This window comes from Pristiophorus japonicus, chromosome 9 (genome assembly GCF_044704955.1).
Source record: "Pristiophorus japonicus isolate sPriJap1 chromosome 9, sPriJap1.hap1, whole genome shotgun sequence".
NCBI classification, from domain to species: domain Eukaryota; kingdom Metazoa; phylum Chordata; class Chondrichthyes; family Pristiophoridae; genus Pristiophorus; species Pristiophorus japonicus.
In genome coordinates this window covers 62,323,016-62,395,104 of record NC_091985.1, presented here as the reverse complement: position 1 = coordinate 62,395,104, position 72,089 = coordinate 62,323,016, and the positions used below count along the sequence as shown (strand labels likewise).

General features: G+C 42.6%; 1 protein-coding gene and 1 long non-coding RNA gene across 3 annotated transcripts; one reads left to right on the top strand and one right to left on the bottom strand.

Annotated features, from left to right (window-relative positions):
• The first annotated feature begins 16,758 nt into the window (after positions 1-16,758).
• pkdcca (protein kinase domain containing, cytoplasmic a) lies at positions 16,759-70,295 on the top strand. The gene is made up of 7 exons (XM_070889386.1): positions 16,759-17,573; positions 30,843-30,965; positions 32,810-33,081; positions 37,021-37,100; positions 41,484-41,591; positions 67,021-67,194; positions 68,852-70,295. The coding sequence occupies exons 1-7, from the start codon at positions 16,872-16,874 to the stop codon at positions 68,935-68,937; spliced, it is 1,545 nt and encodes a 514-aa protein (XP_070745487.1). The 5' UTR covers positions 16,759-16,871; the 3' UTR covers positions 68,938-70,295.
• On the bottom strand, positions 44,667-52,198 carry LOC139273069 (uncharacterized). Of its 2 annotated transcripts, XR_011595006.1 has the most exons (4): positions 51,694-52,198; positions 49,044-49,077; positions 45,271-45,360; positions 44,667-45,149 (listed from the first exon to the last, which is right to left on the bottom strand). It is a non-coding gene; the product is annotated as an uncharacterized lncRNA (long non-coding RNA). The 2 variants fall into 2 exon arrangements; XR_011595005.1 differs by having other exon boundaries at positions 44,667-45,360.
• Positions 70,296-72,089: the final 1,794 nt, after the last annotated feature.

The window sequence follows — 72,089 nt, the reverse complement described above, 5'->3', positions numbered from 1 at the left end:
TCCAGCTCGTTACCTGCATGAACCATTCCCTAACAAGCACTGAACCCGTTTTCATTGTGCATCATCTGTGCAGGAAAAATTAAAATAAAATTAATTCAATTAGTGCTGCCAAAGAAAGATCTTTTAAAAGGCCTGTTTCAGTGAATAACAACCACATAGCCTTCAATTCAACTGTGCAGGTTCTGATCTCTGATGATCTTCCATCAAGAGACAGAATAAGCATTTATTGAATCATCTGCAAAGTCTGGCACGTTATTATTGACAGCTGGAAAAGTTTAATTGTTATTGAAACTACATGTGTTGCAGTAGAAACATTGATTTATTATGACATCTATATAAAGCATTACTGAAGTGTGCAAACCATTTAAACAGAGTGTATGTCATCAACTTACTCACAAAGCAACAATCAAGTGAGCTCATATGTTTGCAGTTCCCCCACTGGCTTAGTGGGTAAATGTACCACACAATATATCAAGTTATACAACCAAGAAGGCCTCAGGCGTGATTCCTGGTTTGTGCTGAGTTTCCTGACCTTAGCTGGTGCAACGATTGGTCTCAGTGCTCCTGGGAAAAATTAGCCAGAGTTCCCACTCTTGCTCATTATCCTAGTACCCCGGCAGCAAAGTACACTAGTGTGAACATTGGGTGAGGACAGGATCAGGTTTGCTTATTATACACACTGTGATTGAGTAGCTTAATTTCATTCATTGTCTATGCTCACATATAAAGAATGATCCATGCGGTCTGCTAATACTTGTGGGACTATGCCCTAACATAAGCCACCATCTTCACTGCTGAATCTTTTTTTCATAATTCTTATATCTTCGCTCCCATTTCTGTTGTTTTTTCAAATGTGTGTTGGCCGTATAATTTTCTAGGATCCAATATTTCCATATTTTAACAAATCAAACTGAAAAGAATTTCAAAATTGCCTGATGTAACTGCTCAGATGGTTTAGAGGCGATATGAGGGGAAATTTCTTAACCCAGAGGGTGGTGGGGGTCTGGAACTCACAGCCTGAAAGGATGCCAGAGGCAGGAATCCTCACCACATTTAAAAAATATTTGGATGTGCACTTAAAGTGCCCTAACCTACAGGGCTACGGACCAAGAGCTGGAAAGTGGGATTAGGCTGGATAGCTCTTGGTCGACCGGCACGGACACGATGGGCCGAAATTGCCCCCTTCCGTGCTGTAAATTTCTATGATTCTATGGGAAAATCTTTGTAAATCTGAATAGATCTAACTGCCCCAATTTCAGATCACTCCATATCAGGAATTGTTTTTTGATGATAATAATAACAACAGAAATGTCCCACGGGGGAATGTTGGACAGTGAGCAGAAAGTAGGAGAAGTGTTAGAAAAACTCAGCAGCGCCAGCTTTTTGCCTGTGTTCAAAGTGAAAGTGAGCTTGATGTGGCAAAAGTATTGGGAACACGTGAAGGTGACTGTTGTGCATTGGCAATTACAGAGATTTCAATGTTTAGTCTGAGTGAACTATTGGTTCTGTCTGGTGGTCTGGGTCATTTTCTGCCTCTGGCTGCTGCTCTTTTTATTCTTCTGCCTGCAGCACAGTTCGGCCCCTTTATTCTATAGGGCACAGCAAGCTACGGAAAAATCATTGACACTTTGGCACCAAACTGTAGCACTCTCCCTGACCTGTCCACGCATCTGAATCTGCCCTTGCCTCTGCTCATCCGCTGCTGAAGCCCTCATCCATGCCTTTGTTACCTCTAGACTTGACTATTCCAATGCAATCCTGATTGACCTCCCATATTCTACCCTACGTAAACTAGAGGTCACCCAAAACTCGGCTGCCTGTGTCCTAACTCGCACCAAGTCCTGCTCATCCATCACCCCTGTGCTCGCTGACTTACATTGGCTTCCGGTTAAGCAACTCCTCGATTTCAAAATTCTCATCCTTGTTTTCAAATCCCTCCATGGCCTCGCCCTCCCTATCTCTGTAATTTCCTTCAGCCTCACAGCTCCCTGGGATGTCTGCGCTCCTCTAATTCTGCCGTCTTGAGCATCCCTGATTATAATCGCTCAACCATTGGTGGCTATGCCTTCTGTTGCCGAGGCCCTCATCTCTGGAATTCCTTGCCTAAATCTCTCTGCCTCTTTACCTCTCTTTCCTCCTTCAAGGCACTCCTTAAAATCTAGTTATTTGACCAAGCTTTTGGTCACCTGCCCTAATTTCTCCTTATGCAGCTCGGTGTCAAATTTTTCACCTTATAATACTCCTGTGAAACACCGCGGGATGTTTCACTACGTTAAATGCGCTATATAAATACAAGTTATTGTTGTTGAATCACTGCTTTAGGATGCTGATGGTATGCTTGCTTATTACCCTGGTGGAAGCATGTGCTGAATTATTGCTCTGCTTAGATCTTGCCTTTAGCTTTTACACAGTTGTCATGAGGCACACCTGCAATGCATATTCTCACTCCCCCAGCAGCCAACTTGCAGTCTTCATGGCCCTTCAACTAACACTGGCACTATTGACTACTGTAGTATGAAATAATTACATGAGCTGCCTTGATAACAAGCATTTACATACCTAATTAAGTTCCTCTGGTCACAGATCAGCTGCACATTCGTGGAGAGGTAGCCCTTTTGTTCATGAAGGGAGTGGCATTGTGGGTGGGATCATGTGTGGCCACCCGAGTACGGTGATAAAGCCGTGATTAATCGTGCCACACAGTAGCAGTGAAATGCTCTTTCCTGCTGCTGGCTGATTTCCAAAGGGAAACTAATAAATTCATTGGCCTTGGAAAGGAATATATTAGTGACCTGCATGATGCAAGTGCGCACTGAAGAGCGCCTTGCTTCTTGGAATGCTTCTGCCATGTGAAAGGTCATTGCAGCCGCTGACAGAGCTGAACGGAAATGAGTCCTAATTAAATACCTAATCTACCTGTCTAGCACGTCTTCTGTCATTCTGTTCCTCTGGAACCTGCAAAAAGAGAGAAGTGTGCCCATAGTCATATCCATAGCTCTTCTCCAGGAGGTAGACAAAGACTAATAGGCACAGACTACAGAATACAGATATGATACAAATTCATAAGAAATAGGAACAGGAGTAGGCCATTTGGCCCCTCGAGCCTGCTCCGCCAGTCAATAAGATCATGGCTGATCTGATCATGGACTCAGCTCCACTTCCCCGCCCACTCCCCATTACCCCTTATCCCCTTATTGTTTAAGAAACTGTCTATTTCTGTCTTAAATTTATTCAATGTCCCAGCATCCACAGCTCTCTGAGGCAGCGAATTCCACAGATTTACAACCCTCTGGGAGAAGAAATTTCTCCTCATCTCTGTTTTGAATGGGCGACCCCTTATTCTAAGATCGTTAGTTCTAGTCTCCCCTATCAGTGGAAATATCCTCTCTGCATCCACCTTGTCAAGCCCCCTCATAATCTTATACGTTTCGATAAGATCACCTCTCATTCTTCTGAATTCCAATGAGTAGAGGCCCAACCAACTCAACCCCCTCATCCCCGGAATCAACCTAGTGAACCTTCTCTGAACTGCCTCCAAAGCAAGTATATCTTTTCGTAAATATGGAAACCAAAACTACACGCAGTATTCCAGATGTGGCCTCAACAATACCTTATATAGCTGTAGCAAGACTTCACTGCTTTTATACACCATCCTCTTTGCAATAAAGGCCAAGATTCCATTGGCCTTCCTGATCATTTGCTGTACCTGCACACTATCCTTTTGTGTTTCATGCAAAAATACCCCCAGGTCCCACTGTACTGCAGCACTTTGCAATCTTTCTCCATTTAAATAATAACTTGCTCTTTGATTTTTTTTCTGCCAAAGTGCATGACCTCACACTTTCTGACATTATACTCCATCTGCCAAATTTTTGCCCAGTCACTTAGCCTGTCTATGTCCTTTTGCAGATTATTTATGTCCTCCTCACACATTGCTTTTCCTCCCATCTTTGTGTCATCAGCAAACTTGGCTACATTACACTTAGTCCCTTCTTCCAAGTCGTTAATATAAATTGTAAATAGTTGGGGTCCCAGCAATGATCCCTGCGGCACCCCACTAGTTACTGGTTGCCAACCATTTATCCCGATTCTTTGTTTTCTGTTAGTTAGCCAATCCTCTACCCATGCTAATATATTACCCCCAACCCCGTGAACTTTTATCTTGTGCAGTAACCTTTTATGTGGTACCTTGTCAAGATGCTTCCAGCAAAGAAGTATCATTATCTTCCTTTCTTTGACGACAGCAGATTAACAGTAAATTGCAAAGAGTTATAAGAAAAACAAATAGTGTATCTTTGAGAGAAAGAACCCACGAAGGGAGCAGGCCTCCCATGCAATGCCCATTTAATATGGACTCTCTGCCAATGGAGCACAGTTCAGGAACTTCAATCGCATAATGGAGGCTTCGCCTAATTTGCATGTTAATTGGACCTTAATGAGTTTAGTGCACAACTGGCCAGCAAATGCCTCAGGCATATCCAGGTCAGATTATCATGTGCACTGTGCATTTGATGCTTAGAAGGCCTCAGTGTCTGACAATGTAGGGACCCAATGCATGGTGATCAACACCACTTTGAGAACCAGAGATTGTAATATTGGCCTCTAAATTTGTTTAAGCAATAGCTGAATGCTGCGATGGAGAACTGTAGGTTCTCTCTGGATGGATGAGTAAGGATAAATTGAACAGCCTTCCTCATCCATATCTAGCTTGTAACCTCATGAGATAGTATCTCATCATAGCTATTTATAGAAAGTCTCATTAACTATCATGTCTAAACATAAGGGGGTATATTTTCCTCTGTGTGCAATGTTAAAGAACAACTCTTTTCCCAATTCTCAATATAAATCACTACCACCACCCTCCCTATCATAAACCATTGCTAGTTTAGTAAAATATATTTTCTTTAACTTTACACACAGTGGGAGATCACTGCTGAGCAGCATGATGTGAGTAAACAATGACCCCCACTGGAGAGATCCATTTTGTGGTAAATAAGTTTTACTCTTAAGGACGGTTTCTCCAATGCCTAAATACAGCTGGCTGAGTCCATCAGTGTGAGGTGTTTAATTACCTATTTAAATGTATTCACTCAACAAGTGGTACAGAGAAGCTTACACAACAAAAAAGGTTTCAGTAAACTTGGTTTGCATTCCCTTATTCTCTTGGCCACCTTATTGTTAGGTCTCCACAGGCAGGATTCCCATGCAAAGTGAAAGATTAAATAAATCACAGGCTTCTCTTCAGTATCATTAAACATTCTTCTGTGTTTGCACAATTAACTGATAAAGCTTCTAAAGCTCTGATGAAAAGACACAAAGTCTTGCACTGAGATTTTAATCTCCATAAAGAAGTGACTGAATACTTATTTGCTTGTGTACAGTTGGATAAGCCTCTGCTAGACTGCTCCTGTGGTGGACGGGAATTGGGAGGAGGGGAGAAAAGGAAAAAGCAAGAGGCAACAAAGACAACAGCAGAAAATGGTAAAAGCTGTCAGGATTCTCGGGTTTTATTTCTCACTCCCTCATTTTGGCCTCTCAAGATGGTAAATAAATCTTGAACAAAATCACTACAGATAATGTTGCTGCACTTGTCAGTCCTGCCATTGAACCTTATATGTTTTACTCATCAGTGAAAGCAGTCAAGACTGTAAGCACCAACTGGCAGGTGTACTGAAGGATATCAAAATTTAATTTGCAATATTCATAACTACTTTAAAGAAATGGCAGAGAGACCCTGAAATTCCTGGACCTGTGCTGGTGGAACGAGGACCCAAGTTGGACTGGAAGGCTGACATTTGGGGGGGGGAAACAGTTCTGCCAGGTGTCCACCCCTTTTTTATATATTCTGAAATTAGAGTGGAAAAAAGAAAAAGAAAGGCTTACATTTATATAGTTCCCTTTCATGACCTAAGACATCCAAAACCACTTTACAGCCATTGAAATACTTCTGAAGTGTAATCACTGTTGTAATGTAGGAAACACGGCAGCCAATATGCGCACAGCAAGGTCCTGCAAAGAGCAATATGATAATGATCAGATAACCTGTTTTCAGTGATGTTGGTTCTGGGATAAATATTGGCCAGAACACCCCTGCTCTTCTTCGAAATAGTGCCATTGGATCTTTTATGTCCACCTGAGAGAGCAGACAGGATTTTGGTTTAATGATCTCATCCGAAAGACGACACCTCCGACAGTGCACCACTCCCTCAGCACTGCACTGGAGTATCAGCCTGGATTTTGTACTCAAGTCGCTGGAGGGATTTGATGGGGGTGGGTGCTAATTTCCTTTTCCCCCTTCTGTGGTGGAATCACTCAGAAAGGCAGGACTGGCAGGTTAACATTCCTCCACCAGAATTCTCAACAGTTCCACTTTCCTGCAGCCAAATTAAATTATGCCTGCATGAAGCAGGAGTATATTACTGCACAAATGTGGTGGTGGGCCGCGAAGCTCAGTTTCCCAATTGCAAATCAAGGCACTATTCAAATTATCTTGATCTACACCCCGCCCCCCCGTCGCCCCCCCGATGACCCAGAAGCACCAGAAATTATGCAGACATTCACTCATTTAATGCTAATAATTCCAGTCTCAGGATTTGGGACCAGGTTAACAGCCAGATGCCCTGTGGCTCAGCCCATGACACTTGTTGCAGTGGAGTAGGACTTGAGTCATTTTGACCCCAGAATGTTTGTAAATTATGACTGATTTAAAAGATACTGTTATATTCTATTTTCTTCATATTTTAAAATTAAAATCAACGAGTCCTTATTCCAGCCTCACAGACCCAGCAATTTTAGACCCTCAGTCACTTCTTGAAAACAGTTATTAATATTGCAAATTAAAGTCGCATATGTTACAACAGCAACAATGTGATATATCGCAATCCTTATAAAACATGCCTGGACTGGAAACTGCTGTTTTATTTTTCACCTGCTTATTTTTCAGCTAGTACTACTTCATGACACAGTAGCGAATGTTTGCACAACATTACAAATAGCTTTCTTGTTGTTGCCACTCATTTGCTGAAAATTGTGTTTTCACTGTTCTACACTATCTCTATCTTTATCTCTAACTATCTCTACCTTTATATTCACTCTGCCCCAATATCTTTTATTATCTCCATGCACATTCCTGGTGTATGCTTCATATTGTTACTATTTCTCTCAACTAATACCTCTCTCCCAGCCCATAACTTGTATTATCATCGCACTCTCTCTTTTTCTCAGAATTTAAATGGGGAAGGGCTGTTGGAAGCGGGCGGTGGCTCCGAGGTGATCTGGAAAGCCGGGAGAATAGGTTTTTCGCAGGCCCTGCCAATTTTAACAGCAGGGCCAGATTTGCATGCGAGGCCTCTGTTTCCCACCTGCAGCCAGCCAGATTGAGAAGCTGGGGGCAGGGGCAGGAGCAGGAGCAGGAAGTGTCAGACTTACCATGATCATGGGCCGGGAGAAGCCTGTGGGGGGACTCAGCTGATGATCGTGAGCCGTCAGGAGCAATGCGGGGGTTTGCCGAAGAATGGCAGCAATGGGCCATGGGGGGGGGGGGGGGGGAGGGGAAGTCTCATGGAGGCATCGGAGGCTTGGGGGGATGGGTGGGGAATCCGGGAACATGATTTTAGGCCAAGGCGGGGTTCTCCGATTGCGGGGGTGGGTTAGGCAGGGACCCTGCATCCAGGAGGTAGGTGAACTCCTGGATGCAGCAGTCCTCGCCTTGCTGTAACTGCTAGGTTTTACGAAGTGTGCAAAACCCGACCAGCTACAATTAAACACAAAATGTAAGTTGAAGAAGGGGGTTCCAGCTACATTGTAATATTTAAATTGACGTCACGCCTACTGGCAGCGGGTTAGCTTCCCGCCCGGTCCCGCCTCCCATTCCACCCTCCCATCCCAGCTCCTATCCCGTCTCCATTAAAATCAGAAATGGGTGGGTTGCAGGCTGGTTCAGGTCGGAATTCCGATTTTTAACACCACCCTACCCCCACTCCTAACCCTCCCTTTTTTTTTAGGTTAAAATCCCCCCCCCCCCCCCCCCATTGTCTCTAATCTCTCAGCCTCTGAAAATAATTTCCTCTAAGTTTTTCTACTTAACTATAAATAATAATATAAAGTTGAAGGATAAGACATAAAAATAAGGAAAGAATGTATGATATTAAAAGTGAGGACTGAATTATGTCTGTGCACTCCGGTTGAATTATCTCCTCTGACCTTACATTCTATTGTTATTTTTATGTAATATCCTTTGTATATGTATATATAAATATACTGCCATATTCTTTTAAAATAATGTGCTTTCATTTTATCAACAAGCCAATTATTTGTAACTTTATTCAAATGCTGTTTAAATACCCATATACATAACATCCACTGCATTTGTGTTTTATCAGTGAACTATTATTTCCTTAAGAACTGTATTAAGTTTGTCAGACATGACTTGCCTTTTACAAATCTGTACTGGCTATCCTTAATAAATCGATATCTTTTTAAGTGAATACTGATTTTACTCCATATTATGCTCTCTAGAAGATTACCCACTACCAATGCTAGATTAACTGATCCATTGTTACCTAGCTAACCTTTTCTCCTTTCATGAACAGTGATGTAACATTTTCAACCCTCCAGTCCTCAAGCACAATTTTCACTTCCAATAATGTTTAACAGATTGTGGTCAAACTCTCTGCTATTTCCTCTCTGATTTCCTTTAGCATTCTAGGATGCTTCCCATCAGGATCTGGTGTCGATTCCACTTTGAGATCTACCAATCTTTTCAATACTATTCCCTTACCTATAGTAACCCTATCTAATTACTCCATGTCTTCCTCTTGTGCCCTTTCATTCCCACTATCATATTCTTCTCTGAAAGCTGAGGCAATGTATACATTTAATATTTCTGCACTCCTGCATCCAACATGAGAGGATTCTCTTTTTTATATATCTCTCATTCGTTCCAATCATTCTTTAACTATTTTTTATTTCTCATTTTTTGACTTCTCCATATATTCTATACTTTTTATATCTTTTTAATATTAGTCCTAAATTTGCTTTATGCCTCTTGTTAAAGTTTCATTTTAATTTCAATGTCACCTGTCCCAATATCTCCTTCTTTCTGGAGCTCTTTGCACTTGTTGTTTAGAGGTGAGGGTGGAGGGAGCAGGGTGGAGGGGTTTAAGGAGATGGTTGGTAGTGCAGAAGTGAAGCCACAGGTTATCTGTGCACTCCAGGGTGATCCAGGAGTAGTGAGTGCTTCTGGCAGATAAGAGTTAGGCCTGCTAGAGCTTGATGTGGTCCAGTCAGTTCTGATGATGGATAGCTAAATCAATTGTGTGCCAGGTATGCTCAAGTCTGTGGCCTTTGGGTGAGGGACCAAAGATGAGGGCCGGACCAAAAGGACTGACCGGGATAAGAATAAAGATTTTGCTGGCGACAAGAGGATCAAAGATGAGGAAGTGGTTGAGCAAATCCACAGCTGCAGAAGTATTGTGGTGAATAGAAGGCCAAATATGTAAACAGTCCCTGTGATGGTGCCTCTCCACACTGGTGCAACTGAGCAGCCACTCCATTTCCTCACTGAACTGATCAGCCTCTTCTAGCTGTCTGCCTAAATTTCTACTTATAAATGCCTGCTTGCCTGGTTTTGCATTTGACTTAAAAATTTTATTTCAATTCCTACTTGCTTGCAACTTTATATAAATTGTTCCTCGAGGCTCCATGCTACTCGTTCCCACACTGCCTTTCTTATCCCACACATTTCCCCACCCCACAAGGCTGCTCCAATTGCCTTTTCTGACACAGCAGCTTTCCCAGCCAGCAGGCCAATATGCTGAACATTTCCAGCCTTTTTCTGTTTTCGTTTTCAGATTTCTAGCATCTGCAGTGTTTTGCTTTTTGCTTCTACTATATATAAATGTCTGCATTCACCACACTTCAGAAACTTCACTTCAAAGCAGCAAAGATATCGAAAGAAAGCCAATCATCTGTTCATTTATTTTCAATTTTGATAACCTGGCCTCTCCCCCAAAGCACCAGCCAATCTACGAAAACTTGCTTCAGCAATTAACTTCTAATTGTGCCTGTTCAGACAACTGCTGCACAGGAAGTACCTGAGAAGTGACCTTAAAGGGACAGGCCATCTTAGAAACTAAACATGACGAGAAGCCTCAGAGTCCGTGAGCAATTGGCTACTAATATCATTTATTTTTAAATTCCTTTTTTTTTTGTCTTGCTTTTAAACAGAAATAATTTAAAGAAGAACAGTATTCCAGAGCACCGAATGGTAGACAGCTACACTTGTGATTAATTTATTCTGGGACAAACACCAAACAGGCCACGTGATACTGATGGGGTAATAACTGGAGCAGCTCCCACACACAGTAAAAAGCAGCTTGATCGTTTCAAACGCAATCCATAAGAGTGATGATGGGAAAAAAATTATGTCCATGAAAAATATGAGTATGGCAGAAACACATTTCAGTTGCAAATCATATTAGGTAACTGGCCAACCAGACTTGGCGAAGAGGTTCTGGGCACTGCTTCCAGCTCTTGTGCCTTTCCCGTTTGTTCAATTTCAATAATATTGTTTAAACAAGGAACAGAAACAGATACAATATTAATTAAGGTTTGAAAATGACCACATTTCAAACTCCACGTCAAAGCACCGTGTATTTTATGTAGTTACAGTTTGTAAACGAAACGGTGTGATACTAAATATTTTTATTTGGCAAGTACTGTACTTGGCTTTAAAAAGTGCAGGGAATACTTTAGAGTAAGTACAGTTATTTTCTGGAAGACTCCGCAAGATTTTTAAAACGATTAAAACGATCTCGTCCCTCAACCCGAGACTTTACAGTTCCTGGCAGGTTCCTGGCTTGGAAATAATTGTGTTAATAGGAACTCCGCTCCACCTTACTTCCCCCACCCACCCAGACTGTAACACAAAACTACTTTATAACGTCTCTCTGTGTGATATTCTGCAAACAGTGGCCGCAATGTCAGAAATTTCAACCGCACTTTTATCACGATTCACATTCGCTTTTCTGTCATACAGCACGCAATAGCGATTTCTCTCACTCTCTAACAACGGATCCTATGTAGTAGAAATAGATGGATGCACGAAATAATAGAATATTTCTGAACTGAAGCTTATTATTTCGATAGTAACTGAAGTGCAGGCAATGTAATGACTGCAATGGGTAGAATTCATTGCTTAATACACGGCGCTTTTAAGTTTCAACGTGTTCGGTTTTTAATTATTGAAAGAAAATGTTTATTTCATACAATTATTTAAATTCGAATATTTTTTTCGAAATCTAAAATTGTTATATTGAAACAATTAATTAATGCAACGTATATTACAGTTTACAAAAATGAGGGGACTAGTTTAAAATTAGAAACAATTTATACGACTAATATTTATCTCTCTCTCGCTCACTAAATAAACCTAACAGTATTGTGATTATCTAGAAAGTACGCAAGGACAAAAAGGTGCAATGTGGTGTTTGTGGATGTACCTGGCGGGGTTGGGATGGGAGAGTGGTTGCTATTTTAATGTATTGCGGTGTAAATTTATTGTCCCTGATCTGATCCCCATCGCTTTGTTAACTGGTGGCTCGGAGAAAATCCTCAGTGAATTTCGTTTCATTTCCGAGGACGAATCCTTCAAATGAACAGTATTCAACTGTGCATGCAGTTCAAGTTAGAAATACTTTACAAACGCGCCGACAGTTCAATGTTGAAACGTGCTATCCCGGTGGAAGCCACATACGAGAATGCCTCACAGTTTGTTGCTCACAAAGTGAGGAGTTCGCTCCGCCTGACCTTGACCTTCTGTTGGAACAGGAGGTTTACTGCATATGTGTAAAAGATTGATCTTTTTTCTGTGTGAAATGTAATGGATTATGAATATCCAGTATAATTTTTCTCAGAATCAATGTTAACAATCACAATATTGAAGTATTAATATTTGGCAATGTGGACGTTTCCAGCAAATACCAATTTAATTCGTAAATTTAGTTTCCTTTTTGCAACAGTAACGGCATCAGGCTATTTAACCGTCTATATCTGCAATCATACTACATGTATAACCAGTCGACTAAAACAAAGCTGCCGATAATAGGAAAAATGAACCATTTGAAAGGTGGCCTCAGATTATCCCGCCATGTGTGATAACCTGCTGTTAGGTGATATTAAACAAATGGAATAGGCACAGACAACTTTTCCGGGGCAAGTATTGTACCGGGGAAAGAGCCAAGTTCTCTGGCACTGAGAATGAAATGTCGCACCGTTGTAATCGCCGCCTGTAACACCCACGATGCTGCGGTTATTGATCTATTAATGTACGATTTATTGAAGCAGACACCCAATACAGTACTAAATGGGTTCCATTGGTAAACTTGCAGTGTTGCCAAACATCGTTCGTTCAATAGCTCTCGGTTATTAAGTTATAATGCGGGAAGCAGTCGATGAGCTCCGTACGAGAGCACAAGATGCCTCTCAGGGAGCAATATTGAACTGAGATTACGATTCACAACTAATAATGATTAATGCTTAGATCTGTTTATTGAAGGACGGACTGAAGACCGCAATTCCTGGAACTGAGAATTGCTTGTGCTGTGAAGCTATGCCGGAATGGAATGACACCGCCTTGTCGATCGGGTGGTGCGGTGCGCACTGCCGTTACACAAACGAATGCCTGCAAAATGTATTTCTGGAATCAGTACTGATGTGGCAGAAACATTCAGTGCAATAGGTAGAAACACACGAAACGAAAGGCTAAATTACGGCCAAGTTTAAGTAAAGGCGCAAATAAACAACCAGGACTGGTTACTGCCTCTTCTGCGGGCTCTGTTGACACTTTCTGCCCCTCTCTCATTGAAAGTGTATTATTGCCTCCATTTGAATAGGCATTCCTGTTCTCAGTGAGTTGCGAACGTGTGCCGACCTCAGTAAACGTCCCTGGAAATAGCATCCAGAGCGCCAATTCTCTCACTTGCAAACTAACAAGATAAAGCCTAAATGCTGATCTGAAGCTTCAATGGGTATGATTGATCGCTATTTGTGTGACACGGCATAGTCCGGCCCTTGCAGACCGCGGTGTCTGCTGTCACCTCCCCCAGTGAGATGGCATGTCCCAACTATTACACTGAAGTCCCTGACTCTGACAGGACTGACGATATTCCTTTCGTTTTAAAGGAATTTACAAATTTTTAAAGCGACTAAAACAACGACTTTCGAACCTGCCTGCGTTTTTAAACGGATCACATGGGATTTCAGATTCATTCATTTTGTATTTGTGAAAATGAGCAGTTCCTGTGCAGATTATATACACCTTAAAACACTACATTCAAATATAACAAGCTTTTCTCAGCTCCACTAAACCACAATACGCGACATGCTGTATTCTAATTTAGGTTAGTATGGAGCAGAGAATAGCGCCGATCGTAAATCATATTACACAGCGGTGTGTGTTATGATTGTATTATAATACAGTAGGCTAAACTGAAGACTCGGTTATATTATGGGGAAAATGGGCGCCGTGTATATTTTTAAAGAAGTTTGACATGTTCTGGGTAAGTGAGCAGTGGGAATGGTGTCTCTTTGAAACGAGCTGGATTTATTGCTTTGAGTCCTCTTGGCCACCCAATCCCGGAATGTTGGCCTCTCGGGTTTCAGCGGCCTGAAACAGTAGATGGCGTATTTCTTAATTGCAAAAGAACATTTCTCGACTTTCGGTCTCCGAAATGTGTTACTTGTGCTGACATTGCTCCCCTAACCACAGCAAAGGAAATTTTCTATCAAAATAACCCTAACCACAGTAAACTGCAGCTTAAAACAGACTAGAAACCTTTTTTTAAAGTAGGAAAATAATGTAGAGGTCGCCTTAAAGTGGCGCATGAAATAGTAAAGAAATAACACATTATACCGAGATACTTTAACAAAACGGCTTCGAATGACACAGATAGGAAACAACTGTAATAAATATGTTGTGCAATGCTTTATAAATAAGTCGCCGATGTTTCAAGAAATGACTTGGAGAGATACAAGAGTCACAGCACAATTAACACAGACACACACACAACTAAAACAAAGACAGAAAATGCCAGAAACTCACAGCCGGCCAGGCAGCATCTGTGAAGAGGGAAAAAGACTAAGTGAACGTTTCAAGTGTGGGGTCTTCATCCGAACTCTGTGTTCATTCAGCTCCATTTACGACGGGGGTCAACTCATTCAAACTAGTTACCCCTTATCCACTACTTATCCAGACTGGTCGCGAAAGTAAAAGCTCATAGAATTCAGGCCAAAGTGGCAAGTTGAATCCAAAATTGGCTCAGAGGCAGGAAGCAAAGGGTAATGGTTGACGAGTGTTTTTTTGACTGGGAGGATGTTTCCAGTGGGGTTCCACAGGGCTCAATACTAGGTCCCTTGCTTTTTGTGGTATACATCAATGATCTAGATTTGAATATAGGGGGTATAGTTAAGAAGTTTGCAGATGATACTAAAATCGGCTGTGTGGTTGATAATGAAGAAAAAAGCTGCCGGATTGCAAGAAGATATCAATGTATTGGTCAGGTGAGCAGAGCAGTGGAAAATGGAATTTAATCCGGAGAAGTGTGAGGAAATGCATTTGGAAAGGGCTAACAAGGAAAGGGAATACACATTAAATGGTAGGACACTGAGAAGTGTAGAGGAACAAAAGGACCTTGGAGTGCAGGTCCACAGATCCCTGAAGGTAGCAGGCCAGGTAGATAAGGTGGTTAAGAAGGCATACGGAATGCTTGCCTTTATTAGCCGAGGCATAGAATACAAGAGTAGTTGGGTGGGAGGGGATATGCTTCAACTGTATAAAACACTGGTTAGTCTACAGCTGGAGTGCTGCGTGCAGTTCTGGTCACCGCATTAAAGGAAGCACGTGATTGCACAGCAGAGGGTACAGAGGAGATTTATGAGGATGTTGCCAGGAGTGGAGAATCTTAGCTATGAAGGCAGATTAGATAGACTGCGTTTGTTTTCCTTGGAACAAAGGAGGCTGAGGGGAGACCTTATTGAGGCGTATACAATTATGAGGAGCCCAGATATAGTGGATAGAAAGTCCCTATTTCCCTTTGCAGAGGGATCAACAACCAGGGGGCATGAATTTGAAGTAATTGGGAGAAGGTTTAGAAGGGATTTGAGGGGAATTTTTTTCACGCAGAGGGTGGTGGGGGTCTGGAACTCACTGCTTGAAAGGGTGGCAGAGGGAGAAACCCTCACCACATTTAAAAGGTACTAGGATGTGCACTTGAAATGCCATAAACTACAGGGCTACTGTCCTAGAGCCGGAAAGTGGGACCAGGCTGGATAGCCTCTTGTTGGCCGGCACCGATACGATGGGCCGAAATAGCCTTCCTTCTATGATTCTATGATTCTACTTTTCCACCATGCAGTATTCATTTTTTTAAACCAGAAATTCATCAGATCGATGCAAGAGAGGATATGCATGTTCATTATAATTCTGTCTGCTTTCTTTTAAAAGGTATCGTGATGGTGAAACAGGCCTCTTGAAGAATCTATAATGACCCACCCAGGTATACATTTTTCAGAAAATGCTGTTGGTGGGGTTCTCTATATAAATATTAAATACTGTACACTGTATAATATCACGTTGCCATTTTAATCAGTTGGCGGCTCTTCATTTCTATTATTTGGTCCACAGATTGGAGAAATGACGCAATATAGAGTGGTATAAATAAAGCTTAAAAGCAGCTACATCCAGCAGTCTTTTTCATCTCTCCAGTTTGAAATGGTCAATATGCTGGCGTGTGCGCTCTATGCACAGCTACTCTCGCTCCACTTTCCTGAAGTGCTTTTGCTTCGAGCACAAATGTAGCCTGTAACAGCCTCTGCACTATTGTGAGAATATAGTCGGGCAGAATGCAAAAGGGGTCACAAGTCAAACTACTGTTTCAATTTTAAAAAAACAGCATCGTACGGTACGTTTCAAATGTTGACCTGTTGCTGACTGGGTGAGGCTTGTAAGAAGTTGCCCAGCTTGACCCATTGACTTTAAGTCCATAATTCAACAAGTAACATTTGTTGACAACAATAATGAATAACCTGGATGAAAAGCTGGCTTAAGATGCCCGGGTTGCGCGCCCTTCATTTATTACCGTTCATCAATTATCGCGCTAATCAAAACATTTATTATTTCTTGCCTCTTTCCTGCTCCTCCAGAATTTGAAGCATGATTGCATTTGTTAATTAGTCGCTAATAGCGAGGTAATGTGCGCTTGATGGATAACCGTGTCATTGCCAATCACGCCACTCATTCATATTCCCGGCGGCGCTGGGCGGGCAGTGTTTGCGGTCACGTGCACTGTGTCTGGGGGCGGCAGCCCGCCTGTAATGATGATTGGCATTCATGATTAACCAATAGGCTTCGCACGTTGACAGCCGAACCCGGCCCTCCATCGCGCTGATTGGTTGAGACCCATATACGGGGAATTTCCCATTGCCGGCCCTCACCGCGAGCCGTCTGCTGGGCTGGTGCCGCAGGGCACGCTGGGACATGTAGTCACCTGCTGTTCTGCGCATGCCTGAGCCGCGCCGGCCAAGCCGGGGAGAGGACTACAATTCCCAGGCTGCCCGGCGGCGCTGTACGTCTGGCTGGTTTCACGCTGTCAATCATCGCGCGTCACGCATCTTTGCTTATCAAGGTTTCGGCGGGGGGGGTGGGGGGGGCGGCGCAGCCAATGTGAAGAATACATAAGGAAAAAAAATCCCCAAGTGTTATCTTCCCTGCGGGGTAGAAATTTTACTGTACAATGTGAAAACTTCACTTTCAAACACCCGCCCGCTATACGCTTCCACAGCACTCTTTCCGCAGATCGCAGGTTAACAACGAAATGAAACGCAGAAAGATTGCCATCGCAGCTGGGTTTTGCTTTTCATTCTTCCTGGGCACTTTACTGAATCTGTTATTTATCCCTGGGTTCGATCATCACCATCAGCGGCAGCGACAGGAGCAGACCGGGCAGGATCCCCTCAGCATCCACCCGGCTCTATTTTTCCACGGGGTGACCGACCAGGACCTGTTGAAGCAAATTAAAGAAAGGTACGAGGAAGTTGTCCGTTATCGGCAGCAGCCAGTCTCCCCGGCGGCTGCAGGGAGGCTGGCCAGACCGCTGGAAAGGCGCTTAATGGACCTCGCACAGAACAGCTCCCCTGATCAACCCCAGCATCAGCAACAGCAGAGAAGCCCAGGCTTGCAAAAAAACAAACCATGGACTGTGGAAGGAGAAAGCACCTTCGTCTCCAGTAGCCCAAAGATTGACTTTCGGTTCCATTCGCTTTCTTTGAGCTGTCCGGATATTAATAACGCGAGCAGTGTCCATTACTTGGGCTCTGGGTACACAAAAGCAGTGTACAAAGCGGTTCTTAACGAAACGCTGGCAGTGGCCTTAAAATCGGTGGACTTTGCAGGGCATGACATGGAAAACTGTGTCAAACAGTATGGGACACTGGAAGATTGCTACAGACTGGCGTCCTACAAACTTGTCAAAGAGATGACACTTTTACAACGGCTGCAGCACTCAAACATTCTTAAGGTAAGTGGCAGGCACTGTCCATCGGCAACTCATTAATGAAGCATTTTCTTTATAGGAATAAATAAAATATTCGGGTTGTTGGGGGTTTCATTTCTTAGTGCAGTGAGCCATATTCAAAACCCATCCTTCTGATTGATCAATATTGGTCAACTATACGCGTGCAAATGTAGTTCTATCGCGTGCTCAATGAAACCATTGCTAAACCAACGCTATCTTAACTCATTCATGGTGTTTCTAAATGCCTTGTGTATCCTATTAACAGAATGGAGTAATGTGCAAAAGCAAACATTTCAGTTAATAAAATATATTTATTACATGTTCCCTTGACAACAAATTGATTGTACACGGATTTGTGCCACTAAACCGCATTAAAAGAGTTTCAACACTAAGACTAGCCAATTATTCAGCTTAATTTCGGATCATAATGCAATTGCAAAATTGGGTTACGGTATTAACGTGCTAACAGTCTTAAACTCCTCACTGACAATCCACCTTTAAAAGTCAGGTGAACAAACTTATGCGCTGAAGTTTAACAAGTGAATTTTTAAAAATCAGGCTAATTTAAACTAACGCGTGTTTGTTTCTCATACTCCCATCCACTTACTGTCTGTTTTGTGCAGATATTTGATTGTATTATTTAGTTCTACGTGATCTTTCGGAAATGCTTCCTTTTGAATTTTGGGAGTTGTTGAAAGGGGGCAGTTCTCCCAAGGAGACCGACACTGAGGTACCGGAGGAGATGGGCTAAAGTGGCTCTTCTGCCGCCGAGTTCAGCTCCAGATTCCGGCTGTCATTTTGCTTTAAGGCGTCTTGCTCAGGTACCGAAGGCGCGATCGCTCCCTGTTTAAAACGCATTGGCTGAGAAACTGGAATGTATTGCCAGCACTGTACGCAGACTTTCTGCGAGACCTTTGAACCCGAAGAGTTTAAAACACCGTATGTGTAGGGCCGTCACTGGCAGGATTGTGATCGATTTCACCGGGCATTGGCTCGACTATAAATGTTGTTACAGTTTAAAATGGAAATCAGTAAATCATTTGATTTGAACACTAGCGGCTTATACCGTAGTTGATGCTAAAAGACTGTTCACGCAGTATTTAAAAATAATCCCACCGGTTAGAGTGCAACACAAGTCTGGAACATTACATATAGAATATGATATAAAGCCAGTCACATCACCTACACCATGTGGCTCATGGTATTTTTAAAGGCACACAGATATGATGCAGTTAGACATCTTGCACATTTTCTTGCAAGTTTAATGAATCCACTGCGTTGCACCCCTTGCAGATTCAAGACTTTAAACTTGTTATCTGGGTTGTCAGTTCGCCTGCTAGTGTGCTAATTCCCTCTGACCAACCGTAATGAGCCAGTCACAAACCCGGGGGATCCTTCCTGCTGTGTCTATCTCGGGCTTTGTTCACTATTAGTGATTTGTAAAAAAAAAACTGGTGTTGGAGCGGCCCTTCAATTAGATTGTACCGAGCTGCTTTCGACAGCCAGAACGTGTTGGCTCTATTATTTTCTTTCAGACATGATTTGAATAGATCGCTTTCTCCGGGACTTTGGTGCTCAAATAAACCTCGGAATGACTGAGGTATAGGCCGTATAATAGTACGACTAAAGGAAAAATAACTAATGCTATTGAAGGGAGTTCTTGCGCACATACAGTCGGGAATTTGAATGATTTTTTTGTGAACCGGATGAATTTGTGCTACCAATAGTGAAATATGTCAAGGACCGTTGCTCGAGTTTCTATAGTAGTTTCCCAGTTTATTTACTGGGGAAGGGATTTTGTGGAATGTCCAGGACAGATGGCAGGCTTAAGTGTAATTTGCAAGATAACAGGCATGTTCTGTATTGTCAAGAGCAGATCTAACCCAGGTCTGTCTTACGTCTTATACAATCCGACCAGCCTGATTCTGGCTTTAAAAAAAGTCGTTTCGAGGCATATCATCTCAACCGTCAAAAAGTTGAACCTATAAAGTAAAGCAGTACGTTTTCTAGGCAACACTGCCTTTATTATACAAAGGCTTATACAGTATTAACAATTCCCACTATTAAGGAAACTCTATCTTTTTTTCACATAGACACCGTGATCTAAGATGTCAAAGAGCCAGCACCCAGCAAACTTTATTCTGGGTCTGTCACAAATCCCATTTCTCTTCCACTTCTCACAGTAGTTCCGACATTGTATTTAGCATAAGATTAGGGGCCGCATTCTAACTAGCTAGTAAATGCTGCACTCGGCAATAACATTTGACCCGACCCCCCACCTCTACACCCCACCACCCAGATTAATGAGAGCATCAAATTGTGTCCCTGTTAAGACTAAGCATCACCCCCAGGACTACAAGAATGTTAAATAAATGGGTCGTCAGTAATTGATTTATATTTAACTTTGTGTAAAACGTCCGCTGTGGGCCAATATTTGTTCTTTAATTGTAAAAAAAAATCACAGTTGATTAAGTTTATCAGATTTTCCTGAGGATAGTTTGGCTGCATTACTGGTCTACAAATAGCACAATAAACCTGAGAATAATGAATAGGTGCACCTTGTAACAGCACTAAATGATAGGTCCTTTATAAATTCTCGCTCTTAAAAATTTAACGGTCAAAGTGCCCCATGAAAGAACACCAGTTAATTAAGTGATTGCAGAATGCAATTAAGTAAAGTGTAAACTCCAGAACCAACTCCATTTGGTTACTTTTTTCCTGGAAAGAAAGATCTACACAAAATTAAACCCACATAACTAATATCCGCACACACAGAGCACGATACAGTGAGACCGATTCAGTTTGTACTTTGAGTAGACATTTTAATGTTTTATTTTATTTAAGTACATCACGCGGGTAACCAGTGGAGTTTAACCTGTACCGGTTCACTGTGCAATGATGTGACTGTGCGTAATATACATGATGGATTTTCAAAAGGTACAGAGAAGATGTTTGAAAAAGGCCAGCGCCAAAAGTTCTGATGAAGCGAGTTTGGGCTGTCGTGAGAACAGATACCCAATGACTACTACTGCAAAAACAAAGTATTATTCATTTAATTGGGGGGACTGTACTTTCTTAAATAATTGTCCATCCGCTCATTAAAATAAATACAAGGTTACTGGGAAGGATATCCTTTGGAAGGAGATTTGAATATGCATTAACCCCTGCCGTGTGGTGAAATCGCCTAATTTTCTCTCTGACCCATGAACAGGTGTCAATATGGAAGGGAAGCTGTTCACAAATTGCAGTTATAGATGGGGATGGGATATAGATTTCGGTAAGGGCTGTTGAATTAATAAGGGTTGGAGCTGAAGTTGGGCAGAGGGGGGTCGATGCGGATCACTGATTTATGGTCAGACCTTTAGTTGGTACAAATTGCCCTCGCTGCACCACTTAAAGCGAGTATGTCCTCTGCCCTCAGAATGTTTATCCCACTCATTAACGCCCTGTCGTTTCCACCTTTACAAGCGCCACGTATCAGCTATTTTTTTTCGACACACTTCCTTGAATCATTCTTTTTTTAAATTTCGATCCCAGAACGTAAAAAGTCTCAGAATGGCGCAAGCCGAAGAGTGCACGACTGTATAATCCCCCCGATCAGTTATTTATTCCAAGATATTTGCAAGAATGTCCAGTGGAATATGTTTTTATTGCACACCCTGAATTTTAGTGGGATGTGAAGTTAATTTCTAAGTAATATTTCGAGAGTACAATGTAAACAGCGCCTCGGTCGATCATTACTAGTAATATATTTACCGGTAGGTTTCTGTAGATGCGCCCACACTCCCTAGGTTCAAGAAATAGAGGCATTTTGCCTTAGCTGTTAAAGGGGGTGTTAATCTACTCCTGACAGCCGACGCTTCCCCATTCAGACTTTTATTTATTTACCTTCCATTGGAGAAACAGAATTTGCACCTCAGAGCCACGAGTTACCAAAATGTAATGGGTGGAGCAGGTTAACCGGCAGACCAATCCTTGGCTGACGGGTCATTCGGCGAGTTCATTAGCGCGGCTCGAGTGTGAAGTGATTTTTTTGCGAAAGGTGTATGTCTTTTATGTATTTCAGTATTATTGTGTATGTTGTTATTTCTGATGTATGCTGCAATACAGACGAAGCAGGCTGGTCAAATAGCAATATAGTGAATAAAAAGCATGGCTGATTGAGAACAAAAAACTGTCATCAGACTCGAAGGGTAAGGACAGAAAATAGATGGTCACCAGTCTGTATATAGGTGCAACCTGAGCAGGATGTGGCTTTCCTGTGTATTTGGAATTCATTTTATTCTGAAGAATACAGATATCTTCTATTCGAGGGATCCCTTTGGGAATGTGTCAAATCAGCATTTACATTATAACAAGTAAAATGTCAGAAGGAGAAATGCAAAAAAGGATCAAATCCGTCAAGTTGATTCTAGCGGGAGAATGGAATGAGCTCCGATTCGATATCTACGATGACAGATGCTCTTTAACCTCACTGCTTTCCGCTTGGTATGCGGCAATTGATCGATTGCCTGTCATTTCCCCCTTTGCAAAGAGCTGCATTTCACGAACTACTGAGGGTGATCTTTGCCCCTCCGCATCTTAGGGAGGAGGGAGTGTGTTTGGGTGGGTTGTAGGTGTAACGGCTTGGTGGCTTCACCTCTGGCGAGAGCTGAGCATTCTGTCGCGACACCCTTGCGGCTGTCCGGCCCCGAGGGTGCGCCGCTCAGTGCTTCCCACCCATCGTCCGAGCTGCTGGCGTGACGGGCTGCAAGCAGCCTGAAGTGCGCCTCGCGTCATCTGTTAACACACACACTGTTCTTGGGAATAAAACATCTCCTCACTGTCAGCTCCTTTACATAGCGTTTAAATAAACCAATTTAGGAATGCCAGTTATTTGTATTCATCAAAGTTCAAGCTTGGTCTTTTTGGTTCCAATAATCTCAACATTACTGGTGAACGGTATTCAACTATCGAAGAATTGCTAACTCCACCTCATCCACCCAAATATCAAATCCATCGCACTATGGACTAACCCACCGGATCAAGATCATGTGACGGGAAAAAAAATCCGTCTCAATATTCCCGTAGAATGAAGGCATTGTGCGCAGATTTGGTCTGTGCTGATGATCTAATGGTTAATTATTAACTTGTGATAACCCAGCTACTGCCGCAAAATAAAATCGCTGTCACAGCATAACACGTATTAAAGTGGCTGCCCAGGAAAGGAGTGTAAGCGGCAGCTGGTTTCTTGGTGTGTTTCTCTGATCAGCATTGAGGGAGGTGCACCGAGGACAGCCTGTGTGTGGCACTGATGTTTGGGGAGAGAGATTTGGAGGGAAGCTTATGTGAGCTTAATTATTCTTTTGTTTTGTGCCAGACCCCTTTGTAATGATGTAGAAGGGGAAGGGGCAAAGAGTACCTGTTATGGCTAGCATAGATTGTGAGACAGAGAAAAACCCGGAGGAGTGATACAGTTCCGTTCAGAGAAATACATTTTTGTCAGTTTAGAGTTGCTGACTTATGGAAATATTGAATCACTTCCACATAGTTGAAGCATATAGGTTTGGAGTAAGAAAAAGATGAAAAATCATGATCGCATCGGATTGTGAGGATGGAGTGAGTCCAATGGGCTGAGAAGTCCTTTTTATTCCTCATGTTTCTGTGAGAGAGGGAAATTGGGATAAAGGGAAAGAAAGAAAATGAAAACAAGAACTGGAGACAGAACCAGGCACAGAATGGGCAAGGCAGCTATTTTTAAGCTTCATTTACATTGCTGCATGCATTGATACAAAGAGCTTTTGTTTGCTCATCAATGCAAGTGTGCAGTATAACTCCGAATATTACCAGGCACACTTAAGTCCTGAGGTGTGAAATCCTCTCCGGGAGGCTAGCTCACATCACATTTATGTTGGTGCTGTTCAGAATCTAGGCGATCTCAGCATTGACGCTGCTAACTCCAGTTCTCTTATCCCAGCAACAGGCTCTTAAAAGCAGAACAAATTGGGCCTATCTGGAATTAGTATTGTAATTGCACATGATCCTGGTCTCCTGGAATCCAATCTAAAGAAAGATTGCATTTATATAGCGCCTTTCACAGCCACCGGATATCTCAAAGCGCTTTACAGCCAATGAAGTACTTTGTGATTGTTGTCACTGTTGTAATATGGGAAACACGGCAACGAAATTACGCACAGCAAACTCCCACAAACAACAATGTGATAATGAAATTGAAATTCTATCCTAGGATCTGTTTCAACTCAGTTCAGATTTCCAAAGAACGCTTAAGGTCCTTGCCTCCATTCCTGCCTTCAGTAATTTTAATGAAAAAAATGCACAAGAATGATGTAAAAGTTAGGAAAAAGTAACAACATATTATTTGGCATATTTTGTGCTAATATGAATTTAAAAGGCATGGGGAAATTAATAATAATGTCATTTTTTCTTATTAAGGGCTTGGTAAAAATCATCAATGGCAAATTTGTGCAACATTCTGCAGCTGTGGAATTAAATCCAAAAGTGAGCATTTTATTCAAGGTCAGACCTGGAGTTAGTGAGCTCAACAGTTACATAGTGAATAGTACGGGACAGCTTTTTGTCCCAGAGCCTTAGTGTAGCAGCCAATGGGAGGTATATCACTGTGGCATAGGAGGATTGAACAGAAGAGTGGACGGCTTCAAATCCATGATAGCAGTTTAAGAATTTGAATTCTAGTTTGTAAAAAAAATCTGGAAATGAAAAGCAGATATCAGTAAAAGTGATCATAAAGCTGTTGGATTGTCATAAAACCCCAACTGGATCACTAATGTTCCTTCGGGAAGGAAACCTGCTGTCCTTACCTGATCTGGTCTATATGTGAGTCTAGTCCCACATGGATACGGTTGACTCATAATTTCCCTCTGAAGTGGCCCACTACAAAGAATAGACTGCAGCAGTTCAAGAAGGCCCACCACCAACTTCTCTGGACAACTAGGAATTGGTAATAAATGGCAGCCTTGCCAGCAAGGCCCACATCCTGAGAATGATTTTTTTTTAAAAAGGAAGATGTCTCATTGCAGGTATTAGCCCAGGCTGTTGATGTACTGCAGGTATCTGGGCATGTCATGGAGCAGTACCTGAGGAGGCTAAGGCTGTGGCTGAGATATCCCTCCTCTTCATGAAGACCTCCAAAGAAGTCAACCATTTGCAATGCACCAACAGTGTCAGTAGATCCATTAAAGCTCATGGTGCAGCATATACTGGGGCCGAAATTCAGCCTCCCGAAAATGCCCCTTACCACCGGAAAGCGGTGGTCAAGTGGCAGAGTTGAATGGCTGCCGATTTGGAGTCGAATGGCCGCCACTCGCGAAATTCTCCTAGGTGCTTTTTCCGGCCGTCCCCACTTTCTCCCCGCTGCTGCCGACCCCTCTTAGGTGCATCATCAAAGTGTGCCCCGCCGATCTCCTGCACCTCAACCTAAATCTTGGGGCTGCTGAGCGGTGCCCCCGACAGTTTTTTCTGTCGGTGCACTGTGTTCGCTGTGTGCATGACATGGCTGTGCGGTGGCCATTCAAGGGGAGGGAGCACTGTCGCGGCCGCCATTTTATTTTTAACATTATGCCCCCAGGTTCGGCTGGGCCGCCAAAAGGCAGCCTGGCACCCCTCTTGGGTGCCAGGCCACTGGCCCAGCCGAAACCCTGCCTGGTGGCTCAGTGGACATAACTAAAATAATCACAGAGCTCACAGCGGCTCTCTTCTTTAAGTGAAGGGGAGAGGCGTGGTGTCGCACAAGTGTCATGACGTCATCAGCGCTACGCTGATGACTGACCATGGTGGAGACTCCGTCCCGCCTCCACATCCGCCTCTCTAGTGTGCTCACCGCTGCACTACTGCTCCCATTATGACCGACTTCCGGTCCGCTCGGAAAAAAATGACAAAGCTGAATTTCGCACAATAGGCCACCTCATCCACCGCAACGGTGAAAACACAACAATAGCAGTAGGTGCGACCTGTTTCGGGAGCTGGTGAATTTCTACCCCACTATCTCCAGTGTAGTGTTCTGTTCTGGCACCCATGTTATTCAATGTTTACACCAGTGACCTGCCAAAACAGAGTCCCACAAGTTCATATACGCTGATGACATTGTCTTGGACATGCAATACATGAATCTGTCCATCACCGACGAGACCCTGACCAGTGATTTACAAAGGATGGAGGCCTACTTCCACCGATGGTGACTTCGGCCAAACCTGCCAAAGACCGTCACCTCGACATTCCACCTCAACACTCATCAAGCAAATCATGCTTTGAAAGTCTCCTTTTGTGGCGCAGAGGTTCCAAAAAATACCTCCTTTTTATGTCGTGCTTGATCACACCCTGTCATATTGGCAACATCTCCAGAACCTTGGGAAGAAATTAAAGAGTAGGGTCAACTTGATCCAGAAACTCACTGGATCCACATGGTGAGCAGGTGCTGAAACCTTCTGTATGGCAACACTCGCCCTGGTGTACTCTACAGCGGAGTACTGCTCTCCGGCATGGCTATCAAGTCCGCATATCAAATCCGTTGATGTCCAGCTGAATTCTACTACGAGGATTATCACTGGTGTGCTTTTATCAACACCAACACTGTGGCTAGCTGTGCTTGCAAACATCGCACTAACACACCTATGCCACGAATCTGCAGTCTCCAGAGAATACAACCGCTACACCAGCAAAGACATGCCGACTTGAACAAGCTATCACCAACCCATCTCAAATCTAGAAGGCCATTTTGGACTGTTGCCGAAGCCCTTCAGCAATCTCCCCTCAGCCTTGATGACTGATGGTGAAATGCTTAGAAGAACTATGACATATGGAATGGATTCCTTATAGAGGACCCCACAGTACAACCTGTAGGATCAAACCTTCCTCGCAAACAGTGGACAACCATCAACCGCCTCAGAACCGGTCATGGTTGATGCTGCCACCTTCTTCATAGGTGGAAGATTAAAGCATCCCCAGCATGCGACTGTGGAGCTCCGGGTTAGACCCTGGAGCATATCATTGAACTCTGCCCTCAGAGGAAATTTGCAGGCAGCCTACAAGATATCCACACTGTTGCACTGGAAGCTTTGGCCTGGCTATCTGACTTGGATATTAACATTTGATTTGGTTTGCTACCACCATGCAAAAGAAGAAGAAGTGTAGTGTTAGTTTTTTCAATCTTTATGTTTCCTTCACATTTCTCTTCTCCTCTGTTGAAGTTGCAGACTCTTGCTGAAGTAGTTAGCAAGGCACTATTGGCCCTCCAGGACCTCACTCATGTGGCCATTCTGCAAGTGTAAGCCTGGACAGTGAATGTCAGCAGGCTGCTTGACAGAAAAGAGCATCATAATCAAACTTGATCTTGTTCTCATATCCACACTTTCTAGCAGGGCTCACTGGCTAGAATCAGGAGCAGAAAACCTGGCTGGCTTTGTTCTTCACCAACTCAAGAGTACAGAGGCCAATTGTAGCACCTCACTGGCTGAGATGAGCAAACTCAGTGAATGAAGGTGCACCTTCTCTGCTCCATTTTACACCATGCACTTCTGTAGGGTAAGAACATTTGTCATGTCAACCAATTCTCAATCTTTTCCTTCATGGGTGCAATCTCATGTAATGCCTTCCCCAACAATTGGTAATGTGGGGAAGGGAGGAAAAGAAGGAGAAATTCTGTGACCAATTTCAGAAAAAAAATGGTAAATTCTTATCCAACTCCATAGGTTAATCAAGCACCTGCCAGGTGTCCATGGGTACCCATGGTGCATCACTGAGCAAATGCAACCGACACATCCCTGAAATGCCCAACATTCTCCACCATTAAAAATGTTTCAAGGACAGCAGCATGTTCTTACCATATCCATGAGTAACCTGTTCCATAGAGCATCAACCCTTTGAGAAAATAAATACTGCCAGTTGTCTAATCTGATATCTTGGCTACATATTTTCTAAGCGTGCCCTTTAGTCCTATACAATTTATTTTGAACATCTTATTCAGTTCTACTACATCTTATTCTATCATAACTTTAAAACATCTAGATCCTATCTCCAAGCTCTCTGTCTAAAAAAGCTAAGTTTAACCTTGTTGCCCTTCTCTGTACCCTGTATAGAGCAATACATATCACTAGATGAATAGACTAAAATACCCTAAGTGTGGATGTACCAAAGCCTTATATAATCTTATTTACCCACTGAGTTTTTAGGAACACTCCAATACTTTTAAAATAAAAACTGAGATAAATAAAATGAACAGCAACATACACAGTCGTTGCCACTGATTGTGTCACTATGCATTCTGCCATTTACAGAGTAAAGCATTTTACAAGATACTTCACCCACATGACCCAACCCCTTTATAAGGCTTTCCCAGTGAACTCCATGTGTTCTTGCTGGATAAAAACATATGCTCCCAGAAATTCAGGAAAATGCCACAGCTCTATAGAATGCAATTAAAGGAAAAACTCTCACTTTGAGTTAAAGCCTCGCGGGAGACTGGCACAAGAGCACTTCTGAATCGCTCTGGGATTCTCTCCCCGGTGATTCTGTTTGCTATTCACTTCACACAACAAAGCAGGACCCATTTTGCTTGCATATTCATTCATGAGGGGCTGCTGCTTGCATGCCGTTAACTTGCTGATGACAGCTTAATAAGGTCCTCACTTTGTGTTTCATCCCAATGAGCTTGTCAAGCTTTGTGTGGCAGGCTAACCTTTCCTTTTTTTTCTGAGGAAGGGGCAGCTGTGTCACTATTATTTAGAAGAATGAAGGATTTTTGAGAGACTATGGCTGTGACAGATTGCACTGTGGTTGCCATACATATAAAAACCTACAAGATTCTGGTTTCCTTTATGCGAAACATTGGTGGACAATTTATCCTAGAAATAAAAAATACAAACCACGTTACAATAGGGAGGTTTAACAGTTAGAGGGAGGCACTATGTAAATTCAATAGCTTTGATTCTATAGGTCATTCCCTTATTCAAACATGATTAGATACGGTTTTCAGAAACAATCAGGAGTGACTTGAAGAGGCGCAAATTCATTAAAAAAAATAACTACTGCCCTGCAAAGTATAAATTTCTTTGTTGTATGTGAAGGTGGGCAACATTCTGAACTGATTACAAATATATTCCATGTTAAAATGATGAAAAATAGGTTGCAAGCAGTGAACAAGCTGGAATCTCAGCAGTCAGGCTGAAAATAACCTGTAAAAGGGGGTGTTTTGTCTTAAAAACATTTTTTTCAGTTGATACATAATATAGGGTGGGGGATTCAATTGTTGGTTGTAAAATAAGAGATTTGTGAAATGTCGGATTTGTGAAATTTTCTCAAATTTCCTTTGTTCTTTAAAAATTTGCGGTTTTATTGGATTGCAATCTTACAGGCTGTGCGCAAGTCTCTCACAATCTTACTTTATATCTTTAATCAATTTGCTCATCTAGTTGGTTCTGGCAGACTGTACATTGACTATTTTTGTAGCATGTTTGAAACTTTTGATTAAAATGTTTTTTCCCCTAAATATGTAAGGTCTTGTGTAGAATCTACCACAAATGTGAACATTTGGAAACACTAAGATAAATTGTGTACAAATCTATATTAACAGTATCAGATTGTACTCCATTTTATACAAGGGTGAACCTTAGGTAATGGCAATGACTGGCTGTCAGTGAAATGCACACATTGCCCAGAATTTATCACTAACAATCAGGTTGCCAGTTTATTATCAGAGATACTACAAGGAAACTGGTGTTGATGATGGAAATGTCACACTGATGAATTAAGCAGTTCTGAGATTGGGGTTAAGGCACATTGTTGGGGTTGAGTAGAGGAAGTTTGACTCTGCATGTAACCAATGTTATAATTTGACTCCGTACTTGACACTGATGTTGGATGTAAACAGTGGGGAAAATACTGCCATCCCTCACTTAAACTTAAAACTGACCATCGCTCAAAATAATTTGTCTGAGATTGCTAATAAATTCTGATTCTGATTCTTTTATGAAGCAACTGAAGTCATGAAACAGTTAAAGAGCAACATTAAGATCACATGAGGTCGAGTTTAACTGTTCCCACCCATTTTACAGCCCATTTGATTTTCCTTTCCCACCCAGCAGGAACAGTTAAACCCGACCCCTATCTTTTGGAAGTGAAAAATCCTTTGATCCGATGACAAACTTTAAAGGTTTTGCCACTAATGTGACGGGACATGTCATAAGGCAACAAATAAACTTAATTGTGGGAACATATAAAGTGGGAACATATACCAGTGTTTCCATGGACTCCAGTACTAACACTTCAATTTAATTAAAACCTTTGGTTTCATTAACATTTATTTTTACTCCAATGAAACATGTTCACATTTATCAGCACTTTATGATATAAACACATTAGCAAACAGGTTCCAGTTTCCAATACCTGATGTGGTACCAAGCCATGCAGGCCAGAATTCCCAAATTCAATTCCCAGTCTGTGCTAAATTGATTGATCTCAATCAGGGCAGCAATTTAAGTGCCAGTTAGCCTCAGTTCTCCTTGTTTACGGAGGGGAAAATCAGCCAGGGTTCCTACTTGCGATTATTACCCAGTGACTTCTGCTGGAAACTGTGCAGGTCTGGTCAACTGGGTACGATGCTCTACATAATAGAATAACCTACCATCATGCATTGCCTAAGGTCACACATGAAGAATAGTCACTTGAGTGATATATTAGAGGGCTGACACTATCCCTGATTTGTACTTTTCGGAGAAGAGGCAGAAAATTGACAAACAAAATGAAAGGGTTTGATAAAGCTGATGTAGATAAAAATGCTTCCACTTGTGGGGAGTCCAAAACTAGGGGCAATAAATATAAGATAGTCATCAATAAATCCAGTAGGGAATTCAGGAAGAACTTTTTTTTACACAGAGAGTGGTTAGAATGTGGAACTCGCTACCACAAGGAGTAGTTGAAGCAAATATAATAGATGCATTTACCGGAAAGCCAAATAAACACACAAGGGAGAAAGGAATAGAAGGTTATGCTGATAGAGTTAGATGGAGTGAGGTGGGAGAAGGCTCATGTGGAGCATAAATACCAGCATGGACCAACTGGGCCAAAGGGCCTGTTTCTGTGCTGTAAATCCTATATAATTCTATGTAAAAAGCCCCAGATACCAGGTTTTGCTAATCAAATAATTATATCACAACAATATCACCAGTACCTGTCTGTTTTCTTCTATAGATCAGCTTTGATTAAACAGCTTAACATGCTCTTCCTGTGTTTTTCCCCTTCCCGATTGATTCCTTTCTGCAGCTATATGGTTATTGTTACCAGGACAGCAGTGACATCGCAGACACATTGACCACTATCACAGAGCTTGGATCTCCATTAGAGATGATTCAGCTTCTACAGACCTCATGGGAGGAGAGATTCCGAGTAAGTAATGAGGGTCTCTGGGGCTTTATGCGGGAAGGAGGTGGGGGCGGGGAAATAAACATGCTGCAGAGCATAGAAAGAAAATGTCTCAGCCGCAAAAGAATTTTGTTTCCTAAACAATTCATCTTTTCTCTGGAATTTTAAATCTTGCTTGGTAAACAAGGTAGTCTTTTAAAATCTTCTAATTAGTCACAAGCCTGTTAGTCAAACCAAGTTGATTTTTATCTGATTAAGCATAATGAGATAATCTCTCTTCTCTCTTTTTGTTTAGAGTTCTTGGAGTTAACATTCCAATCACCACAATATTTAAAATAAAATAAATGCTCTTCTCTATCTTTCTCAATGTATCTTGTGATACATGTTTGTAACGACTGTACTTCCTAGTGTTGTCAGAGGTGCAGAGCCTTGAATTTTGTGGCAAAGCATCCAGAAAGGGTCCAGCCTCAACCACAATATCACTTTGGGAAGAGACATGTGCAGTGTTACACATTTCATTTTGTATTTACCATGAATAACATCTCTTATATTTATTTATTTTACTCTGCCTAATCCACTTCATTCTCAAATAAGTTTTTGGGGAATTTTCAGGAAAAACAAAGATAAATTTAATTTGCTTTCTTTTTAAAAATGAACTTTTTTTTTCTCTTTTTCTTTCTCCCCAATATTAACCTCCTGTGTTCTCAGTCAGGATGGTAAGTCCACCCAGCATATTGCCATTGCTATTGATACTGTCAATGGTACTCTTCAGTCTTCACTTCTGCAGGAAGCCTCAACTGGTGATTGTGAATTTTCATTATCTGCCACTCCCAGAAGGCTTCTTTCTGTGAAACTAGCAAAATTTGGCCTCCTGAAGACCCCGAAAGCAAAAGTCAGCCATTTTATTTAGTGATCCAGTGCTCTGATGTTATAGATTGTAGACTACCCTGCATTTTCCATTCATTTATTAATATTTCCAACAGAAATTGAAGAGCTCCCTCTTACTAGGTTACAGTGGATTTTCTGTTTTTTCTTCCAAAGTAGGTAAATGTAAACCATACTATGGCCTGTTTTCTTCATATTCCTTCTTTAATGTATAAATCTGTTTCCCAGGAAATCTTAAGTAAAATGAATTACAAGGATTAAACAAATCAAAGGGCTCAGATGCCTGAAATTGTCTTAAATTCACTAAGATGTGCCTGTACCTGTGTTTAAACATAGTGAACTTTCCTCTATTGCAGTGCCATATTTCAATTAGTGTTTGAAGATGCCAAATTAAATAAAAGTGTACTATAAATGCACTGCTTGCTACAGTAATATTACAGGGCAGTAAGTCTCAGGTCCAATTCTCAGCCTGTACTGAGTTAACTAATCTTAGCCAGGGCAAAAGTTGGGCTCCTGGGTTAGGGAGAGGGGAAATAAATCAGTTTTCTTGCTTTTGATCACTGTCCAATGCAGACATATGAACTTCAAGTGAGGATAGAATCGCACTCGGCTGTATGTCCTACATAGTTGAATAGCCTATTGACCCTCATATTCACTTAGGTGAGATACAGACTGATTCTACAGACAATGCCTCTTTCTGGACTATACTTCCATTGTGCAGTGGCATTGGAGGAACTGCATTCCAGTAAGAGGCATTGTTTGCAGGAACAAAGGGAAACCAAAACTGAATGTACAGGTACCTGAAGGCACATTGGTGTAGGACAAGCTGAGTTAGCATGTTATTCTTTATATGCAGCCAATTTCAGTGGCATTCCTTACCTTGAATACATTACTAATAGAGAACCAGTGAAGCTATATTTTACTGAGCTCTGTTTTTTGAGTTAAAAAAAAAACTGAAGCAAATTGTGCTATTTTCATTGCAGATATGTTTGAGTTTGATACGCTTATTACACTATTTGGCCCATTCTCCCCTTGGCTCAGTGACTTTGCTGGACTTTCGTCCTCGCCAATTTGTTATTGTTGATGGTGAATTAAAAGTGACGGACTTGGATGATGCCAGCATCAATGAAACACCCTGCTCAAGCAACAGTGATTGTTTTATGGAGTTTCCTGCCCGAAATTTCACCTTAACCTGCTCCTTGGAAGGTAGATGTCAAAGCATGAATGAGAAGCGGAATCTCTACAATGCATATAGGTAATTGCTTCTTTCACTGCTGAACGTGTCAGTAGAGCTCAGATTGCAACCACTGCCATTGTCAGAAACTGACTATTTGTCAATTTCATCACTATGCAAAATTGCTTTGAAACTGCATTCCACTTTGTAAAGATCTTGTGTAATTGACTTCGTTCTGTGGTTCTCAGAAGGGATAATATGTCCAAACACGATACAGTCTGATATGCACTCAGTGTTTATTATGACAAGGGAAGAAAAGCAATGAATAGTGAGAGAGTTTGCAATGATCCCAATGTTTTTACACAGTTCAGTCACGATTTAGACAACAACAAAAAAATGATCATATACGAGCAGCATTTCATACTAATCTTTACAGATGGATGTAGTTTGCTCCATTTAATTCATTTCTGAAGCATGCACTCTGCACAAACCAACATTTAGTCACTAACATGAGCACTGCTCTGAGGAAAATATGCAAGTTGGGATGTTACAGAACAAAAACCAGAACAAGATTCTGTGGGATCTGTGTGTAGAATTTCATTGCACATAACATGTAACGAGCAGGGTGGATAAGGGGGAACCAGTGGATGTGGTGTAGTTGGATTTCCAGAAGGCATTCGATAAGGTGCCACGTAAAAGGTTACTGTACAAGATAAAAGTTCACGGAGTTGGGGATGATATATTAACATGGATTGAAGATTGGCTAACTAACAGAAAACAGAGAGTCGGGATAAACGGGTAATTTTCCGGTTGACAAATCGTAACAAGTGGGGTTCTTCAGGGATCGGTGCTGGGGCCTCAACTATTTACAATCTATATTAATGACTTGGATAAAGGAACCGAGTGTAATGTAGCCAAGTTTACTGATGATACAAAGATGGGTGGGAAAGCAAATTGTGAGAAGGACACAAAAAATCTGCGAAGGGATATAGACAGGTTAAGTGAGTGGGCAAAAATTTGGCAGATGGAGTATAATGTAGGAAAATCTGAGGTTATCCACTTTGGCAGAAAAAATAGAAAAGCAAATTATAATTTAAATGGAGAAAAATTGCAAAGTGCTTCAGTACAGAGGGGCCTGGGGGTCCTTGTGCATGAAACACAAAAGAATAGTATGCAAGTACAAGTAATCAGAAAGGCAAATGGAATGTTGGCCTTTATTGCAAGGGAGATAGAGTATAAAAGCAGAGAAGTCCTGCTACAAATGTACAGGGTATTGGTGAGGCCACACCTGGAGTACTGCGTACAGTTTTCGTTTCTGTATTTAAGGAAGCATATACTTGCATTGGAGGCTGTTCAGAGAAGGTTCACTAGGTTGATTCTGGAGATGAGGGGGTTGACTTATGAAGATAGGTTGAGTAGGTTGGAACTATATTCATTGGAGTTCAGAAGAATGAGAGGTGATTTTATCGAAACATATAAGATAATGAGAGGGCTCAACAAGTTGGATGCAGAGAGGATATTTCCACTCATAGGGGAAACTAAAACTAGGGGGCATAGTCTCAGAATATGGGGCCGCCCATTTAAAATTGAGATGAGAAGGAATTTCTTCTCTGAGGGTTTTAAATCTGTGGAATTCTCTGCCCCAGAGAGCTGTGGAGGCTGGGTTATTGAATATATTTAAGGCAGAAATAGACAGATTTTTGAGCGATAAGGGAATAAAGGTTTATGGGGAGCGGGCAGGGAACTGGAACTGAGTCCATGATCAGATCAGCCATGATCTTATTAAATGGCGGAGCAGGCTCGAGGGGTCAAATGGCCTACACCTGCTCCTATCTCTTGTGTTCTTGTGTTGTGAGTTGAACTCGCATGTGACATGTAAAACATGGACATGTATGTTTTCTACCTTAGAAACTGCTGTCCAATGTTCTCACTTTCTTGCATTGCCACAAAACTGGAGTTGAAATGGCATGTGGTGAGTTTGAAGGGGGATGTGAGAATGGTTTCTGTTTCCAAAATTGATAATATTGATCAAAGGTCATATCTCCCTGTGCAACATTACTGAACAGTTTGGGAGAAATAGAAGTGTATGTAAGTCCATTAAACACTAATTTACCTTCTGACTAACTGAAGATACTGTGTTACACTGTAATGAACGCATTTTGCTGTTTTCCCAGTCATCTCTCATAATGTGTGACAGTGCCAGAGAATTGAACACATAATCTAGGCTGACACTTCAGTGCAGTACTGCGAGAATGTTGCATTGTTGGAGGTGCCACCTTTTGGATGAGATATTAAAACTGAGGCCCTGTTTGCCCTCTCAGATGGATATAAAAGATCCCACACTGTGATTCGAGAAGGAACAGGGAAGTTCTCCCAGTGTCTTGGCCAACATTTATCCCTCAACCAACACTTAAAGCAGATGATCTGGTCATTTACTGCATCGCTGTTTGTGGGAGCTTTCTGTGCACAAATTCGTTACTGCATTTCCCACATTACAACAGTGACTACAGTTCTCAAGTACTTCATTGGTTGTGAAGTGCTTTGAGACACTCTGAGGTTGTGAAAGGTGTTATATAAATGAAAGTCTTTTTCATTAATTTTTCTGTTGAAATCCTTGCACAGTGCTAAAGCATCTGCCAAGTGCAAATCAACTGGAATATGCTGAAGCCCAATTTAAAGACTAATCCTTGCTTCATTTGCTGTTTGTATTTTGACTATTCTTACTACATACCATCTCATCATAGGGTTGATTTTCAACTCCTACCTATCCTGGCCATTTCTTGCCTGAAAAACAAGTTGCTGGTAATTGAAAATAAGAGGAATGCCTTGACGAGATATAATTTTCAGGCGGGCCTGTAATGGAATGGGTGGAATGCTGCTTAAGTGTGCAAATTGGTGTGTTATACTGGTTGTAGAACCCTGACTGCATTTTTTCAGGTACAAATGGGTGGAGTGTGCACTTTGCCTCACACATGCGCTCTGGTTAGGCGTTATATGGCCTAAATAGTGGTCCTTAAAGAGACTGTTGGAGGCCGCTCACAAAATTGCTCAGCAAACCTTTAATTTGTTTAGTGGGGCCAGGAGGAGCAGAGTGCTTTCTGGGCCCACAAAAACTCTGTCCGGCTGCCCATGACAGTGTGGATCGGTTGCCCATTATAGAAAGCACCCAATTTATTTCCACTTTCAATGGAAATTGAACTCGAGTGGCTTGTATTGCAGTGCCTGACCCACAATGCCAGTTTAACAACCTGGGCGTCAGGTTGAAAATCTATACCCTTGTTTTTTCTCCTGCACATGCTCTTGTGAAACATAGCAAGGAGAGGATACTCTCAGCTTTGCTAACTTCTGTAATTGAATAAAGTGCAAAAATAATAGAAAACATATTGGGGGTGAAACGAGCGATAGCGAATTGGCAGCCCATTTTACACTCCGCCCGAGTGACTTCCACGGAAAAGAAAATTGGTCTGTTTAATAAACTGGCTGCTGATTCGGTATCGATCTTTTTGCTGTTTCACCTGAGACCAATTTTAACCCCACTTATTTCTAATATAACATTAACAGGGTATCTTTTGAGTAAGACTTATGAAGATGCTCAGTAAAATAATGAGGGTGAAATTCAACTTCGGTGGGGGCTCAAAACAATCTGTTGGGAATTGGCCATTTGTTATATACCTGCCTGATTTTCCTTTCCATTGATTTTATACCAGACATTTTGCACCTCTGCTGAAGTTGAATTTTACCCCAATGAATCTAAACTCACATCTGTGACCAAGTCTAAACCCTAGCTTTTAGCTAAAATTGATATCCTGTTAACGGGATGTAAGAATCATTGGTAACAAAAACACTAATCCATAGCAGAGCAACATTGGCAGGTGCCTGTAAGCAAGTTGGCTGACTGACCTTTGGACCGGAGATTGTTTCAGGTAAGCTGAGATCAGAAGCGGGAGTTGAAGAAAAATGATAAATCTCTTACCTATTAAAAAGATGCCTAATGCAGCTCAATACTTTCTCCCATTGCAGGTTCTTCTTTACCTACCTCTTGCCACACAGTGCCCCATCAAATCTACGGTCACTACTGGATACTGTAGTGAATGCTACAGGTATGATGAAATTCAAATGTTTATTACAACTGGCTTCATTCTGTCTGAAGGTTTCAATTTACATGATGTAAGTTTAGAAATAGTTTGACAAGTATGGCACCAGAATCCTGTTTATAATACAAAAGCAAAATACTATGGATGCTGGAATCTGGAATAAAAACAGAGAATGCTGGAAATCTCAGCAGGTCAGGCAGCATCTGTGGAGAGGAAGCAAAGTTAACGTTTCGGACCCAAAACCAGAATCCTGTTATTGCAATAGAGAGAGAGTGGAAAAAGCACAGCAGAGCCTGTGCAGGGAGAGCAGCGTGCTGGAGCTGGAGCCGGGGGTCCTTGGGTAGTGTCAGTATTCAATGGACAAATACGCAAGCTGCTCCGAGATTAATGCACTCACCTACATTGCGATCTCTGAAAACCAGGGAGAGAAGACCTGAGGAAGGGAGGGAGGGGGTCAGTAGGAATATGTGTGTATGTGTGTGTGTGCTAGGCCCATGCAGCAGAGCCTGGTCTCCAATCATCTTGGATTCCCTTGCCACTGGACCAAGATCTTGCTCCGTCAAGCCCATATGTTTAAAAGAGTTCATGCACAGGCATCTTTCACCCTTTAAAATTAAGTTTGGGACCTGACCCGCATTGGTCCCATCAGTCACCTAGAACTCACCTTAGTGTGGACGCAAGTCATCCTCGACTCCAGAGGACTGCCGAAGAAGAAGGTTGCAATAGTGTAGGATGAAAGCTGAAAGTAGCTAGAGAACTTATAACCAGATTGGCCTTCCCAATCCTGACGAAACAGTCAACTATATTAGATATGTTTAATTGATTTACACTTAATCACATGAACTATTTAACTGAATATATTTCTATGCACAAAAACAAACCACTTATTGCCATGAATATCGTATTGATTTGCCTTTAATGTAGAAAAAACTGTTCAAGGTGCTTCACAGAGGCATAAGGAAAAAATGGGCCCCAGGCCATAGGAGGGATTAGGAAAGGAGACCAAAAGTTTGGGCAAAGAGATGCATTTTAAGGAGGGTCGTAAAGGAGGAGAAGTTGGTGCAGTGGTGAAATGGTTAGGGAGATAATTCCAGAGTGTGGGGAACAGGCTGCTGAAGGCATGGCTGCCGATGGTGGGGTGAAGGGAGGGGGTGCACAAGAGGCTGGAGACAGAAGAGCGGAGAACTTGGGGATGGGGCTGGAGTTGTAGGGCTGGAAGAGGTTCCACAAATAGCCAGGGGTAAGGCTATGGAGGAGTTTAAACACAGACTGAGAATTTTAAAATTGAAGCATTGGAGACCAGTGGTTAACCCATGTCAATGAGGACACAATTTGTATCAGAGGCAAAAAGCAATGGCTGTCTGACAGAGAATATTATTCATATCTTTGGCTGGGACTATTTCAGTAGTGTGGGAGAGCCGAAACCTGATTTGAGGGATTGAGACAGGTCTGTATGGGCAGCAGAATTATTCAAGTAGAGAAATATAATCATTTGGAAATGAAAATACTTCATTGTTATATGTAGTTTTCTGAAAATTTCATTACAGAAAGAACAAATAAGGAGTTGTGATGAGAGATTGAGCCTCCAACCATTTCAATGGATATTTTACTGTTTATTTAATAAACTCACATCTTTCACATTTCAGAGAGCACTGTCCTTGTAATTGCCTTCAGCCGCAACTTTATGCAATTAAGACGATAGTGTAGCCTGCAATATGAGAGATGGATTGGAATAAGGAAGACTATCCTCACAGCAAGCACTGTACAAAGGGCTGCTCCCATTGTGTTTTATTGTTTCTATTGTCTGTATTTGAAAGCAAAGACAAAAGCAGAATTTGAGACTCATACCTCTTTCTTAAGTATCCAACTAGGGGATTAGGTGGTGGAACAATCCCACAGCTATACACGAACAAACTAGGGCTTCCATTTATAGCATGTACTACAGGGTTACATAGGAACAGAAGAATAGGACTGGACATGTGGAGATCAGAATGTAAAAATTATTGTAAATAAGTAGATTTTTGTATTGGTTATATAGGCTGATCAGGAAATTGCACCTGTTTTTTAAATAATGCTGCAGCTGGGCTTAAGTTGTTGCAGAAAAATGTTTTATAAAACTGAATAACTTTACCAAACTACGCAACTGTTCCACTTTAATTATCTCATCCAACATTAAATTAGCATTACTAAGAAGAGCAAGCATCCGCAAGTTCACAAAATAAGCTGGTTTGTAAGTTCTTCAAAAACCCAAACTCCTGTCCCAAGTTTTCTTTTATTCCTTTTAGGATGTGGGCATCGCTGGCAAGGCCACGTTTATTGCCCATCCCCAATTTCCTTTGAGAAGGTGGTGGTGAGCTGCCTTCTTGAACTGCTGCAGTCCTGTGGTGTAGGTACCCCCACAGTGCTGTTAGGGAGGGAGTTCCAGGACTTTGACCCAGTGACAATGAAGGAACGGCGATATATTTCTAAGTCTGGATGGTGCGTGACTTGGTGGGGAACTTGCAGGTGATGGTGTTCCCATGCGCCTGCTGCCCTTGTCCCTCTAGATGGTTGAGGTCGCTGGTTTGGGAGGTGCTGCCGAAGAAGCCATGGTGAGTTGCTGCACTGCACCTTATAGATGGTACACACTGCAGCCAGGGTGCGCCGGTGGTGGTGAATGTTGAAAGTGGTGGATGGGGTACAGGGTTACAGGATAATCCTACCCTTTTAACACATTGCAGGTGAGAGCTTTGGGCTTTACCAATCTATAAAGTTTGGGCCCTGTTTTAATTATATGATAAAATAAAACTTACCTATAGCTATTTATTGTCATTGAACTCTGTTTTTAGCTCCAAAGTGATTATATAACAAAAATATGCAACTTGCTACCTGTATAAACTCTAGTTCATTGGAAATGGTCCGTTCAGTACGTGGCTCCTGTGGATTAGATATAGTCTTTCTAGTGCTTATCAGTGCCTTGGTATTTCAAACAATACTTGCTTACTGCAAAACAGGTAAAAACTTGTTTTGTTCTTCACAATGTAGCCATAAATGCATCTTGTCACTAATGTCCTAACCTCCAGTGTGTGATGCCACAGCAAAAAGGAAAGATTGAGCCACTCCTTCCACTGGCACAAGCGTTGGTGCTTGGGTCCACTGAAAGTAATCATATTGTTCTCAGCCAGGTTTCAAGATGGAGGACCGTGGGATGTGCCATTATTGGGGTGAGAGAGAAGAATGCTGTATTCAATGGCTCATGCCACTGCGAGTGCATCCCCTGTTGGTTGACATAATAATAGATGTTAGTTGAGCCAGCTCAGCTCACCCCGCCTGAGAGACGGGTATGTGGTATCCAACTGCAACATGAAAAGGGGGTGGATGGGGACCAGACCTTTTTCTGTAGATTTTCATAATTGTGAAAAAGTAGACAGTGCTGTTGGATATAGTGCCCACGGTGCTGATCTCGCACTATACAACAAACATAATGAACGCATTCTGGAGATACAGTTCAGACAAATGCATTCCACTCCGTGCTAATTGTAAAATGGCTATTACGGACGCTACTGTCAGAAAAGAAGGATTTTAACTGTAATGGTGTTTGCCAACCGTAACTTCTGGTTTGTGACATTTCCCTTACGCTAATCTATTTAGTTGAAAATCATATAAAGCTGTAAACATCATATATGGTATTTTTTGCAATTACCTAGTTCCCCTATTTTCCTTCCTGTAGTCTGCTCCATATCATGTACCTTCACTACCTAAAGATATGGTCAAATGCCCATTTTACAGTTAGAATGTAAGGATTGCATGTGACTTGATAATCTAATGTTCTATTGCCCCTTCCCTCCTGTGGGGATGTGCCTGCATTCTGCTGGATACCTCCACACAAAGGCATGATTGAGATCAGCAACTTGCTGTCTGGGGAGTTGCAGAGAGAGCCTGCGTCCTAAGATCCTTTGTGCATTCACACTGCCCTGAACATCAGGTTTCTTCTTGTTTTTTTAATTGAGAAGCCGAGATGAAGGACTAAGGCCTATGGTGCAAGAATGAGAAGAATAGAAACGAAGACAATGGATATCAGAAAGTAGTGGTTAAGTGACTCTTAAGTTTGGATTTTAAAAGCTTGAGGATTGTATGGTTTGTAGGAGGAGAAAAAGACTGGTGTTCCACAGTTCTTAAGGCCCCGTGGAAGAATAAAAGAGTTAGACATACAGTACAATGAATACAATGTGTACTGAGTTCAACACAGTGTGAATGTAGGGGGTCGAAAGACGAACAAGAGAAAACTGTTTAGAGCAGCGCTGACCATAGTCGTGTTGAGAAGCTAAAATGGGCAGAGAAAGTGACATTGTGCTCAAGTGATTGAAAGAGACAAGAAAGCATTTAACTGAAACATTGTTTGTTTTGCAGGGGAGTTACGCTGGGGGATAGACGAGACCCTGACTCAGCTAGAGGAAGTTCTGTACCTGTTCAAGAGCGGTTTATATCTGCAGAATGTCACACGAAGTCGAACCTCGGGTAAGACAGCCTCAAATACTTGAACTGCAAGACTGCCAAACCTCCAAACATGCTGTGTACTGTTTGAGCATCAGGTTAAATGGAGGGGGCAGGGGAACTTGATTCATCACAGATTGTGTCATTGATCCAAATGTTCAAAGTAGTGTGATGAAAGAGTCTGTGGTTTGAGCTGTATGAAAGCAGAGTGTATAAAGAAAGATAATTATAAAGCAATGGCCACATATTTTAACCCTGGCATGTGTTTAGGTGGGGCTACATTACATGTGTGTTTGGCCCTCTGCTATGGATAGCTTACAAAATGTAACTTTTATTTTATTGCACAGCAGTCCATGTAAAGTAATTTTATTTGATTGTTGGCGTGAAAACAAAAAACAGCTTGAGACTTTTGAGACTTTGGCTTGTTTCAGTGCCAAAATCTGTAACATTTTTCAAGAGAATATTTTCATTTAGGTATGGTTTACTCCATGCCCCTTTTCACTGGGGTGGGGGGGGGGAGTGGGGGGTGCTAGATCAGCACATTTTTTCTGTGTGTGCATGAAACAACTTGTTGAACATCAAAATTGCCAGGAGTAGAATCTGTCCCTTTACAATAAGGGAAGAAAAAGCAGAATTTGAATTGCCCTCCTCCAGGGTTTTAGCCTTGGCTCGGTGGTAGAATTCTTGCCTTAGTCAGAAGGTTGTGGGTTCAAGTCCCACTTTGGAGAAATGAACACAAAAATACAGGCTGATGCTCCATGGAGTACTGAGGGAGTGCTGCACTGTCATAGGTGCCGTCTTTCAGATGAGACGTTAAATTGAGGCCGTGTCTGCCCTCTCAGGTGGATATAAAAGATCCCATGGCACTGTTTTGAAGAAGAGCAGAGGAGTTATCCCTAGTGTCCTGGCCAATAGTTATCTCTCAATCAACATAACAAAAACAGATTATCTGGTCATCATCTCATTTCTGCTTGTGGGAGCTTGCTGCACGCAAATTAATTTCTGCGTTTCCTGCATTACAACAGTGAATAACAACACTTCAAAAGAAAGTACTTCATTGACGGTAAAGCGCTTTGAGACATCCTGAGGTCGTGAAAAACGCTTTATAATTGCAAGTCTTTCCTTTTTTCCTTTGACCTGAAGAATGGCAGAAGCTTGGGAGCAGATTTCTTACTCACCCCTTTCATCTGTGAGCATATGTGTGTACTCACGTGGATGTATGCGCGTGCGTGCAGTGCGGAGGTGAAACAAAGAGGTACAAAAATAGCCTTAATAAGAAAGTTGAAATAAAGTTTAAGTGCTTATATACAGTGCTAATCTGACACGTGAACACTTCACATCCATATATTGTTCTACAACAGGGTATTTACAGATTCATTGAAAACCCAATTCTAGCTTCGCACAGCTGGTGCTCAAATTATAGGTTGCTTCCATCAATCAGAGACTTTCCAACTGCTGTGCTTTCAAGTTACTTTTATTTTTAGTTAAAAAATAATGTGGTTGGCATATTAGTTTTTTGGATTAATCGAATGTAAACAAATAAGTTTCTCTTTTTAGTCGTAAGTCGAATCATTCTGTAGTTGAGAAGGTGTATCTCTTTAAGATGCTGGTGTGATTCTTTATACTGTAGTGAACATGATACATGTATCGCTAAATCTTATAAAAATGGTACATCTAGCACATATTTCCTGTCTGTCACACTTCTAAGTTGCACTTCAACTTCTGTGTCACACTTTATAGGAAACTTTAAATATAGGAAATAGCAGTACAAAGATTCACACGAGCATCTTAAAAAGATACACCTTCTCAACTCGAGAATGCTTCGACTTACGACTAAAAAGAGAAACTTATTTGTTCACATTTGATTCATCAAACAACTAATATGACAACCAAATTATTTTTTAAATTAAAAAAAAGTATGCAGCTACCTGTTTTTTTAAACAATAACAGTCTTTTAATTACACTTTGAATGAGCTCAGTATTTACTTAATCACAGGTAGATTTTTGTTGCTTTGAAAGGGACATAGGCCCTCAGCAGGAGAATAATACATTGGGGAAAAATTCAACTTACAGCTCTCTCTGTTTTTCCAGTGCATAAACAAGCATTTGATCTCCAAATTTGTCTGTCATGCCAAAACTTCACCAAAAGAGCCCTAGATGCCATATAGGCTCGAGTAACTTTTAGTCATTCAGGCATTATGCTACTTAAATATGCAAATTGGGCTTGTAAAGAAAGAAAGACTTGCATTTATAAAGGGCCTTTTACGACCTCCGGATGTCCCAAAGAACCTATAAGAAACACGGCACTAGTTTGCGTACAGCTAGGTCCCACAAACAACAATGTAATAATCGTCTTCGAATAGTGCCATGGGATCTTTCACGTCCACCTGAGAGGGCAGAAGGGGGTCTCAGTTTAACGTCTCATCTGAAAGACGGCACCTCCGACAGTGTTGCACTCCCTCGGTACTGTATTAGAGTGTCAGCCGAGATTTTGTGCTAAATTCTCTGGAGTGGGACTTGAACCCACAACCTTCTGACTCCGAGGAGAGATTGGTACCCACAGAGCCACAGCTGACACAGCTGTTGTAAGACGGCAAATGCGAAAGTCAGGTTAAAAAATGGGTGGAGCTTGCATAATAGTACCAGGCGTTGAGTGGCCTTAGAGGAACTGGAGGCCGCGCAAAAAAAAAAGGGACAGGAAATTTTAAGTTTTTATTTTTGTGGGCCCGCTAAAATTAGGCATACTCCTGCTGGGATCACCAGAAACTCTGGTCCTTTGCTGGCTCGTTCGATTTCCTCCCCCTCCCCCAGGATAGCCTCCTTGCCCTTTGCAGACCCAGCTTGCCGGCTGATTTCCAGCACTGCCTGACCTGCGAGCTGCAGCAGGGCACCTATTTGCCATCTACAGCTCGCCGTTGGCCAAATGATGTCCAAAGCCAAATTTGGCACAGGCCTCAGGCCTGCAAGGACCAACATACAGAACCGTTGCTCCGCAGACTTTGCGCCTTGTTTTGGGCAGAAGTGAAATTTATTACTCATTGTATTTACATGGATCAATGTGCCTGCCTTTATAAAACAGCACATCCAGTGATTTACCCTGAGCAGCACTACAGGAAATGTGTTCAAGTTAAATAAAAACTGTAATGCAGGAACTTCATAGCAGGTTTGGGAGCACCAGAAGGAGAAAAGATAGCTTAACCTTTTGGGAAGGACCCTTTATTAGAAACGATCCCTTTCTCTTTCTGTCATTCCTGTTAGCTCCACTGTGTGGAATATTACTTTTTCTAATCAAAATCAATCAAGTGTAATGATTCAGATTGTCTTTCCCATATATTCCAGAGCTATTACATTCTTTGACTGTTTGATGTTGTAATGTTCAAATCTCTCACATTCTATCACTTAGTACCATTCATACAAATAGCATAAAAATAAAAATACTTGGCTATTGTAAAGAAGAATTCTGAACAGATTTGGATTGTGGGCAGGCCCTAAGCCTACTGCAGTCAAGTTGTCCAGTCTTTCTGGCTGGTTGGCGGTTGTTTGATTTGAAATGGGCGTCTGTCGCTTACCGCTTCACTGCAGCTGTATAGCAGAGGGAGACGAGTGATGATTGATTGCAGAGTTCAGAGTGGGGAATAGAAAGGACAGAAAAGCCATTCATTGTCAAACAGAACTGAAATAGCTCCAGATTCTCTGTAGTTACCTTGCTTCATAATTAGCATGAAAAGCTGCACAGGTGTTCCGATGACTTTCTAATTCTCTGATATCCGTCATGCTCCCCGCTGACTGATGCCTGTCATCACATTAAATTTATTTTCAGCATCACAATCAATATAACAAACATTCCTTTGTCGAGAAAGTGCCAGGAAGGTTATGGTTTCTCTGGTGGTAGTTGATCCCAGTTTAAGTGGGAACACACTGTTGAGGTAATGTGGATTAACTGTTGTGTTGTTTTAATTTAAAAAGTTGATGAGAGATGCACTAGGTCTAGGAAAGAGAGACTTTAGGAACAGCAGGAAAGTTATGATCAGCTTTTCTCTGTCCTTCTTTTGTTCAGTCTGTGTTCAATCTGACACACTCTATCTTCCTCCCTTTCTCTCTGTTTATCATATCCTGCGGCCGAAATTCAGGGTCCCAGAAAGACCCGTTACTGTCCGTTTGCAGCGGCCATGCGTCGGAATCCCATGGCCGCTGCTTTGTGGTCAACTGGCCGCCATGACCCAAATTCAGGTCAGGGATTTTTCGGCCTGGACCTGATACTGCCCCGATGCCGATGACTGCTGCAAGCGCGTCATCAAAACACACACCGCTGCTCTCCCTCACCTGAAAAATGCACCGACCGAAGTTCAGGTGAAAAAATCGATGTCCCGCCGTGCGGTGCCCTTATTTGCTGTCGGTGCACCTTATCCGGAGTGTGTGCGGCCCGGCAGCGTGACAGCTATCAAGGGAGGGCCCCCTGCTGCGGCCGCCATGTATTTATTTTTGCCGACCGACTTCCCGATCGGCCGGCAAGGTAGTGTCCCCGGTTCAACTGGGCCGCCAGTGGGCAGCCTGGCACCCCCTCTTGGGTGCCAGGATGCTGGCCCGGCTGAAACCCTCCCTGGTGGCCCAGTGGCCGAAGATTTAAAATGACTGATTCTCTCCCCTTTAACAGAGGGGAGAGAACGTGGTGATGCACACACGTCACCACCGCTCCACCGCTGAGTGACAATGGCGGAGTCCCGACCCCGACCCAAATTCAGCCTCTCGGCCTGCCTTCCTGTCGATCTCCCACCCCCACTATGAAAACATTTCAAAGTCTTGAACATCGATCATACGGCCGCATCATGAATCCCTGCGATAAAAGCAGGTAAAAACTCATAGGTGCGCCAGCTTTCTTGCGCAAGTTAATTTCGGCCCCACCATCTCTTCCTCCCTGCCTGACTCTCAATTTGTTTTTTGTACTCTTTCTCCTTCTTTCTTTCTGCCTCTCTTTCTCACTGCCTATCACCCTCATGTCTTTCCTTCCCTGTCTGCCTGTCATATTGTTTCTCCTTTCTTTCTCTCTTTCCCCATCTTTCTCTCACACCTTGAGGCCATGGCACACTGGTGTAGGGCCCTGAAAACCCTGCCGAGCTTGCAATGTGCCCGCCCCTTTTAACGGAAGGGGAGGGCCCTTGGAACGCATCAGCACTATGTAGAGAGGCTGCATAGCGCTCCGACATTCATCTGGGTAACGCCCCCAAGCCGGCCCCGACAGGAAGTGGAGCCCCCGATATGTGTTCCACTTCCTCTCGAGGGCGGTAAGCCCAATTTCGCTTCCAGGGCGGGACTTTAGCGCCGGGCGCAGAATGTCCGGCCCGGCAAAGGTTAACGCCCGCAAATGGGGCGATACACAATTTCGGCCCCCTTATCTCTCCCTTCCTAATCTACCTCTTGCAATCTTCTCTCCTTTTTTATTTCCCTTGATCATACCCTTTCTCTTTCGTGCCTTTTCAGTTTCTATCTTTCTTTATCTTTTGCTCTCTCCATCTTGCCCAACTTTCAGCTGTGTGATTCCCATGAGCTGCTGTAATATTTTTTATGATATGTGGCATTGGGTACCAAGATAATGTGAATTTCTCTAAATTGCCAAGTGGTTTAGTGTGCAGGAGTGCTCCTCCAGGCTCCACAAGGAAAGCTTAGGCTCCTCACCACCCCCGGCTTCCCTACTCTGACTGCATGGCCCTCCAGACGCCATTCCTAACCACTTACCTGACCACTGGGGACTGTTCCTTTGGGCCCTTGATTGCGGCGCGCTGCCAACCGCAATCCTACAACCACCTGCCGACCAGCTCGCACTTCCTGCCAGGTTCGGGCACAGGTCTGACGAGGCCCATGCACATGAGGCGGTTTTCTGTCTGCCTCAGCCCAACTCCCGCCAGTAGTTAAAATTCAGACTAGGGTCTCACGAAGAAGCTAATACTGCATTCTGCCATCAATTGAACATTGACCAAGTGGTGAGGGAATAACACACTTAATAATTCTGCTGCAGCAAGAGGTTTTCCATCCCTCCCCCCACCTCAGGATTAACTCCAATGCCTGGCAGAAATGTGGTCTGTGCCCACCTCGCAAGTGAGCTGACCCCAGACAATCAGTCAGTGGTATCCAGTCCCACCGCACTACTGCTGGCGTAGCCACCAAGTGGAAGATCTAGGCTGTATCTCCCTCCCCTCTGAGCTAGTGAGTGTCAGGTGGGAAAGAGGATAAACCTTAAAAAAAGGAACAAAAACAAATTTATACATTCAATAGATGAACATCAGAAATAAAATCTACAGAGAGAATGCCCACAACTACTCTCACAAGGTGCCAAAAAGATGTTTTCACTCATCACAAAGCTTCTACAGTGCAGTAACCTACAATGCTGCACTAGTATGGAAGAGCAGCTTATGTAATAACTGTGTTTGCACAGACACAGATAGGGACTTGAAAAATACACTACGTATACAATTAGCTACACGGAATGGGATGCAGCTTCCGTCTGGGAGATTGGATCCCACAATATGTGCCTTCTGTTTTGGAGATTTGATCCCACAATGTGTGTCTTCTGTTTTCGAGACTGGATCCCACAGTGTGTGCTTTCTGTGTGTGAAGTGCATCAGTCACATTACAAGAATTAACTAAACTTGGCATATCATCCAGAACCTTGTTGGAAGCTATGTGTTGAGAAGGAAGACATAAGGGTAGATTTTTATCTTCACCACCTGGGCAGTAATATGGCAGAGTAGATTGCCCAGCCATTATAGAACCCACCTTTTCTTCATCCCATTGAAATCAATGGGTTTTCTAATGGTCGGGCAATCCACCCGCCAGGTTACCGCTCAGACAGTGAAGGTGAAAATCAACCCTGTACTTCCTATGAAGAAAAGATAAGAAGAAAATTGAGATTTGAACATACAGATTGTGAAGACTTTGCAATGTCTTATGTTAATAAAATGGTGTTTAGCGTAATTCATATCTGTTCTCTGAGGTTTCATATACTTAGCTTTAAACAAGGTGGGTTTTTTTCCTCCTTTTTGTGGGTAGGAGCCTAAATAGCCTGCTTAAATGTTATTTTGTTGCAGCTGTACTCCTGGTACCATAGTGTATTTGCAGGTGATAACTGGGGAAAGACTGGCACTTTTCCAACCAGGATCTGCACTAAGCAATAAATCACAAGCCGACTGCTGTCAGTAGAGTAAGTGGTCATTAGGGCTGATTAAATTCAGCTTCAGGGGTCCTTCAGACAAGCTGAATAAAGAGACCACAATCTATTGCACCTATTACACGGCATTAAAACTGTAAAATGAGTTTGTTTGACCCTACAGGCTTTTGGGATATGGGTTTATTGAGAATGTATATACGACTGAGTTATTACTGGTGAATTGTGCCTGTTGTAATCGGTTTTGTGTTTTTTAGCTATATGTATTCACAGTAACTTGCCTGGAGACAAACTATAACAGATCATTTTGTACTCACCAAGACTATTTACAAGTGATGTATGGTATTCATTCTGTGAAAGAAGCATACCTGTCAAGTTAATTCAACTCAAACAACAGATTAATTGAGAGTGGACATTATTTTCAAACATGTTTTTTTTTAACAATTTTAAAAGAAAAACAATGACCAATTCGGAAAGTGATCTGGTTAGACCAAAGAATTGATTTAACAACAATACAAACATTCAGTCACCTTTGCAGCATACATCCATCTACCATTAAAAGCGATAGATAGAAGTATTAAGGCTGTCACAGAGTATCTGCTGGCTAGTGTAAACTTTACTCCAGTAGAGACCTGGGGGAAATGTGCACAAGTCATTGAAGGTGGCAGGGCAGGTTGAGAAATCAGTTAAAAAAGCATATGGGATCCTGGGCTTTATGAATCAAAGCATAGAGTACAAAAGCAAGGCAATTATGATGAACCTTTATAAAACACTGGTCTGACCTCAACTGGAGTGTTGTGTCCAATTTTGGGCATCACACTTTAGGAAGGATGTAAAGGCCTTAGAGAGGGTGCAGAAAAGATTAACGAGAATGGTTCCAGGGATGAGGGACTTCAGTTATGGATAGACTGGAGAAGCTGGGGTTGTTCTCCTTAGAGCAGAGAAGGTTGAGAGGAGATTTGATAGAGGTGTTCAAAATCATGAAGGTCCAGATATAGTAGATAGAGAGAAACTGTTCCCATTGGCAGAAGGGTCAAGAGCCAGACGACGCAGATTTAAGGTGATTGGCAGAAGAACCAAAGGCAACACGAGGAAAAACTTTTTTACGCATCTGGAATGCACTGTCTGAGAGGGTGGTGGAGGCAGATTCAATTGTGGCTTTCAAAAGGGAGTTGGATAAGTACCTGAAGGAATGTTTTTTTGCAGGATTACGATGAAAGGGCGAGGGACTGGGACTAGCTGAAGTGCTCTTGCAGAGAGCCGGCACAGGCTCAATGGGCTGAATGGCCTCCTTCTGTGCTGTAACCATTCTATATTTCTATGATTCTAGTTGTTTCTTCCAATTTTCTCTCCTTTTCTTTTGCAGCTCTTGCTGGGGTACGGTTCCATGGGAACATGCAGACCTCTGGTACATGACCCAAGTTGCCATGCTTCATGTGCGAGCCTAGATTGTGCATGCGCAGATTGCCTGACTGTGAGATGAATCACAGTTGAACCCAAACCCGACTTGGTCCAATATGCAGCAACTCTGCCTGATTATTTTCATCCTCTCTAGCGCAGGGGCATTGAGGGCAACTGTGCCGCTCTCACTAATACCCCAGCTGAGATCAGCTAATCCAGCACACACTAGGAATCAAACTTCGGATCTTCCTGGTTGGCAGGCTCAATCCCACACTGGGCAGTGCATTTATCAGTTGGGCATCTGGGTGGAAGTCTATTTTTTCTAAAGCAAAGGATTGACTCTTCATAATTTTTAAAATTGGCATAATCAGGTGGAAGTTAGATGCTTCCGCACAGGAGGGAAGGGAAATCAGTATGAGAGTCAATACACTCATCCATCTCCTATTGGCTACGCAGATTGGCAGAGACCTATGAGCAGGCCACCTTTCTGGCCAAAGTTGGTGTGTGGCCCATGGAACCAAGGGAAAAAGAGAGCAGTATGTAATGTTGAAAAAAGAAGGGTTCCATGAAAAAATCTGTACTATTATCAAAAATTGTCCTTCTTTAATAATATTTAAAAAATATAAAGAAAAAAAGATTTGTATTTATATAGCACCTTTCACGACCACCGGACATCCCAAAGCGCTTTACAGCCAATGAAGTACTTTTGAAGTGCAGTTACTGTTGTAATGTGGCCAATTTGCACTCAGAAAGCTCCCACAAACAACAATGTGATCATGACCAGATAATCTGTTTTTGTTATGTTGATTGAGAGATAAATATTGGCCAGGACACTGGGGATAACTCCCCTGTTCTTCGAAATAGTACCATGGGATCTTTTACGTCTACCTGAGAGAGCAGACGGGGATTCGGTTTAACATCTCATCCAAAATACAGCACCTCCGACAGTGCATCCGCTCCCTCAGCACTGCACTGGAGTGTCAGCCTAGATTTTTGTGCTCAAGTCTGTGGACTGGAACTTGAACCCACAATCTTTTGACTCAGAGGCGAGGGTGCTAGCCACTGAGCACACTGGCTGACACAAAAATGCATAAAATAAAAAATCTTTATGGCTGGAGCCCAATCTTCCAAATAAAACATAAATACAAATCTACAAATTGTAAGCTAACAATTGAGAGCAAAGCCAGGTTTTAGGGCCCATATTAATGAGGCTGCAGCGTGCAAGTTGTAATACTTGTCACTTAAAATGAAAGTTCAAAGTACAAGATGAAAAAGAACTGAATAAAAGGAAGTGCCCAGATCACCAAGACAGTTCAACATTAGAAATGACAAAAATCACCCAGGGGTAGCTGCCAGGAAATATTACCGCAGGCTACAATTTTAAACTGCTTAAGTCTTGTCTGGGAAACGGGCCGTCTGGAGGGAGGGAAACATCAAACGGTCTGATTAAATGGCATTCTATCCAGTCTCACAAAAAGCACTGTCATCAACACTCAAATTATATTTTTAAAGATAACTGATTTAATTTATTTCACAAATGTTGATTATATTTTTAATGCAACTTACCGCAGCATATGTAGGCGCACATTTAAATGCACTGCGAGAGATGAAAATGTGTGAATTTATTGCCGTGCCTATCTGGTGATGGACATGTATTTATTACTTTAAAAGACCATTAGGCTGTAAATCAACCATAACCTTGCCTTTTGTACTATGATTTACTACTGTGAGCCTTCAAATTTTATTGAAACTTTTCGGGTGAAGGCCTCTCTTGGCAGGACGCAGGACTGAACTCGACCAAGCCTCAATAAAATCTAGCTGTTTTAAAGCAATGGGATGTCTCCAATGGAGGTGGCTAAGAGTTGAGAACAGCTGGTTGAGAGCGTGCTTGGATTTTTGATAAATTGAAGTTTGTTGTACAATGTTGCTCACAGGAAATCTTTACTCTCAATGAGCCCAAATTTGGCCCTCCATTTTTTTCGGCACACTTATGTGAGGTGCGCTGACTTTCCACACTCAAAACGGCGCCGAAAAGATATCGCCATATTCTCCCCGCTCTATCGACTGTCCTTGTGCTTGGCACGGTTACAGTGGGTGGGGGGTGGGGGGGGCGGAGCTAGGGCCCTGCGTTCAAAAGAGTGCCGGCAGCTCAACACGTGCGCACTGGAGGTTTCGCGCTTGCGCAGTAGCTCCTCTGCAGCATGGGACCCGATGTGTCGCCCCCGAAGCCAGGCCGAGTGGCATCACGACGCGCGCCGGGCTGCTGCACATCAAGGTGGGAGTCCTGCACCTATCCCCAGCAGAATGTCCTCCCGCACCGAGGTAGGACTTGAGTTTAATTTTTTATTTATTGATGACTGTGCTTTTTAGTGAGGAGAGTTTTGATAGGGGAGGAGGAGGAGGGGGGGAAAGAGTGTTTTGATTGGAGGGGGGGGGGAGGGTAATGTTTTGATCCGGGGAGGAGAATGTTTTGATCGGAGGGGGGGAGTTTTGATGGTGGGGGTGGAAGTTTTGATGGGGTGGGGGGAGAGGAGGAGAGTTTTGAGAGGGAGGGGAGGGGGAGGGGGGGGAGAAAGAGTATTTAGACCGGGGGGCGGGTGGGGATGGAGTCAGCAGTCCTCCGAGAGAGGAGTCCACCAATCCCTCGGAGTTGACTCCTGCAGCCTCCATGTTCTGTGAGCCCAGCCTGCTGTGTGTTGTGTGTGGCCAGTTCCCTGTGCTCGCTCTCTCTCTCTCTCTCTCTCTCTCGCTCGGGCATCCCACCCACCCGCACCTATCCCCAAGTTAAGAAGGTAAGACTTAATTTTTATTTATTTATCTTTTATTTATTATTGATGGTTTTTATGCTTCTTGAGTGTTGTGGTGAAGGTGTTTAGTGCTTTGCAAGGTCCTCTCCGCTTCCCTTCTGCCCCCCCCCCCCCCCTGGCTACCTGCGCTGATTTCTTAACACTCCGCAAGGGTTTTCTGTGCCGCCACAAGAGGCCACATACACTGGCCTAAGTTAGTTTGGAGCAACTATTAGCTGTTCAAACTGGCTTACATGGCCAAAACAGGCGTAGGTGGCTGGTAACGCCCCCTTTTGAAAAAAAAAACTAAAATTAAAAAAAAATCCTAACTAATTCACTTACACTGGCGCAAATTAAATGTGCAGAATGGGGATTTCTAAGATACTCCAGAAAAATCAAGTTGCTACAAAAAAAAGGTGCAACTCCTGGGCAAATTTAGGCCTTTTATCTGAGATCAACCAGTTATGCTGACTGCTTTGAAAGGCTGTGAAAGATAGGGAGTAGCAGCTGACTTGGCGGGAGTGGGGAGGTGGGCAGGGTTTGGCACAGAGATGAACAGAAGCTCACAACACAAGCATACCTTTCGCATACCTGCATGATTTGCTGTAGGAAGTCCCCCTCTTATAGGAGCTTTAGCAGGTGTCTCTGATCATTGCCAAACACGTCTTGGCTCGCATCCAGAATCATCCATATTTAAAGCATAAAGATTTATGCAGAGTAAGCGGCGATCTTTCAGCAACATACTGTTGCCACTCAGAGAAAATGATTCCTAATCAGGTAGCATCGGGACAGGACTGTAAATGAGACAAAATGTTCCCTCCTATTCAAAGGTAAAAGTGAATTGGTATTAATATAGTTCATTTTGTTCATTCAGTCTGGGGATATGGACATCGCTAGCGTTTACTGCCCATCCACAGTTGCTCTCGAGATGATAGTGTTGGGCCCTCTTCCTGAACGGCTCCAGTCCATGTGATGCAGCTGCATCCATCCAGGCAAATGGAAAGTATTCCATCAAACTGCCAACATGCTTTGTAGATGGTGGAGAGGCTTTGGGGAGACAGGTGCTGAGCCACTTGTCACAGAATACCTGACCTCTGACCTGCTCTCATAGCCATGACATTTATGTGCCTTGTCCAGTTGAGTTTCTGGTCAATGGCGACCCCCTTGATGTTAATGGCATGGGACTCGGCATTGGAAATGCCATTGAATGCCAAGGGAAGGTGGAAGGTGGTTAAGCTCTCTCTTGTTGGAACTGGGCATTATTTGGCATTTGTGTGGCACGAATATTACTTATCACTTATCAGCCCAAACCTGGATATTTTACAGGTCTTGCTGCATGCGGGCACGGACTGTTTTGTTATCTGAGGAATTGTGCACGGAGCTGGCACTGTGCAGTCATCAGTGGTCGGCTTCATGTGTGCCCTGTGCTAATGCTCAGCGCGATTACAGTGCCATTCTTTATAGGCAGCAACTAATATTCTTCTCTGAAGTGTGCATTGAGTATACATTTCCTGTAGTCCTTCAATGTGAAGCTGGCGAGATTCCTGGAAGAGGACAGCAATTCAAGTTATCAAGGATAAGTTTGTAGCTTAGTTAGGCCTTTTCTTTGGTTGCTATGTAGAAACATTAAAATATCAAAGCAAGTGCCTTAGGATATCACACATGTGATAAATAAACAATAAAAAGCTATGTATTATGCAGCAACATTACAAAATAATAATTAAATCATAATGTGATTTTGAGCATTGATTAGGAATAGTAGGATTTCTGAGTTATTGCAGTTTGCTAGAGCTCTTCTTGATTGCCTTCGGGAGTTGGAGAGGAAATTCCCAGAGTTTTAGCCTCAGGTTTTTTCACCTCTTCTTGGAATTTGTGTGACTGCGGGAAGGGATCAATGATATATGTGGCTGCACCATGGGGCAGGCTGGATGGGCTGAACTCAGAGTCAGCACCTTCAGGGGAGGAGAAGCCGAGTTATAGTGTAATATATGTACTGTGTTTCACATCTATGGAATAACTAGGCAGCTTCCACACGGCAATATCTGCTATATTTAAATACATGTAAACATTGCATCTTAGCCTTTCCTTTGCCATTTACCTAGTAAGTTGTGAGGACTCCAGCACACCGTGTAACACATGTTACCACTTTAACATGATTTGGAAGGCCAGCTTAATAGCAACCTCAAGTAACTCCATGTAAACAGTTTTAATGCAAAGGGAAGGCATGCCGACTGACGATGTGCAGGAAAGTGTAGTAAATGATGATGAAAGTGTTGGGAAATTACATTACCATGTGCTGCTGGAGTGCTTTCACACATATGAAAGGTTGTAATTAGTGTCTTCAGTTATTACTGTTTACTGCACAAACAAAATATCAGTAATAGTCCCCGTGTATAACTTTGAAGTACATTTTTGGGACAGGGGTTTGCCTTTTTAAAAAGTGATTTACTTCCCTGGCCCCAATGGAGTCTTTCCACATCACACAGTCAAAGCCAGAAGAGTGGCTGGGTGTCCAGCTTCTCAAACTGCCATCAATGCTGCTCTGAAACAAGCCAGTAGTTGCTCTGCGACAGCAGCCTTGGGATGATTCTACTTCCAATCTTCCCTCCTTCCCATTGGGGAAAACACCTGGCCTCAGCTTGGTGCTTCTTTGCACCAATGCCTGCACCAAAGCTTTGAGGCATGTTCTGAAATATGTCTTAGTGATCAGACCTTCAAGTGATGACATTTTTTTTTACATGACTCGCATTAAATTATTTATAACTAGAGTTGCGCAACTAATTTCTTTACGCCCCTTTGAACAATAGTCCCTATTGACAAACCTTGAATAATTATAATTAATTAATAGTTTCACAATAGGAATTAACAATAATCCAGACTCCTCCAAGTTGTTTATTCCATTTAGTTTTATTTTAAAAGCACCGTGATTTGAATTCTTCAGTGACAGGAGCTAGGACACAACCTTTTTCTGTGTGTTTTCTATGGTCATATACTTTTCTTCCACTGACTCTTAACAATTTTACATTACAGTAACTGCTTTAGTGGGTAGCTCCGGCCATCCGTCTTATGTGGTGCATTGGCTGAGGAATTTAATCACCTAGGGAGTTAAAGTTTGAGTCACTCCCTTGTGAACAACTGGACAGTTGCTAGCTTAGTTTCATATGAAATATTTCATTTGCTATCTTCCCCCTTAATCTCCTGTGCAAAACTGTGAAGAACAGCAAGAGAAAATCAGATCTGTGGGTTATAAATTTACATTACACAGACATTTGTGACTCTGGGTCCAACCTATCCTTTCTTTCTGGTATTGTAGCCTTCAGCAGTTCTAATATACTGGCTACCATTGATTCATTATTATTGATGGTGCATCCCTTCTTGACTACCATCTCTTTTTTTACCTGTTTTCTCACCTTCTCTCTCAATGCCATTGTGTTCACATACGATTCCGCAGGTATTGGACGCCCTCCTGCACCCAAGTGGTTATATTTCATGTGTGAGCCGAGACAGTTTAATTGTGGTGTCTCTACTGTCACCTTGGCTGAGTTCAGCTAGTTTAGCACACACTGGGGATGGAATCTAGGACCCACTGGTCTGTGGTTCAGTTACACACTACTTTTACCAATTGAGTCGCTGGGAAAGCTGATTCTGATCTCTGTAAGTAGGACTGTGACATGAACTGCCCTGTTTTTGAAGTGTGGGTTTGCAGATACTCACTGTCAGGGCTCAAAATCAAGCTTCTTCAGAGTGTTTGAGACTTGACTGGATTTTACTTTGTACAGAGCCCGCAAATCATCTTCTGATTGACATTGGTCTTGTCACCTTGAATTTACAAATTGGTTTCCTTGTGTAATGCGTGTGCCTGATGAAAAGATCTCATAATAATGTTTTTTGTGCGTGTCTCAATTGTGGAACCTGGATGCATGAAATGCCTGTAATACACTTTCTGCTATTGTTGGTGACTAGGTTAGTTTAAACTTGGATATCTGTCCCTTAAACTTGGTCCAGTATTTTAAGGAATATGAGAGGAAACAGCTTTTAGCAGTGGTTTCCTGGCCTCTGTGTGGTGGTGAACCTCCCTTTACCAACCTAGCAACTAACCTCAACAGAATCTGATGATCTAGGTTGAAGTGTGCCATTCTTCTGATCAGTAGATTCAGCTGCTACCCTGAGGATTGGCCAGGGAGCAATTTCAGCACGGGCTAACAAGTAAGCTCCAGGATGATTATGTGGGTCAGTAAATTAGGCTGCTGCTCTGGCACCTCTGAGAGAAGAATTTAAGTTTGGCCCAGATCAGAGGGATGAAAATCTCCTCTCGTTGGCAACTGCAAGGGTCTTGCATAAAAATTAATTTCAAAGCTCTCTCAGTAGCTCATTGGATTAATGCACCACCTGGTCTGATTCTGAGCTACATCAACCAGGTCCCGGTTTCAGTCTGTGGTTCGGGTTGAGGGAGCTAATTTCAGTCAGGTTGCTGATGGAGGTGATCGATATAATTAGCTTGTGAGCCAGAGAGGGGGAAAAAAATTAGCTGAGGTTTCTGTTCATGATCAGTATGCAACCACCACTGCCAGAAATACTTGCATGTGGATGAATAATACCCCTTCACAGTCCAATAACCTGCCAGTATTCATTACCTATGCTAACAGATGGAGAATGGCCACTTGGGTAAGGTACAGAGGGCTGCTGAACCATATGGCCCCGATTTTAACACCCACTCAGGCTTGAGTTAAAATTACAGGTGGGTGTCACTGATGTCATTGGGCCACAACATGCATATGTAAAGAAGAGCCCTGTTGGCTCCGGGCGCATGTCGTTGCTGCCTGCTTGGGAGAGCGGGTTAAAATTGCAGATGTTATGATCCGGGTGGCTTTCAGACAGGTAACAGCCAGGACAATTTTAACTACCCACCCGCCACGTTTCTGCTGCGCGAGTAGGGTTAAAATAGTCCCCTATTCCCAGCGAGCCAGCGCTTTCACACAAGGAGGGAGGGCTATTTGAGCTACAGTGGCACCAAAGCAACATCGTAAGTACCTGATTTATAGTGTGCTAGATACAATTGTTTTGTCCATAGGCTGCATGACTGTTCAGTTCCCTCTATAGGCCAGAAAATTAAGTTTTAAAATCACTGGCTGGCATGGACCTTCCCCAGCCATTAAGGGAGCACTCATGGCAAGAAATGAAAGTTGTGATTATAGTTTGGTGTGCCACTACTGTTTAATCGGCCGTGATGTAAATGGGGCATATTACATACGGCAGCAGCCAGAGTTATTATAGAAACCATTTCAAGTGGAAGCAATTCTGTAATATGAATGTGACATTACAGGGATACTTGTTGCTGAGAATGTAGTTGAACAGGAGACTTCAATCAACATCGAAAGGTTAAAAGGTGGAGTCTACATACAGCTGCAAATAAAAAAATCTACATTAGTGATTATTTTAATTTGCTGCTGCATGGCTTAGCTTAAAAGTTCATAGGCAGCTGGGGAGTTGAGAGACAGGACACTTTTTTTTCTCCTTGAACCACATAGAATAGGAGGGAAGCGAGACTGAATGGCAGCCAAGGGTGCAGTGCAGGGCAGGCCAGGGAAACTGGGCAAGAATCAAATCGACATGCTTCATGTACTCCTTTCTTTGAATCCCATCAAGAAACCTTTTTTTGTCAAACAGACCAAGAAAAGTTTTGTTAATTAAAAGCCTCTGCACCATTCATGTTCAGAGAGAAGAAAAGCAAAATAGTTTTGCGTTTCTGATTTGGGGGGAGGGGCAGAAGATCCAGTCCAGCTCTAACAGCAACAATCAAACTCAGTGTTTGAGATTTGATGAAGAAATAGTTCCGCTGAATGGATGCTACTTATTAAAAGCCGCATTCTTCCTGTGAGAATAGAATAGAATAGAGACATGTACTTCACAGGGTAATGGATATTGAATTTGCTGAACCAAATTTATCTGCAACATCTTTTTCAGAAGTATGTCAGCTTTCTGTAGATTTAATAGATAGAGCTTTGTGCAGTGAATCACAAAGGAACTTTTGAAGTTACAGTTAATGCCATTTTCTTACAGTTTATTTTGAGATAGTTGAAGGATTGAAAAACACCTTTTCCTATATGCTTGTGAATAATTAAAAAGTCACTGGTTAGACATTTAACCACTTGACTGCTGAAGTGTGTTAAACATGTCATATTGTTCTTTAAAAAAATATACAGTTGCATGCTCTTGAGAAAGGTGCTTACAATCTGTTGCTTGTTTTACTAAGCACCGCTGGTTGCAGAGCAATTGGAAGTCTAAAGAAATAAACGCATAAAATGCTGAGTGTACACAGCAGTCCTCAGCATCTGAAAAAGAAAAGACAGTTTAATGTTTTGGGCTCACCGTGTATTTACAGCATTTTCTATTTTTATTTCAGAAGATTTCCACCATTCACAGTTTTTCATTATATCTCTGAAAATGTCATGCAGATTCCTGTCGCTGTCCAATGAGTGTGGGATCAGTGAAGGTCTGCACTGTGGAGGTGGCAGACTGAAATGCAGGTCTTAGGTTTTGTGCAGCAGTGACCAGGGGTAGGGGTTGTGACAGAGTGATTGCTTTCAATTCCTCGAAGTGCGTAGCCTCTGCATAGACCCCTCCTTCCATTGGTATAAAGTCACTGCCAGAAATAACACGGTGCCTGAGCGCATATCCTTAGCATGCTGTTATGTCTTTAAAGCACTGTGCCACTATGCAGCTTGTAAATAAGATGCATGTTAAAAACAAAGAAGCTGAGTTTCAATGTGCTGCATCATGAATGCTGAGGTAACTAAGTGAAATGAAAGTGCTTGAGATCAGGCTGCTGTTATTCTTAACACCATAAAACAATGATTTAAGGGGGAGCGCAACTATGTTAATGTATCTTCTAAACACTTTACCATGTTTGTCTACCAAAGATACAATGGTGCATATAAAAAAGCCACTTGATGTGCTCCCCCAATGGCTTAATGCATAGGTGTGTCACCTGATGTGATAACTTAGCCATACGAATTCGGAATGCCCCAGGTCTAATACTTGGTCTGTTGAATTACAGCCTCAGTGATGGTGGAAGTGTTACAATTCTTCTCTGCACCCCTGTGTTAAGACAACATTCGAACATTAAGAATTAGGAGCTGACCTTCGACCTCAACTCCACTTTCCTGAACAATCTTCATATCACTTGATTCCCATAGAGTTCTATCTATCTCAGTCTTGAATATATTCAATGATTCAACATCCACAGCTCTTTGGGGTAAAGAATTTCAAAGATTCACAACCCTCTGAGTGAAAAAATGTCTCATCATCTCAGTCTTAAATGACTGACCTCTTATCCTGAGACCTGGGAAACAATCTCTCAACACCTACCCAATCAATCCCCCTCAGAATCTCATATGTTTCAGGAAGGTCTCCTCTCATTCTTCTAAACTCCAGAGCATATGGGCCCAATCTACTCAATCTCACCTCATAGAACAACCCTCTTAAACTAGGAATCAATCTAGTAAACCTTCGTTGCACCACCTGTAAGGCAAGTTTATTCTTCCTCAGATAAGGAGATCAAAACTGTGCACAGTAATCCAGGTGTGGTCTCACTAAAGCCCTGTACAATTGTAGCAAGCCTTTCTGGGGCCAAAATTGCCCTTTTCTATAAGGCCCGTGGCCGCTTGAAGGCGGCAGCCACATGTCGGTGCAGAATGGCCGCCGAGTCTCCGCGGAGGGGCCGTCATTTTAGATATTGCCCGTCCTCAGTTTTAGAGCAGTGTAGGGGACTGTTCGGCCCATTTTCCCGCTGGGGCCTGCACACGCCAACCCCTTACTGACTGCTGGTGACCCCTTCCTGAAATTGCCCCTCTCAAAAATTGCCCCGCGGGAGAGGCGCCACTGCCAGTCAATGCCCCCGACAGCCTTTGCTGTTGGTACCATTTCTGTGGCTGGCGGCACGGCTGCCCTTAAAGGGGAGGTGGCACTGCCAGCAATTCCTTTTTTTTTGTTGGCCGAATGTCAGGTTGGGCCGACAATTATGCTCACGGGTTCGGCTGGGCCACCAGCAAGCAGCCTGGCACCCCCTCTTAGGTGTCAGGCCGCTGGCCCGGCCAAAATCCTCCTTGGTGGCCCAATGTTTGCCACTGAAGTGGCTGCAGAATTCGCAGTGGCCCTCCCCTTTAACTGAAGGGGAGAGACATTGTGATGCGGCAGCGCGATGACATCATCAGCGCGGTGCTGATGACTTTGAGCATCGGCAACTTTGACCTGCCCCCACTTCTGCCCTACCAATGGCGGCTACTCCCACCCAACCGCACTTCTGCCCCTCTCCCCACACCAACACCGCTCTGACCAGAAACATCAACACAAAAGCTGAATTTCTCCGGATTGCCCTCCCCATGCATTGGGGCGGACCGAACACGTCAAGAGCGGTAGATGCGACTCGTTTCGGGCTGTAGGCAATTTCGGCCCCTCTTCATTTTGTACTCCAACCCCATTGCAATAAAGACCAACATGGCATTTGCCTTCCTAATTGCTTGCTGTACCTGCATGCTAGCTCTCTGTGTTTCCTGTATGAGGACACCTAAATCTCGCTGAACACCAATATTTAATACAAAAGTAAAATACTGCGGATGTTGGAATCTGAAATAAGAACAGAAAATGCTGGAAATCTTAGCGGGTCACACAGCATCTGTGGAGAGAGAAACAGAGTTAACGTTTCAGGTCGATGTCATCGACCTGAAGCATTAACTCTGTTTCTCTCCACAGATGCTGCTTGACCCACTGAGATTACCAACATTTAATAGTTTTTCACCATTTAAAAAATATTTGTTTTTTCTATTCTTCCTACTAAAGTGAATAACCCTTATATTTCCCCACAAAATCAACCAGGATTTAAAGTTCTGGTCGCTATCCAGTTACATCTGCTAGAAAGTACACATCTGTGGATATTGGGTGTGAACAGGATCAAGAGAATCTGTGAGGAAGTATAGTCTGCTCATACTCACTGTCAAGCTTCTTACATGAAGAATGGTCACTGGGGCAAGATACTGGAGCATTGTGTAATCTTATTCCAGCAAGATTCACTGCCTTTTGGGAAAAGAGCGGCAAATTGGGAAAGTAAATGGAGAAACCACACTGCCAAGCAAAAGTTGTGCCAAATCAAATCTATATATCATTTTACATTGCCGTCAAATACTGAATTTTCCAGGCAGGGTGTTACTGACTTTTCCAGGAACTAAACCTCCCCAAGAACTCCCCTGGTGGTATATTTGTCAAGGATATACAGCTAATTAACTTTTTTATAAAAGGAAATACATTTTTTATGAAGCTCAGCGGTCAAGTGGTTAACTGTTTTCTCTTTTCTTTAGTCAGACTTTAAAAGCTCATCTTTTAATACTTTTGAGTCCCACTTAACAGCATTGTACTGACAGTACAGAACATCTGGTTGCAAATGACTAATGTGATTGGCCTGGTCCCACGGCTGTAAATCTGTTAGTTGTCCATTTAAGCTGCACGTGGCAAGTCAGCACTGCTTTACTAAAGAATGTGCTTCACTGAATAATGAAAGGAAGAATTTGTAGAGCTGGACAAGCCAGTCTTTTTAAAAAAAAAAACACACTTTAAAATCACCATAATATATCAATTCATCTGTTTACAATTAGCCCACTATGCTGTGTGTCTCTTGTCAGTCCAAATTATTTGAAAGAAAAATCTAGTTACAATCAGACCTCTCAACTTTTCCACATTCGGCAGGAGTCACACGCATGAGATTGCGATCTCCTGCCCTCCTGTTTAAGGATCGTGCTCTCATACAAGTATGATCTGTGCCAGTGTATCCCAGTGTTTTTTTTGCTCTTCAGTGAGCAAATGCAACAGAAAACATTCTCTCATTCCACTGCCAGGTGGGCTGAGGAGAGAAAAGAGTGGGAAAGAAAGAGAAAAATAGGATAAAACAGTAAATTAATGCCATTTGATGGCCTCCTGCAGCATGTCTGACAGATGCAGCTTACTGCTTTTAGCCATGACTATATTTCTGGAGCAAGTCTTCATGTCTCACATGTATGGCTCACATCTGAAAATCTCCAACTTACCATTTGTCTAATTCTGGCACTTTTGCTTGGCATGGAAACACTGTCGAAACTCACACATTAAAACAATGGCTACTTGGGGTAAAGTGCTAGCATAGGCACGACGGGCCAAATGGCCTCCTCCCGTGCTGTAAGTTTCTATGACTACCAGTGGCTGCTGGCATGCCTGGAACTTTAGTCAATATTAGCAAGTGCACTGAGAAGAGGCAGAAAATTAGGGAAGAAAATGGATCACCCGAAAACATTACAATCAACCCCAGGGTTTTGTGAGTAAGCATACTGTGGGCTGTACTCCAGTTTCCGCTTAAGAGAATTCAGCAATTCTTATTGCTTTAAGGTTGCGTGTAATCTCTAGTTCATGTGCAAAGCGTCATAATATTTAGACTGGAAATCAATTTACAGTAAATGTATACAATAAATTTTTGGAATTGTTTCTTTATCAGGTAAATTGTATCAAGGGATATGGAACTAAGGCGAGGAAATGGAGTTAAGATGTAGATCAGCCTTGATCTAATTGGTTGGTGGAGCAGGCTTGAGGGGCTGAATGGCCTACTCGGGTTCCTATATTCCTATGATCTAAAATGCTACTCCATTTACTAGAAAGGGATAAACAAAGACATTTTAGTAGAATCCAGTGGGCGATAAAGGCACGGCAATTAACATTTTTTTTAAATCAGAATCAATCTACTTGCTTGGACCAGGCCTCCAAGTTCACAGACGAATAGGTTCTAGCAGGTAATTACAGATACTTAATCTTTCCATGTCCTGATCTGTGATATTATGGCACTGTTTGATGTTAGATCAGAATCAGATGCTGGAATGAATATAGGATTGGTTCTTATAATTACAAATAACTGGGCGAAGGTAAAAAAAATGCGTCTATATTTGTAATTATTTGTTGCATTTCATCTCAGCCTTCTGACTTTGTATCAGATAAGCTGACGCACTACACTGAGATAAAAGCAGCATTCCAAAGAAGTACATTTCAAAAAAATCTAATTTAAGAGTACCATTATAAATGTTGGGGCCGAAATTCAGGGCCGCCAGAAAGCTGGCGCACCTACCTTTTTTTTTGAAGTTTTTTTCTGGTGGGATCGTTGAGGCGGCTACTCCATCCATTTTCAGGCTTTTGTAGTTTTTTGCCGTCGGACTGGAAGTCAGCCACAGCAGGGGAGGAAGTGCGGCGGAAAGGTAGGCTGAGGGACGGAAGCTGGGATGGGATTGAGTCTCCGCCGCTGTCACTCAGCAGCGGAGCGGTGGTGATGTCACAGCACATGTGCGTCACCATACTCTCTCCCCTTCGTTAAAGGGGAGAAAATCGGGCATTTTTTATCTTCGGCCACTGGGCCACCAGGGAGGGTTTCGGCCAGGCCAGAAGCCTGGCACCCAAGAGGGGGTGCCAGGCTGCCTGTTGCCGGCCCGGCCGAACCAGTGGGCACTATTTTGCCGGCCGATTGGGAAGTCAGCCGGCAAATATAAAAACATGGCGGCCGCGGCAGTGGCCCCTCCCCTTGAAAGGCCGCTGCGCTGCCAGGCCGCGCACAGTCAGGAGAAGGTGTACCGACAGAGAAAGCGGTCGAGGGCACCGCCGTCGGGGCAACGATTTTTTTCAGTAAATTTCGGTCACAGTATTCTGCAAGGTGCGGGAGAGCAGCAGTGCACGTTATGATGACATGCTTGCGATGGTCATCAACACCGGGCGAAATTGGGGATAGGCTGAAAAATCCCCGACCTGAATTTGGGTCGGGTCAGCCATTGAACTGCAACGCAGCGGCCACTCGATTCCATCACATGGCTGCCACAAAACAACGGAAACGGACCTTATAGGGACCCTGAATTTCGGCCCCGTTATGCCATACTTAGGTAGTCCAGCCTACAAAAACTTCAGGCCCAGGCCATGTCATGTCATGAAAATGTGACATTTGCAGGCCACTGCTCCAGTCCAAATAGGGACATAAGTTTGTTAGTTAATCTAGGATTCTTTTAGAATAAAGGCAGGCGAAAAACTGCCATTGCTCCCTATTCAGCAGACAAAATGGCACTTTCAGCATTGCAATCTCAATGCAGCTTTTGTACTTCCCAGTAGCACAGCACAAACAGATCATTACCAACAGGTACAAAGTCAATGTGGTCAGTGCCAAGAGCGAATTGCTTAGTTACAAGATATACCTTGTGAAAATTTCCAGTTTCAGACTTTTAATATCATGCTAGTTAGCAGCATCTTTTCTCATTTGCTTTTTGACATTGTTCACAAAAAGCTGCTTCTCACTTAGAAATCATAGACGTGCTGGAAATCTAACACATTATTTCCTTAGAGAAAATAATTTTTATTCAGCGATATACACCCAAATTCTGAGTAATTTACATCTTGAAAGCAGTCACTGGGAATTTCTACCAGGATTCTCCCATACTGCTGCCGTAACTTTGGTGGAAAATCGGTGGAAACCCCGATAAATGCATAGACGCATGATGTACCTGCCGATGCCTAGCTGTGCGCAAATTGGCTGCAATGTTTCCTACATTACAAAAGTGATTACGCTTCAAAAGTGCTTCATTGGCTGTAAAGCGCTTTGTGACATCCTGAGATAATGAAAGGTGCTATATAAATGCAAGTCTTTCTTTCTTTATCATTGGTGCACAAGGACTTGCAGGAATGGTCGGTAGCATCTTGGCGAGTGCGGCTCATCATGGTACACTGGCTGCTGTTCACCCTGGCACGCTTTCTTTCATTCAGTGGCATTGAAAACATGATGAACTGTAGAAGGATCCAATAATACAGTTAGCCAGGCATTCAGATATCTTAATGATGCCACCTAGTCTGCTGTCCCAGTTTCCTTTGGGAATGGGAGTCTCTGCCGAGGAGAGGTATGTGCTATCTGCAGATACATGGGAGCGGGCATCAGTAGTTGACCTAAACTGCTTGGCAACCTTGTTGATACTGGTCTTCTAAATATGCCACATAAAGGAATTTCCATTGGACAAGACATTGGTGCCAGTAATGGTCCTGGGGAAAAAATGTACAACAATTGGCACAGAGGCTCACGAGAACCTACATGGCAGTAGGGGGGAAAAAGATGAAAAAAGAGGTTAAAAAATGGCTAAAATACACTTACCTTAATGTAACTGTATCTTTCCATGTCCTTCTGTTTAGGTATTCCGGTCGAGCAACCCTGGGTGTTCACTTCACCTGGGCATGACCTATGTCTGATGTCCTGCATGCCAGAATGGTGAGAACTGGTGTGCAGGACGTTCCGAACCTTAAATTAATATTAAAATAAAGTGCCTGGATATTTGAGGTGGACACTTGCACCATTGCTGGTTCTGACTCCTGGAAAATACATTGGACGCAATAGAATTCGATGGAATTCCAGCAGCATATAACTCCTGCCCCTTTCCTACTACAGTCGCCTGATGTATGCTGCAACATCAGGCTGCCGGCAATGGAAAATCCATGCCATTGGTTCCTATACCAGGTGTATGATCCTGGTCAAGGCTGAGATTGTGTCTGAATTCCACGATAGATAAAAGTATATTCAATGTATTCTCACAGGTAATTTGTTGAGAGTGGAATAATAACTGGACTATTTGATCATTGATGTAATTTGGTTGTTTTAGCATGTTCCATGTTTTTGCAATATGCAATGGTGCCAGGCTGGTCAGCTGTCCTGCAGGCCATGGGAGTACCATGTAAGAGATACTGATCTCCTAGGGATTGCCAGCTCCTGGACGTATGCACTATGCTGGTGCTTTATGGCACTTAGCTTGCTGGAGAGCACGAGAAACCAACATGGTCTTGGAGGCGAGAGTATTCCAGCATTTATAGGAATAGAGAGAGACTGCGAAACAAGAATGAAAAGGAGGGGAGAATAAGGTCAATGAATCTCCATGATGTGATAGATGCAGCTTGTTTTTGTTATGAGTGGACACCTAACTGTTCGTGGTTGAAAATCAGGATTCGCTCCACCAGTTCCTTGTTGATTGGTTTGGTTCATATATCAATGATATTGACCTCATTTATTGTGCTTGGTTTGCAGAATACAAGCAATTGGCCGATGTTGCTGTGCCAGATGAGAACTATAGGTGTTGGCCATCTTACCACCATGAGGGCTGCCTGCTGTCTGTCTATGACCTCAATGAGGCCATGGAGATCTGTGATAATCATTCCCAGTGTCATGCCTTTGTTCTAACCAATCAAACAACTTGGACAGGTAAGCCTTATTCTAGTCTAGACTAACACCAATCCAATATCATGACAATGGGTGGGCACAGAACTTGCCATGTTGGGGCAAGTTTAGTGAGAACATTGGACTGGTCAGACCAGGTGTAGCTCTCATAACATAATTTGGTTATGGGGGATCATAGGGGGTTCAGACTATCATTGTAAACTGGACTGCTGAAGAAAAAGGCCAATATTTTTTAAATAAACTGTGCTCTTTACAAAGCATGCCCATGGGGACACCTCTCTTTGGTTCCAGCAGCAGGGACCTGGCAACCTACAGTATGGCCTTCTGACCTCTTTTGCAGGCAGGCATTCCAGCTTCGTCCTTAGTGGCACAGATGTCTGCCATTGGGATATAATTTTTGAACTTCAGAAAGATTGCCAGGAATGGCGGCAGTGGTTTGCAGCCGGCACAAGCGACGATTTTCATGACTTTCTTGAACTCTGGAAGGGATGGGGAAAGAGTCTGAAGTGGGTAAATCATCTTGAGAACATTAGCTAAAAGATCCATGAGCTGTGTCGAATGACTTCTCAGAACTAGGGTCACTAGCTTATGGTGACTGGATAAGGCAAAGTTGGTTTTTATTATGAGAGTCCGGATCTTTCCCAGTGTTTTCTATTCTATTTGTCTTTCTGTAAAAAAGAAAAAAAATGGTGACCTTGCTCATAACCTTTCTCAGTCATGCTGATGATTTGCATTCAAAATGCAAGTTGAACCCAACTGCACCGAGTCTCAGGAGGAGCTCAGTACATGCATTGCCAGGCCTATTTGTCACACTGATATGGTTTTCTTTCATTTAAATGTAAACATACACAACATCATAACAATCTTAATTTAAGGCATGTTTCCATCAGTGTAATAACAATATTTAGAGTACTTGAGGAACCCCAGAATGAGGGTAAACATTCTGTCAGATTGTAGAGCACCCAAATTCAAACAAGATACTGCAGTTTTGAGATTTGTTTCAAATTTATGTACAAAGACTTTTGGAAACTCTTAAATTAAGGGAAAGCTTTTAGAAATGTTGAAAATAAAGTCTGCTGAAATAAACAAGATTTTTAAAGAAAACGTACCATGCTGTATGATTGGATGACATAGAGGAGGGAGGGAGTGTGGTTAAAAAAAAGTCACAGCAAGTAACAACGTGCATACCAATGGTGAACTGGAGGGACCACTGATCTATTTTTCTCTGTCATATCTTGATGTATGCACCAGTGATCACTGGCAGCATAGACTAGGATCAAGTCCAGCTGTTGGAGAATGTGAGTGGGAGCTCAGCTCAGCTTGTACGAGGTCAAAGTGTGAAAACACCAGGCACTGATGAAATCTGCAAATGACACTTTACTGAAAGATGGCTTTAATTACTTCTATGAGCTGCAGAAGGATAAGCAGTGTAGCAGCAACTCTATGGGTGCCTGTCTGTCAGCATAATATGCTGCTTCTGTAATTTAACAGGAAGCTTTGAGAAAAAAGTCCCATCCAATTAAAGCATATAGTTGAAGGAAATGCATCGTTTGACATTACCTTGACTATCTTTACTAAAACAAGCTTGAGTGGGACTCCAGCAGTTCAGGAGTTGTTTTTTCACTTGAGTGCATTTATGACGAGATTCCAATTCACTGTATTACTCCCCTTCCATTCGCAGGACGTCATCTTGTCTTCTTCAAAACCAGTTCGAATCACTTTGTGCCTGATGTGGGGAAGATAACGTTCGTGAAAGTGACAGACTGAGTACCGGATGAGCTTTTCACACACAAAAGCACAAACTATCCTGGCAGGGAATAAAAAGCAAGGCCCACTGTGGGCTGAAGTGCTCCTGCACTGTTTGTTTTTTTTTCTCTCTCTGCTAGAGTGCAATGTAATGGAACGAAAGGGAGGTGATCAGGAGCACCTGGAATGCTAACGACAAATGTGCAATACTGAGAGGGTGGGCAAAGTGAGCAAAAGAACAATCCAAATGTATACATGACTTTCCAATATAGGGTCACTGGCATTTTGTTTAGACTTTATTCAGCCTGGAAATCTCCTACACTTCTCTTGTCACTGAGCAAGCAAAACAATCGTCTCAGGATGCTGAGTGAAATAAGCCAAACCATAAGTCATTGCTTGGAGTAGATGAAAAGGGCATTTTGAACATGATAATGTGTTCATAAATCTGACAGTTTGTCCTATGTCAGGATACAGAAATGAATTAAGTAGCACTGAGCTCTTGGCATTTTCAATCTTGAAATGTAGCAAGGGCATTTTATTTGCCCTCTTTTATTTCCTGGTATTTATTGTCTTCCCCTCTCCTCCACTACATGCTATGCACTCACTTCCTGCAAAGACTTGTTCTCAGGTCCCCAATGTTGCTGTTCCCGATCGCTGATTGGGGAATGTATGGGGGCAGTGCATACGGAACCTCCATTCCAAATGTTTCCTCCATCTCCCAGAATCTCAGGTTTGAAACCTTTCCCTTGAAGTTGGGCCCTTTGAATATTAACAACTTCAGATAAAATTCCTTTTTCAATGATTTTAACTGAAGCATTATCCTGTTTCTTTTGCCCAAGTCCAAGACACTAATGTCTACCATTCACTGATACTAACCTGCTACCTAATAACACAAGTCTTTTAGTAGTTTGACAGTACCAGTGTTTATCAGTTCAGTGCTGTTCAGTAATGTTAGCAGAGAAGGAGAACCTAAGAACACAAGAAAATCAAAATATAACCATACACCAAGTGCAACCACAAGTGCCAACCGATCAGGTGTAATTTTAAATTAATGTTTTGTGATAGACAAAGTTTGTCTCGCTTATTTGCTTTCAATGAAAGTGTTATTGATGCAGTGACATCTATCATGATCCTTTCTGGCTCTCGGGGGCAATTTTCCAACTTTGCATTTCAGTGAGGGAGCATCGCCCATCGGAATTCAGATTGGAAATTGGGGGGTATGTACACTGTGCACAATTTTCCGGTTATTATTTTAAGATATCATAAAAACCATGCCTGAATTTCCGATATGTGCTTTCGGTGGGCGGGGCTTTCCACAAAGCATAAAGTCAGAAAATTACCTCTTCAATATTTTTCAAAATGTGATATACATATTTTAGTAAACAGTTATTTATTTTTTGTATTGAAAAAAGCATTAAACTTGATGAAGTGAACATCCAGTCAGTTGTGCATTTTATTGAGTGCCAGCATGGGTTCCTGTGTGAGTACTGTGGTGTGGGATCTCTCAGGGTCAGATATTATGCTTCTCAACAATTTCTATATTCCCCAGTTGTGGCAGAATATTTTGGAGTTGGGACGGTTTGCGTGATGTGGTGTGGAGAAAGTTGCTTGGTGTATTGTGGGTACCATCTCATTAGACAATGGGGGATATGGTGGTGTAGTGTTGGTACAATGTAGTGGCATTTGCATTCCATCAATGCAATTTGAAACATCATAAATTTCCTCCTGTGCTCTGTGAGGGTAGTTTGGCGTGATATGGGTGTAGCTGGGACTGCAGTGGTTGCAGGGTGTGCTATGGGTCCCATAAAGCTGAAGTGTGACAGACTTGTTCAGTCTGAACCAGGTCTACAAAGGATGTGCTCCGTGCGGTAAGGTCAGTATATAGCCGGGACAAGATGATAATTTTTACACAATTGATTAGACCAGAACTCAGCACAGTCCATCAAAGCCTCTTAAAATATGGGGGAGGGGAGAGAAGCAGGGTTTTAGCCTCCCAAACTGCTCGTTGCAATAGATAAATTTGTAAGACAAATAATGTGGTTAAACCAGTTAACAGATGGACAGTGCTTCAGATTAAAGAAATGTCCGTGTTGAATGGGGCAGGTGTGATGGATTGCTTGTTACTCTATCCTCACTGTGAGGTTCAAAAAGGCTGACCTGCCCTTTTGCCTTTTCAAATACATCCACTCACTCTACTTCAGACTGAGAACCTCTAACCCTGCTCTGAAAGAAGATCCAGGGATCAGCTGAATGGCTGATCCAGAGCACAAGATAAACAAATCTGAAAAAAAAGCAGTTGAACGATATTTACTCAGTACAATACCAGCAGCCATTGATGAAAAGTGACTGCCGGACAATGGGATGACTAGGAATAGGAGCACAGAATGATGCAGTGCACGTTGCCTCAAACTTCTAGATGCCACTGTTTTATACATAGTCCACATTAGCATCTTTGTTCTGTGGCGGACAATTTGGGATGTTTCAAAACTATTTTAATTGTAGTGGCACTGGAGAGAAAATGCCCATTTTATGAAAAACGGGTAGGATGGATATTTAGCCAATCTAGTTTTATATGGATCAGGGGGTGGGGTGGAGGGCTGGAATTGTTAAATTTAAGGTTGTGACGGGAGGGCATCATGAGCATGCTTGTTCATCAAAACGTTGAATGAGATGTTTAATTTGCACATTCTTTCCCCCCTCCCCCCATTTTCTCCACTTCTCTTCTGAAGACATTTGTTCGTACTGCGATACAGTTCCAGAAGGGGCAAGAACATAAGAACATAAATAGGAGCCGGAGTAGGTCATATGACCCCTCGAGCCTGCTCCGCCATTTAATACGATCATGGCTGATCCAATCTTGGACTCAGGTCCACTTCCCTGCCCGCTCCCCATAATCCCTTATTCCCTAAGTTTCGTCTAAGTAGCCGCTCTTCACATGGGAGCCAAACACATTGAATTTTGGAGGCTCTTTCTTCCACGGAGCATTATAGGCTAGCCAAATTTGACACTCTCAGCCTGGATTTTCTGTCGAGTATTGCCCAATTTTCACACAGTACTCGGATGGATAGGGAATCAAGCAGGGTCCCATTACACCAGACCCTTGCCACCTTTTATTCTCACTCAAGTTTTCACTGTCATTTCCAGAATTAAATGAAGTAGTAATGACTTGTTGA

Bases quoted from the DNA above. Each gene is read 5' to 3' on its own strand.
- pkdcca (XM_070889386.1), top strand. From the start codon at position 16,872: ATGAAACGCAGAAAGATTGCCATCGCAGCTGGGTTTTGCTTTTCATTC. The intron at 41,592-67,020 runs GTAAGACAGCCT...CTTGGTTTGCAG, and splicing joins CACACGAAGTCGAACCTCGG to AATACAAGCAATTGGCCGAT. The intron at 67,195-68,851 runs GTAAGCCTTATT...TTCCATTCGCAG, and splicing joins CAATCAAACAACTTGGACAG to GACGTCATCTTGTCTTCTTC.